Raw genomic sequence first — 71,634 nt, 5'->3', positions numbered from 1 at the left:
TTTCTTTTTTTTTTTTTTTTTTTTTGAGATGGAGTCTCACTCTGTCGCCGGGGCTGGAGTGCAGTGGCCGGATCTCAGCTCACTGCAAGCTCCGCCTCCCAGGTTCACGTCATTCTCCTGCCTCTGCCTCCCGAGTAGCTGGGACTACAGGCGCCCGCCACCTCGCCTGGCTAGTTTTTTTGTATTTTTTAGTAGAGACGGGGTTTCACCGTGTTAGCCAGGGTGGTCTCGATCTCCTGACCTCGTGATCCGCCCGTCTCGGCCTCCCAAAGTGCTGGGATTACAGGCTTGAGCCACCGCGCCCGGCCTCGAGTGCTATTTCTTTTGCAGCACTGAAACTTTATATATAACACTGTATTAATTTGCTTAGGATATTGGCGTCTGGCTGCATCTATATTGTTGCTAAGGACATAGTGTTTTTTTTTTTATTTTTTATGTTGTGTGGGGTTTTATACCTCAATTTTTTTTTTTTTTTTTTTTGGAGACAGGGTCTCCAAAGGCGGGAGTGCAGTGGCATGATTATACGATTATAGCTCACTGCGACCCTGACCTCCTGGGATCAACTGATCCTCCCACCTCAGCCTCCCAAGTCCCTGGGACTATAGGCATGTGCCACAGTGCCTGACTAATTTTTATACTTTTGTAGAGATGGGGTCTCGCCATGTTGCCCAGGCTGGTCTTGAACTCCTGGGCTCAAGCAATCCTCCCACCTTGGCCTTCCAAAGTGCTGGGATTACAGGTGTGAGCCACCATGCCCAGCCATACCTAATTCTTGACGCAACTGCTTGAGCTCAACCAATTGGCCTAACATATATTGGGCAGTTGCATTACCTGTCTACCTCCTTATTAGTGCAATAATCAGCTATGCACACTTATTTGAAATTAGCATAATTAATAGCCCTCCACTTGACTCCATTCGTACAATCACAGATAAATGTGGTAAAAATCAGCAGCAGAAAAATACCAAGAAGAGGTTCTCTCAACATTGAGATATTCCTATTAGTGAAGTAAACTAAATATATTTTTCTTGTAGCCAAAGTACATTATACCAAAAATTGAAATTTATGTAGACTTTTTTTTTTTTTTTTTTGAGACAGAGTCTCACTCTTTTGCCCCGGCTGGAGTGCAGTGGCATGATCTCGGCTCACTACAACCTTTGCCTCCTGGATTCAAGCGATTCTTGTGCCTCAGCCTCCCTAGTAGCTGGGATTACAGGCATGTTTCACCACACCTGGCTAATTTGTTTATTTTTAGTAGAGATGGGGTCTCACTTTGTTGCCCAGACTGGTCTCAAATTCCTGAGCTCAAGCGATCCACCCGCCTCAGCCTCCCAAAGTGCTGGGATTACAGGCCAGCCAACACATAACAATTTATATTAAAATTTTGAAATAACAAAATTACAGAGATGGAGAACAGATTCGCGGTTGCCAGGGATTAGGGATGTGGAATAGGAAGGGTGGGAGTACAAACGGGTACCATAAAGGATCCTTTGATAATGGAACTGTTATGTATCTTGACTGTTGTTACAGTCATCTACACATGTGATAAAACTGTATAGAACTACATACACACACGAGCGGTAAAAATGGCAAAATCTGAATAAGCTTTGTGGATTGTACCAATGTCATTTATTTTCCTAGTTGTGATGTGGTACCACAGTTATGCAAAATGTTACCACTGGGATAGTCTAAATACAAGGTAAATGGAATCTTTCATACTTTTTAAAGGCATTAGCTGTTATTTTTATTCATTCTTTTAACATTGACATATAATTCATATATCATAATATTCGCCCTTTTAGGGGTACAATTCAGTGGTTTTTTTTTTTTTTTTTTTTTTTTTAGCATATTCACAGTTGTGCATCCAGCATAACTATCTAATTCCAGAACAATGTCATCATCCCCAAAAGAAACCCCATACCCATTAGTAGGCACTTACCATTCTCCTGTCCTCCCATTCTCTAAAAACTATTAATCCACTTCTTGTCTCTGTGAATTTACTTATTCTTGATATTTCATGAAAGTGGAATCATACAATATATGTTCTTTTGTTTCTGGTGAACATTTTCAAGATTCATACACATTGTAGCATGTGTCAGTACTTCATTCTTTTTGGTGGGTAAGTAATATTCTATTATACAGATAGGCCATATTTGGTTTATTGATTGGTTTGGCTTACTGATTGATTGGCATCTAGGTTGTTTCCACTTTTTGACTATTATGAATAATGTTGCTATAAACATTTATGTACACATTTTTGTGAACATGTTTTCAATTCTCTTGAGTATATATCTATAAGAGGAATTTTGGGGTCATATTCTAACTCAATATTTAGTTTTTTGAAGGACTGACACAGTTTTTCAAGATGTACTATTTTACATTCCCATCATCAATGTGCAATGGTTCCAATTTCCTCACATCCTCAATAACACTTATTATCTGTGTTTTAGATTATAGGCATCCAAGTTGGTATTAACTGGTATCTCATTGTGGGTTTGATTTTCTATTTTTTTTTTTGGCTCTGTTTCACTAGCTTTTGTCATTCCAGGAATTTGTCTGTTTTATCTAGGTTATCCAATTTGTTGATACATACTTAATCCTTTATAATCCCCTCTATTTCTGTAAGATTGGTAGTAACGCCCCCTTTTTCATTTCTGATTTTAGTAATTTGAATCTTCTCTTCTTTTTTCTTTATCAATCTAAGCATTTGTCAATTTTATTGATCTTTTTAAGGAACCAACTTTTGGTTTTACTGATTTTCTTTATTTTTTATTATCTTTTTTTTTCTTTCTTCTTCTTTTTTATTTTTATTTTTGGAAGAGACAAGGTTTTGCTGTGTCTCCCAGGCTGATCTTGAACTCCTGGGCTCAAGTGATACTCCCACCTCAGCCTCCCAAAGTGCAGAGATTACAGGAATGAGCCACTGTGCCCAGGCGGTTTTCTATCCTTTCTTTCATTTATTCCTTTCTAATATTTTTTCTTCTTCCTGCCATTTGCTTTAATGCAGTTTGCTCTTCTTGTTCTAGTTTCTTTAGGTGAAAAATTAGGCTACTGATTTAATTTTTTTCCTTCTTTTTAAATATAGGCACTTATAACTTCTGTATATTCCAATTTCATGTGAATCTATAATTATTTCAAAGTAAAACCGTATGAAGAAAGTATGTACTAGGGGAGCCATGTACGGTGATGACTCAACCATTATACTTACCCTCAAGTAGGTTAATTTAGTGGAGAAAGATATAAACAGAGTGATACAGAAGATGGGACGAGGAGAAGATGGCTGCCTGCTGCAGAGAGGAGAGAAAACGCTAAGCCATATCCAGGAAAGTCACGAAGGCACAATCAAGGGCTTATTTGAATTGAAGAGTGATGCTTTCTATCTCGTTTTTTTCTTTCTTCCTGATATCTCCTTCCAGATGAAGAGTGATGCTTTTATCATGAGAGTTCCATACTCAGAGGCCCAGCCTCTAGGGAGACTGTCACTTATTTCTCCTCAGATCTTTAGAGACCACAGCTGAAGCCATTTGGGACAGGGATGGACCTACACTCTGATTAAGGCTAATGTTCCTAGCTGAGGGCTGTTCTCTGTAGCTCAAAATGTTCAAAGACACCCCATCTCATACCAAGTCACTTATGTGTTCTAAATGTACAGACTGACTTCCTTCACAAAATATAGCAAGAATGGTATTTAAACAGCAAAAGAAAACTGTAGAAAATTTGTTCAGGACCAGGAGCGGTGGCTCACACCTGTAATCCCAGCACTGTGGGAGGCTGAGGTGGGTGGATCACTTGGGGCCAAGAGTTTGAGACCAGCCTGGCCAGCACAGCAAAACCCCGTCTCTACCAAATATACAACAAATTAGTTGGATGTGGTGGTGCATGCCTGTAGTCCCAGTTACTCAGGAGGCTGAGGCATGAGAATCACCTGAACCCAGGAAGTGGAGGTTGCAGTGAGCCGAGACTGCGCCGTTGCACTCCAGCCTGGGGACAGAGAGAGACATTGTCTCAAAAAAAAAAAAAAAAAAAAAAAAAAAAAAGAAAATTTGTTTGGGTTGTTAATGCTGAAAACATTTAACTTTTAATTTTGAAATAATTCTAGACTCACCAAAAAAAAGTTGCAAAAATAGTACAAAGAACTCCTTTGTACCCTTTAGTCAACTTTTCCAATGCTCCCAGACACTAACAACTTGAATTGGGTTGCTAACACTTTTTTTGATGCTTATTTTTAATTTGCTTTTTTTTTTTTTTGGACTAGGTTTTTGCTTTTAGTTTATAAAGCAAAACAATATAAAGACATGCACAAGTGAGAAATCTTGTTCTTGCCCTACCCTTTATACCCCATCACTCTCACCTCTAACAAACACAGGTGACCATCTGTCTTTTTCTTTATGCAAACATAAATTAAAAAATATTTTTTTCACTACCCCTGTCTCTGTACACATACAAAAGCTAGCATCTATGGATACTGTTCTGGATCTTGCATTTATTGTTTAACAATATAGCTTAGAAATATTTCCCAAATCGCCAGAGGTGGTGGCTCATGCCTGTAATCCCAGCACTTTGAGAGGCCGAGGCAGGCGGATCACCAGAGGTCAGGAGTTTGAGACCAGCCTGGCCGACATGGTGAAATCCTGTCTCTACTAAAAATACAAAAATTAGCTGGGCGTGGTGGCAGGCGCCTGTAATCTCAACTACTAGGGAGGCTAAGGCAGGAGAAAATCGCTTGAACCTGGGAGGCGGAGGTTGCAGTGAGCCGAGATCGTGCCATTGCACTCCAGCCTGGGCAACAAGAGCGAAACTGCATCTCAAAAAAAAAAAAAAAAAGGGCCGGGCGCGGTGGCTCAAGCCTGTAATCCCAGCACTTTGGGAGGCCGAGACGGGCGGATCACAAGGTCAGGAGATCGAGAACATCCTGGCCAACACGGTGAAACCCCGTCTCTACTAAAAATACAAAAAAAAAAAAAAAAAAAACTAGCCGGGCGAGGTGGCGGCGCCTGTAGTCCCAGCTACTCGGGAGGCTGAGGCAGGAGAATGGTGTGAACCCGGGAGGCGGAGCTTGCAGTGAGCTGAGATCCGGCCATAGCACTCCAGCCTGGGTGACAGAGCCAGACTCCGTCTCAAAAAAAAAAAAAAAAAAAAAAAAAAATTCCCGAATGAGAATGTAGCAATGCTTTTTAAATTTTTTATTTTTAAAGAACTTTAGTGGTCGGGCACTGTGGCTCATGCCTGTAATCCCAGCACTTTGGGAGGCCAAGACAGGCAGATCACCTGAAGTCAGGAGTTCGAGACCAGCCTGGCCAACATGGTGAAAGCCCATCTCTACAAAAATACAAAAATTAGCCGGGCATGATGGCGATGCCTGTAATCCCAGCTACTCAGGAGGCTGAGGCGGAAGAATTGCTTGAACCCGGGAGGTGGAAGTTGCAGTGAGCCAAGATCGTGCCATTGCACACTAGTCTGGGCAACAAGAGCGAAACTCTGTCTCAAAAAAAAAAAAAAAAAGAACTTTAGCATTTCCTCCATCTTAGCCCCACTACCCTCCAGCAACATCTCAGACATTGCTCATGGCTCCCTCTTTTCTGTCTAACCTGGATTGTTCAGATCTCAAATTCTCCAAGCATATTTCCTGTTCTGCACTGTGTAGGCTCAGGGTTTACACAGACCTCAGGCAGTATGACTGGAGCAAAGCCATCAATCCCTTGTGCCATCAGGACTACAGGGACACATTCAGAAACAACACCAACAGGGTGATGATTGCTTAGCCTGAGCGACACCCCGAAGAGATCACTCTGGGCCAAAGAGAGGAGATGGTCTGGAACAAGGCCTTGTTGCCAAGCAACCCCAGAGGGGATGAAATTAACACAGTCTGTTTTTCATGTAACTGCATCTCAAATGAAAGCTGAGGCCAGAGTTGATCCTATGCAAAATTAATAATTACCATATGATTCTTTCTTTTAAATGGCTGTTGCCAAAAGACTGAGGACTAAAGAAACCAGTATATTCTTTATTTAAAAGGGATGAGGGAAAAGGAAAAAAAAAGAACAAGTATATTCAGATCCTGTGTTTTTCCAGTTGCGTCTTAGGTAGGAAATCAGACATTGCTATCTTAGACTGCTGCTGAATCTGCCTGGTGGGAAACTTGCTTTGAAAGCAGATCCGAAGCAGACAAGATAATATGTACCAAAGAGCTGAGAAAAGATATTTTTTAGGGACAAGAAAAAGCTTAGGATCATTTGAGACCCTTTTAATGTCCTTTCTAGAAGATCTAAAATGTACTCTTCCCCATTAGTACGTTTAGAGTGGGCAAATTGTCGTAAAAATAAAAATAACCCTACTGCTTCCACTCCACTCTCCCTAACCTCATACTTAAAGACTGAAAAAGCACAGGTTGAGATACCCAGTAACCCTTGCTTCTTGAGAGGTTATTAATATTTTTAAAAATGCACAAATGAGATAGAAAAGAAGATTCTACCCCCACCTGCTTTTGCTGCGTTGACTTGAGTAAATTAACTGTGTGGTCAGAGCAGAGTGATGGCCTTTCTCACCAAGAGAAACTTTTTGATTATTATTTTGTGGTTGTGCAATAAAACATAATTCAAAACAAAGCATTTTTTAGCCAAAGAAACTAATTTTTTCTGAAAAGGAAAACTTTCTTGCCTAATGGAAGATTGGATCCAGACTTTGTTCTGGGGAAAGGCGGCCACCAAGTTCAGTGACTTCTTTTTGACATTTATGCAATGCAATTATTGGCACTGAGGGATGACTCTCTTCCCTCCCTCCTGCCACCCCACCACCCTCACCTCATACTGGGCCATCAGACTGGCAAACATCCTCCCAGCCAACTTTCCCCTGTGAAGGCGTGAGTATTTGCTGATAGGGTTGAGCAGAGCGTACCAGTACATAGAGAAAACCAGAGAGCAAAAGGTGCATGCTTGATGTGGGGGACCTCTTATCACTCAGAGTCTTAGTAAGAAACAGATGGTACAGTCAAATGGAATGGGGAAAGGGTGTTACGTTGGGCTGGTAACATGGGTTGGGAGTCATTACCATATCTAGGCCTGAAAAAATGAGAGAATTGGGAGGCAGAGGGGTTGTAAGGAGAGGGCGGCCTCACAATAATGTCAGGCTCAGGGGGAATGAATATCCCAGTGTCACTTGCCTTCTTCCCTCTGATGTCTGGCTAGGACTCCCCATTTGGCTGAACTCCACTGGAAACCAGAGGACAGGGAAGCCCTTTAAGGTAGTGCCCCCAGAGCAGCCTCCCCGGGCAGGGAGCAGCAGGGAGATGGTGACGCACAGACAATGGCCAACACTGAACCGTAAATAACCTTTTTCGTTCCCAGTCTATTCAGTCACTCAGCCAGCACTTATTGATCACCAAGCTATTGATCAGCCAGTACTTATTGATCACCAAGCTATTGATCAGCCAGTACTTACTGATCACCAGACAGGCACTGAACTAGGAGATACAGTGGCAAACAATGCAGCCCTCATGGCTCACAATTCTTGTGGCTGTGTTAGGCCCCAGCAAGCTTCAAACCACATCCAGACTGAAGGTGTAACATCACAGCTCTCCAGCTTGTACTGTAGTTATCACATGACTTCTCTTATCTTCTTCCTGCCTGTCAGGAAAGAGTATGGTCTCTGGTTACACTTAATAGTGGTGATAATGGTGACATGTACTTGTTGGTGTATGTTAAGGTGTGGATGTTGAAAGGGTGCGTATACAGAAGAACCCAGAAAAAAAAAAAAAATGCTGGGTCTCAGGAAAGGCAGGAGCAGTGGTAAAGCCAGGTCACAGGAGTTTCTCTCCAGCACTTGGCCCTTCATGTGACCCAGCTCCTACCCATGCATCTGGCCCTCTGCCTTCTCCACATACACCCAGCTTCAGGCTGCAATTTCCATAAATGTGGCCCAGCTGATCTGTCCATGCTAGCCTCACTTGAGCTCACTACCTAGTCTATGTGGGGTGGTCCTTGAGCTGGCCCCCCTGGTCCTGGCCCAATCAGTGGCTATTCCTGGGCGTAGAACAGCTTGGTGCTATCTCTGAGCAGGGGGCTGTAGGTGGGGCAGTTTCCCCCCTCTATAGGAGATACTGGGCATGGCAGAGTCCAAAGCTGACATGCTCAGAGCCCCCTACTAGGAGATGATAAATTCCTGGAGGCCGGGGACCTAGGACTTACACTGGTTTTCCAGTAGCATATGGCATCATTTCCTGGAAGTCAGCCACTCAGTTGACATTAAATTCGACTGGGCAAAATAACCCCAAAGCTAAAAATTGGATACCTCTATCACATCCATCATAGGAATCTTTTAAAGCACAAAGACACTTGACATTTGCTGAGAAGGACATTGTTGATCCACAGGCAGAGAAGCCAAACTGTGTTTGGGATGACAAGGAGACAGGCTGGCAAGGTGCACATCCTGCTGGGGACAATGGCTCCTTTCTCCTGAAATGCCTCCCAGCTGTGTGTGGCCAAGCTAAGGTGAGGCAAACTCAATTCCTTGCCCTAAGAAACCTCCTGCAGCAGCAGGAGAGTAAGGGAGGTGCTGCCTTTGTGCTATGGTGACCTGCTTATTCTGTTTCAGTGACACAAGCTCATTGACATTGTATGGAGAGACTGATGTCATCAATTCTTCCCAGAGCCAAGCTGGCCTTTCTGATGGTGCACATGGTGCTCCAATGCTGCGTACCATAGAGATGTTTTCCTCCGGGGTGGATGTGGGGAACTGAATTCCTTTGGCTGAAAATGAGCTATGAACCATAGTAAAAGCTGCTAGTAGGAAGGCCTTTGGACTTTTCTGGCTTAGAATTTCTGAGGCAGAGAATAACTGTTTCCCTTGTAGGCAAGGGAAACAGTTTTCTACATGGCAGTTTTCCAAATCAAATTCTTAAGTCCAGAGACTTAGCTGGAGAGCATCTTGAAGGTTCCCCATGAACGGTAGCAGTTGACCCTTGGGGGAGGGGAAGGTTTTAATTAACTTTGTTGGAGAAGTTTCCAAGCACTCTTCAGCTGTTTTGGAATGTTGCATTCCAAGTTGTAGAGGTTATGACTTTCTCTTTCTGGAACCCAAAAGCGACTTGTGGAAGCAAAATGAGAACAGCTTTTGGCCTCCGACACCACAGTACATCAGCCAGGCCTGGATGTTGCCACTAAACCAAGGAAAAACTGTCTCTGGTGTCTCCTTATGGCCAGAATGGCATGTTCAACTTTAGACATGAAGATTTGGCAGTTTTGGAGCCGCTTGTTGACCCTCTGCTAGGGTCTGGGTCTTCTCCCAAAGCCTAGGAATTTGAGAGACAGTCAGCTAATGGAATGGCCACCTGTACAGTGCTGAGTACCAGGAGAGGGGAAATGGTGGCTCTTTGGTACTATGAGGCCTGACATCTTGGAACAGATGGCACCTGTTGGGATTAATGTATCTAAGAATGTCAAGGAAAAGCATATGAGAACTTTTCTCAATTGAAAGGATATGCTGAATATTTTCAAGAATGGGCATCCCATTCTCCCATTCAGGGAAGACTGAGCCCCTTTTGTCCAGCAGGCACCATGGTGGGTGTTAGAAGCTAGAGCAGTGAATCAGTCATACATTTTAAGGGCAAGGACCATGTTCCATTCTTCTTTGTCTTGCATGTAACAGTTACTCAGGCAACACTGCACTGAAATAGTTCTTTTTTTTTTCTTGGAGATGGAGCCTCGCTCTGTCACCCAGACTGGGGTGCAGTGGCGCAATCTTGGCTTACTGCAAACTCTGCCTCCTGGATTCAAGCAATTCTCCTCCCTCAGCCTCCCGAGTAGGTGGGACTACAGGCACCTACCACCACACCTGGCTAAGTTTTGTATTTTTAGTAGAGACAGGGTTTCACCTTATTGGCTGGGCTGGTCTCGAACTCCTGACCTTGTGATTCGCCTGCCTCGGCCTACCAAAGTGCTGGGATTACAGGCGTGAGCCACTGTGCCCAGCCAGAAATGGCTCTTTCAAAGTCCCCTGGCTTCACCCCATCCTTCAGTGACCATTTTTTATCCCCTTCCCCACTTTGGTCTCCTATCTCACCAAATTAAGGAAAATGCAATGTCTTCCCTATGCAATTGCTGCCTTGCACAGAAATTCACCTTTAAGCCAAACCAATAACCTACAAACCAAAAGAAAACAAGAGGGGAAGGGACGAATAACTGATTCCCCTGTGAGCCCTACCTAGTTTTCATCTGGCACAGTCTGATTCTAAGTGGTTGCTGGTCACACTGGCAGATAGCCTGTTTCTCCTTAGACTCTTCCTCCTCAACCACCTACTCTCTCATTAAAGAAAGAATTAACGAAAATTTCCTGATTATAAAAATGATAAATACATTTGGAAAAGAGAACACATTGTCCCACCCCCACTTCAATTTTGTTTTTTTGTTTTGTTTTTTAGAGACACGGTCTCACTCTGTTATCCAGGGTGGAGTGCAGTGGCATGATCATGGCTCACTGCAGACTCAACTCCTGGGCTCCCTACGACAATTAAAAAATGATTTTCAGGCCAGGCACAGTGGCTTATGCCTGAAAAATCAAAGTTTTCAGTGCTTTGGGAGGCTGAGGCAGGAAAATTGCTTGAGCCCAGGAGTTTGAGACCAACCTAGGCAACTTAGCAAGACTCTGTCTTTACAAAAAAATTAAAGAATTAAGTGGGCATCTTGGCATGTGTCAGTAGTCCTAGCTACTTAGGAGGCTGAGGCGGGAGGATGACTTGAGCACAGGAGTTTGAGGCTGCAGGGAGCCATGATCATGCCACTGTACTGCAGCCTGGGTGACAAGACAAGACTCTGTCTTAAAAAAAAAAAAAATGTAGGGTGGCTTTCTGAAGCCATGCTTGGCCCTCCCCTCTCAGGGGTTTCCAGAGGAGGCAGATGAGCAACCTTGATCTCTGACCCTCAACCCCATTGTTTACCTGCTGCCATGCAAAGTGCCTCAACCGCAGGGTTTGTAACTTCGTGCAGATGATTACAGCTGCCCAGATGTTCATTTTAACTCAATTTCACTCATATAAAAGTGAAGGAAATGGGCAGGAAATCAGGAGAGAGGCCCAGTAGTGAGATTGTATGTTTATAATGGAAATAGCACCAGCCTGGGGGCTGAGCTGATAACTTTAGATAAACCTTTGCCAATGACTAGCTGACCCTTACCCAAGTCTCCTAGCCTCTGTAAGTGTTTACTTTATCATTTGTGAAATAATACAATTGATTTTATTATCTCTAAGGTTCTTTAAGTTGCTCTGATTCATAGAGTTTAAGAATAAAATGTGGCAGCCAGGCTGGGCTTAGTGGCTCATGCCTGTAATCCCAGCACTTTGGGAGGCTAAGGCAGGAGGATCACTCAACAATTGAAACCAGGAGTCAGAAACCAGCCTGGGCAACATAGCGAGACCCTGTCTCTAAAAAAAAAAAAAAAGAAGGAAAAACATAATAAAATGTTTATTTGGCTAATCTACTTTCTCCCCTACCATGTTCTTCCTCTTTTCACCTCAAAGACCTATCAGTTCTCACTGTTTCTTGTTACCCAGCTCTGCCGCTGTTCTTGGTAAGGAGTGAAATGTTTTTTCCAACTGTTCATGCAGCGGGCAAACTTGTCTTGCTTCTCAGTCATTTTGATGCTTTTCTCCGTGCCCTCTCTGTTGTCTTCCTAGCCTTTTATCCCAAACTAGGCCTCACACAAGCAGGTTTGCCTCTCTGATCTGCGGCTTTAATTAACATAACGAATGAGCGAACAAGGCTTTATTGGGCATTTACAATGAACAAAGCACAGCTTGGTGCTGTTAAAGACAAAATAGGTTTAAGACATGTTCTCAGCCTTCAAGGAGACAAGACCTGTGGGGCTTCAAATCCCTTAGCTGCCTTATGTTCTACCACTAATCTCTGGGTGCCAACACTGATACCCTCCCCCGAACACCCAACGCCACTGTGCTGAAACCAGCTCTTCTGTGGGATGCTGTCTCTCCACACTCTGTTTTTTTTCCTTCTCTCACTTCTTCCTGGCTTCCTTTTGCTGGATTCTCCCTCTGGGTCCATCCACTAAATTGGATCCTCAGAGGCTCTATCCTAGGCCCTCTTCTTCTCTCAGTCTCTTTTCATTCCCTAGACGAGTTCAACCATACTCATGACTTCAGTTACCATCTATATGCAGATAATTCCCGTGTGTGTTGTGTGTGTGTGTGTGTGTGTGTGTGTGTGTGTGTGTGTGCATTCCCGGTTGCTATGGTTTGTCTCCACCAAAACTCAGGTTGAGGCTTAGTCCCCAATGTAATTACATTGAGACATGGTGAGGCATTTAAGAGGCATTTGGATCATGAGGGATCTGCCCTCACAAAGGGATTAATGCAGTTTTTTGAGTATGTGAGAGCTGGTTGTTATGAAGTAAGACTACCTCTCATGTTTGCTCTTCTTGCATATGCCCGTCTCCCCTTTTGCTTCTCTGCAATGTTGTAACACAGCATGAGGCCCTTACCGGCAACTGGCCAGATGGGCCACCCAATCTTTCACCTCCTGGCCTCCAGAATTGTGAACTAAATAAACTCCTTAATAAATTATTCAGCTTCAGGTATTTTGTTATAGCAACAGAATATGGATGAAGACACTGGTCTTTCTTTGGGTTCCAGACCTGTATATCCAGTTGCCTCATGAGCAGCTCCACTTCGACATCACATAGACACCTCATACTCCCCAAGGTCACCACAGAGTGTATCACCTTTCCCACCACCCTGCTCCTTCTCCCTTCCCAATGTTCTCAAACTCAGTAGACGGCACTGCTACTGCCTACCCAGCTGTTCAATCCAGCAACCTAGGACTCCTTCTCATTTCCACAATCTTCCTGTCCCTGCCCCCAAATCCAATCAAATTGCTTTATAAATATCTTGAAATAAGCCAGACATGGTGGCTCATACCTATAATCCCAGCACTTTCGGAGGCCAAGGTGAGAGGATCACTTGAGGCCAGGAGTTTGAGACCAGTTTGGACCAAACTTGGAGGTTTGGATTAATATACATATATACACGTATGGACGAATATACATATGTATACTAGTTCAAACCTCCAAACTTCCAAACATTATCTCAGCCAGAATATATAAAGAATACCTACAAATGAATGAGAAAAAGACAACCCAATTTAAAATGGATGAAAGACTTAAATAGGCACTTTACAAAAGAGAGCAACCAAACAACCAATATGCATATGAAAGGGCATTTACTGTCATGATCAAGTTAAATGCAAGTTAAAACTGCAATGCGGTACCAATGCACCTCCACTGAAACAGCTAACATTTTAAAAAACCTGATGATACCAAGTTTTGGTGGGGTGTTGGAGCAGCTGGAATCTTCATACTGATGGAAGTGTAAACTGGCACAACACTGTTGGAAACATATTTGCCTGGAATTACTAAAACTAAACATACGCATCCCTTGTAACCCAGCAGTTCAATGCCTAGGTACAAAGCCAACAATAACGGGTGCTTCTGTCCACTGAAAGATGTGACCTGGGTTCATGATTTTGTTGCTTTTCCAGCCTACAGGTGGCTGGATGTGAAGGGGCTCCCTCACATCCTCATCAGCCCCTCACTGTGCCCAGAAGTGGTAGCATGCACTGCTTCCCTGCCAACATGAGTCCTTCAGCTAACCCTTGGTCCTCAGTCCAGATGACCCAGGGTTCTGTCCTGCACACTGGCCTCAACTGGGATTAACTCCATCCATTGGATTCTAGTGCAGGCCCACAATCCTTATCCAGGAGTTAGAATTTTCCAGATTTTGGGAAGTAATGGCATATATATACCATAGTCTGTCTAACACCCCATGTTTCACTGCAGATATATGAATGTGTTTGGAGCAGCTCTGTGATCAAACACCTTAACATATTTGTAGTGAAACATAGGATAAATAAAAACTATACCCTCCCATAAGTTCCAGTCAGATTTTGCTGCCATGTTAGTTTTAGTGCCACCTTCTGAAAAAAACTCTTTCATTTTCCAGACCTTTATGGACTTTGGAATTGCAGAGAAGACTGTGGGCCTGTATGAGGAGGGGTGGCCTTTGTCAACGCGGGGAGGGAAAAAAAGAAAACGAAACTGTTCATTTCCATTTCCCCAAAACAACCAACAGCCCCTGGCCTTATATCTACATAACCAAAGGTCCCTCCAGTGGTTTTTTTCCAAGGAGAGTCAGTGTATCTACTGCTAGAATGAGGAGTGACAAGAAACTTGTAAATAGTTTTTCTTGTTAAAAAAAAAAAAAAAATTTCTACCACATCTGGCTCCACACTACAGTATGTGCTGCCCGAAGTATAAGATTCAAGTTCCTGCTCTTATTCACTTAGCTGAAGTGCTTGAGGTTTCTATAACACATATTCCCTGTGCTTCCTTAATAGACACACAAACATCCATGTGTATGGCTTTAATTTTGAGGTATTTAACTAGATATATAACAATGCACAAAGTAATTTCCCCAGCTCCTTTCCATGACAAATATTTACATACCCTAGCGTAACACTTCCTATGAATTGGCCCTACAGCCAGAGTAGGAATACAGCCTGTGAGTTTTCAAAAAATGGTGGGATGTGGTGGAGAAGGCAGGGCAGCATGGAGAGGCTGGATAAAATGATATTTCAGTATTTTTAGTGAGACAGAAAGAAAATCACGCAAACAGTTCTATTCCCTCCCCCTCTTTTTGTTTTGTAAAGTCTTTCTCCAAAGCTCAGTTTTGGATTAGACCCTTGTTGACCATGTCTGCTTAAGTCCTAGATAAAGACTTATTTATTTGACCTGCATATCCATAGTTGCTGGAACTGCTCATTTTAATTTTCCTATTGTGTACACTGTGTTGGAAAGCTTGGCAGGAAGCACACTATGGAAATGTGGAACCGAACAGTTGAATGTGTGTGATTTGGGAAGTTCAGCAGATGCCAGGGCTTTGCAGGCTCCCAGCTTGTTCAAGACTAATCCTGTGGATTTTCATTCTTGTGGGCCTTGTGCCCCTTAAGTCTGAGGGCTGGGTCCCGCTGGGTCTCACCCAGACTCAGTCCACACAGCCGTCTCTCAGCTGTCCTACTCGCAGCGACCAAGGTAGTGCTGTGCTGACTCTTGGAGGCTCTCCTCTTCCCTCTCCCCAAGGAAGTGGAGGATTCCAGAAATGGCCCTGGTCAAGGCTGCAATGTTTTCTCTGGACTTCAGGTTGGATTCTAGAAGACCTGAGGGACTGCCCTTGCAAATTCATCTTCCCTATAGTGGATGACATGTGTCACCCAGATCCCCCCTCCACGACTGAAGCACTCATGCCCCCATCTACTGGGAGTGCTGACGGCGGCAACTGTCTGCTGAGTTCCTCTCTGACACTTGTCCTCTGCTGCAGAGAGAGCCACCTTGCCTAAGATGAAGCTCACATTGACCACGGGCAGCCCACATCTAATGACTGGCGGACGCAGGAGTAAAAACGCTTCGTCCTTTCACCCCGGTTTGTAATAACTCTGAGCCATCCCACCACCAGAGCTCACCGAAAGATCAGCTGAGGACTCTACTGTGATTGCACTGCAGTTCAACTTCTCTCTTTGTCCATTACTGCCCACCTCACTTCCCCTCAGGCGTTGATGCTGTACCCTTCAATAAACTTCCTGCTGGCCAACCTCTGTGTCCGAGCTTGGAAACCTTACCTATAGCACTCCCTTTATGGGGGGGGCGGGTGTAGAGCTCTGTGTCTAGGGGACCACGCCTTCTTCATGCGATTCCTGCTGCCCTCTCCTTCCACCCCATCCCGCCATCCTTTGAAAACTCAAATTGGTCTAAATGATTCAGGATGGCGCTATACACTCTTGCCAGTGATTGGCTTAGGAAGGGTCATGTGACTGTGTTCTAGCCAATGAGACGAGAAGGGAACTTGGGTAGAGAACTGTAGGAAGGGTTTTCTGGGTCATAACAAGAGACAAGGGAAGAAAGAGTCCCTCTTCTGTCGGATGTTGGCTCTGACTGAGATGCCTGAAATAGCTGTAGAAAGCAATAGATGTGAGAAGAAGATGGAGCCAAGACAACAGCAGAGAAGTCAGACTGAAGCAGAGCCACGACGTGCTGGGCTGGAGCCTACTCTGCCTGTGATTTTCTTGTCATGTGTGATACATCCCCTTTGACAGCACAGAAGGGATTTGTCACACAAGTACTTAATGATGAAGTTGCATCAAATTTGCAATTTTTGTTCCAGTTCCAACTGCCCATTTCGTTTTCCCACCCTTTGGGGGCCTTTGTGTTTTGAAATCCTTGGTTGTCAGGATTCTTTTCTTCTTGGAAGTTTTCTAGTGATCCAAACTCTTGTTTTTTCCTGATTTTTGATGACCGTTAACATGTCTGATTGATCAACTAAACTACTTCCTTTTTCCATGGCCTTATGGGTGTAAAATTTATAGGGCCAATGTTATGAAATGTGTATGCAGTGCTGGGGGTGGAGGGCTGCTGACTCTGAAAAATCCTTTCCTGGGATGACCTTAGATTAGAAAAAAAGGAAATGGTGATGAAAAGCTTTCAAAATGTAAGGGAATGGGGCTTGGACCTAAATGGTTAGTACAGACTAGGATATTCTTAGAAAATGCCTCCCGCCTCTCTGTAGTTGATTTTGAAATGTCAGTTCATAACTGCCGTAGATTTGGCACTGGGAAAATTGCCTAACACAGCAGTGGGACTGATGGATGGAGAAGCCTTTTCTTTTTTCCCACTTGCCCATACTCCCCTCTGCCTAAAGACTGCTGCTTCTTTTTTTTTTTTTAAGTGGATGTACAATTTACAAATAAGAAAATGCACATATTTCGAGCAGTTAACTAATAAAAAATTCTTTTTTTCCAGAAAAGAAAAGCACAAATATGAAGTTTACAGTGTAAAGAGTTGTGACAATGGTATGCTCCCATGTAAGCAACATTCCAGTTAAGTGGTAGAATCTTTCTCTTCTCCCAGAAAATTCCCTCATGCCTTTTTTCCAGTTAATTCTCTCTTTAACCCAGAAGCAACTTGAGTTCTGACTTCTGCCACCATAGATAATTCTTGCCTGTTCGTGAACTTCACATGTTCTCGCGTATGACTTCTTTCACTCAGCATAATGTTGGAAGATTCATCCATGCTGTCGCATGGATCCTGCTTCACTTTCAGACTATTTATGGGATCTGTTGCTCTCTGATTTCCCTGACTGCCGACTGTCGTGTTTGAGGAGGAGGCCCTGCCCTTCCTGGCAATGGTTTTGCTGTGAGACGATTTTGCCAAGTGAGTTTCGTAAGTCACTGGATCCTAAAGATCGAGCAGGTGGCTCCTTCCAGGGACAGCCAATTGATTTTTCCATTCTACATGATTATATTGATGATGATGATGATGATGGCATCAGAACCCTTTGGAATGAGGACAGAATGGCACTTCCTCCAGTGGGGGACCCAGGATGAATGTTGAGAATGCCAAGCATTCTATGCCAAGATACCACTCGTACTTATCCCGATGGGGACTTGGTTCCATGGTCAAGACTGAGGAGGGAAACAAACATTTATTAAGCCCCAAAAGTTTACAGGTACTTGGTCATAAATTACCTACTTTCCTCTTCCTGAGAACTCTTTAGATGTTACTATCCCCATGTGGACCGCACTTGGCTTCTTCCTACAGTGGGATTTGAACCTGGAATTGGGAATTTCCATACCATGGTTTTTCACTAGCAGCAGCCAAGACCTAGACCACTGTATCCATCTGAGTTGTTGCATGCATATCTCCACGTGGTGGTTAAACCTCACAATTATGTCCACAGCTGGATTGCCACAAAGCTAGATAAGACTTGGAGCCAGATATGCTCCCTTTCTTCCTCTGTCAATAGGAGCCACCTAGAGTTGGCAGATTGGTCTTCATTTTCTAGAAATATTCTCTTTCTCCGTAGCCAGGCAGCTTTGACCTTTGGTAAAGGTTGGGAGATCTTTGTTATGCCCCCTGGAAATCACTGTTTTGTAACAGTTATGTTTACAAGTGAGATGGTTTCTAAACCCTGAGAAGCATAACAAAGGGTGATGCCAGCAAAAAGGCATTAAGTTCTCTAATAGGCTTATGTCCTGATAATCATATTAATGGCACTGTCTCATGCTTGATGCTGCCATTATGGGCCTCTCCTCTTGAATATAATTTTTCAGTTTGATGATAATTAAGACTATGATTTTGCATTTCTCCTTAATGAGAATTCCATTCCCAAAACAATATGATCGTAATAGAGACAGCTGTTCATGCTCCTCCAAATTGTGGGCCATAGGTACTACCACAATGTCCTACACACCCTGGACTTTACTAACCTGGGAATTTTAAGTTCTTTCAGCATCAGGACTCTGTGGGATATGGAGCAAGTCCCCTGGGAATCATGACATTTGTTTCTATATCTGCATCTGATAATGAGGCTTTATGTTTTTCTACTGTTACAAAGTCCAAAGTCATGGTAACCTTGGGAGCAAAGGGCCTGCTTTAAGAGCCAGGTGATTTTTAACCTGTGAGTTAATTGTCCAACGTTCAAGATATTATCTCTGGTATTAGGTATTTGGCTTCCAGAAAGCTACTTTTGGGGACTCATTTGCGAGTTCCAAGGGATTGTACTAGAATTCTAAGAATTCCGGTGCCAAGCTTCCACACTTTCCATCAATAATTAATATTTTGGCCATTGAGAGAGGTGGTTGTTGTTTTCATAATTACACTTCAGACTGATTAACAGACTGGGAAACATTGCCATCTTTCTGTGACAACCTAAGTTGGAGGATATACAAAGTTTGGGGATTTCTGCTGCTGATGCTATGTGTGTGTGCCTGGCCCTTAGACAGGCTGGGAACTTTTCTAGATCTGTGCTGAAAGGAGGAGGGAGATACAGGGCTTAGGAACCCATCTGTCCATGGGGCTTGCCACCGAGGAAGGAGGCTTTTATTCTGAACCATGTCCAAAGGGCTGCAGGAGTTCATTCCAACAGAACTAAGAAGGTGGAAGCCAGCTCTGGGCTTATAGATGTTTGAGCTCTGGGGTGGCAGCTCCATGGGGTCTATACCTGAATGGCAGGTTGTTGGGGTGCTCCTGGTTAGTGAGGCAGAGGCAGTAAAGAACAAAGGAGGTGGGTGTGGACCACGGTTGTGGCTCTGTGGGCATGCAGGTGTCCTAGGCTAGCCAGGTGAAGTGAGGCAAACCGCAGACCTCGAAGGCTGAAAAGGAGGGCCATTCAGGTCTGCTTGCTCAAAAGTTTGCCGTCTGGCTGGGTAAAAATACCAGGTGGATGCTGGCACCAAAAGGGACACAGGAAACTTACTAAGATTAGCCCGTTTCCTCACCAGAAAAACAGGTGACAAGGCTGGATGCTGTGACTCATGCCTATAACCCAGCACTTTGGGAGGACAGATCAAGGCAGGCGGATCACCTGAGATCAGGAGTTCGAGACCAGCATGGCCATGATGGTGAAATGCTGTCTCTACTAAAAATACAAAAATTAGCTGGGCGTGGTGGTGCATGTCTGTGATCCCAGCTACTTGGGAGGCTGAGGTAGGAGGATCACTTGAACCTGGGAGGCAGAGGGTGCAGTGAGTTGAGATTGTACGTTGAGATTGTACCACTGTACTCCAGCCTGGGAGAGAGTCTTGCTCTGTCTAAAAAAAATAAAAAATAAAAAAAAAGAAAGAAAACAAAAGAAAAATGAGTGACATGGAAAAGCCAAACATGAGAGGCCCAGGGCAAAGCACACAGGATTCACTGTGTAGCCTGGGCTGCCTGTCCACCTGGGAGGAGCACATGAGAGTGACTGAGAGGGGCCAGAGCTACAGGAATGACAATACTCTGGGAAGCAGGAGTGCCAAGGGAGAAATCTATGACCTAGAAACTTTTTGTAGACCTACTTCAGACTGTCAGATCAACAGTATTCACATTCACAAAGAAGTGGGCACATTCACAAATGTCCTCAAGATAAATGAGCAGTCTGGATGCCTTCCACTCCACCTTCTCCAGGAAGCCTCCCAGACTTTCCCAACCCTGGCTCATCAGTCCCTTTTCTCCTTTTCTGAGCTCTTATTGTCTGCTCCTTATGATTTAGCACTTAATCAGACACAGCTGTGAATTCCTCTATAATTGTTTTGGGTTTGTTTGTCCCTCTGGGGCAAGATTACAACTTCCTCTGGGACAGGGACTACAATCTTCTTGGGAGGGCTCCTGAGAGGGATGTGGGTATATGTGGGGGTCTCTAAAGAAGAAAATATCTTCCATTCTTACAGGGCCTTACAGTTTAGAAAGTGCTTGTACTTATCTCTATTCCTTACAGTAGCTCTGAGAGGTGGCCTATTTTACAGATAATGAAACTGAGACCGAAGAGGTCAACAACCTGTTTAAGAAGAAGGAAGATGAGTAGCAGAGGTAGGATAAGCCTGGGATTCCACACAGGGCCCACAGGGGCTCATTTGGTGACAACAGAGCGCCCTGTGGAGAAGAGGGGGAGGGGAGAAGGAGGCTTCCACATACCCTTCCCTGATGGAAATCTTGGGAAGGAAAAGAAAGCAAGGGGGATGTGGCCCTGGTTTGTAGAGCTAGTGGGTCAGGCTTCATAAAGAGACAACTGAGGCAAAACCCACGGTACCACTCATTTGCTTTTGTTGTTGTTGTTATTCCCTTATAGATCCTCTGTCGTCCCACAGTGCTCTGCTCCTCCTGACACCTGACCTACCCCCTCTACTCACCTACCCCTCTCCAAATACTTTTACATGCTCCTCTGGAACTGCAGACTTCAACAAAGAAACTCAATCAAAGGTCAGTTCATCAACTTGTGCATCTGTCTGTCTGTCCATCCATCCTTCACCTTTGCTCAGAATGAAATTCCTACCTTCTTTGCTTTCCTTGAAGCACTGGGATGACACTGCTGACTGTGTCCCTCCAGTCCCAGTCTTTGCAGCCACAAAGGAATGGGCATAATTTAAAATGTGTTTCTTGGGATAAAGGAGCAGCCTGGGTGCCTTCCACTTCACCTTCTCCAGGAAGCCTCTCAGACCTTCCCAACCCTAACTAATTTTTCCTCTACCTGATCACCTCTCCTCTACCTCCCACAAATGCTGTTGTTCCTTTGGGGAGACTGCTGCCCAGCCATACTGCCTCTCCCCTGACTGGTGCTTTTTATCTTCTGCTCTCCTGGTCATTCCCTCTTCCCCACTCTCTTAAAACTTTAGCTCCTGGCTCCATGGCCTTCACACCATAACTACCATTCCTCTTCACATCCTGTATGCCTTTCCTGTTCACACAGATGATCTAGCCAGTGCCCTCTTCATCTCTCGACCTCGTATTCTCCAATGACTTTCTCCTCTATGCCACCCCCATCATGTCCTGGCATTGTCATGGCCCTAAACTTCTCTACCTCCTGAATCCCTTACTTCAGATCCAGATCTCTGACCCAACCTCCTCTCCTTCTGGTGTGACTGAGTCTTGACCCCTTGACTTTTCCAGTCCTTTGGCTCCTGTCCTTTCTCTCTGATCATTCACCGTGCTACCTCACTTTTGCCAAGGCTCTCAATTCCTTTGCTCCTCTGTCCTAGTAATCTCCTCGTTTGGGCCGGCACCACAGTGGGCAGCTGAGCTGTTGGAAGAAACCACACAGGAGGGCCAAAGAGTACCTTAGAAGTCCACAGGCACCAGCCTCAAGTGGACTGCCATGCTGCCTTGCTCTCTGGCTGTTTCTCTGGTCATCACGACCCTCCCAAACTCCTGCAATGACTGTGTCATACCTTCTCCACTCTCTTCAAATCTGTCATCTCTCCTTGCCCTATCACTAGCCTCCTTTATGTCACAAAGTTAAGAGGAAGTCATCAGGTGGAAAGATTCAACTACCTCTGTGAAAGCAGCCTGGCTCAGTCCTCCTCCAGCCTCCTTCCTCCTGTTATAATAGAGAAGATGGCCCCTGCCTGAGGTCAGCCTTTCCACCCACACTCTAGTTCCATCCCTCCCATGGGCACAGGAGACTTTGTGCTCCATTGTCCTTTCTCTACTGTACCTTCATCTTCCTCTTCTCTGTGGGATCCTCCTTATTTACATTTAAATATACTCAAGTAATTCCATCCTAAAAATAATTAAAATACATAAACCAAAATAAACCCACTGCTGACATAACATTCCCCTCCAGCTATTTTTCTGACTTTTCATAGTCAAACCTTTCAAGAATTGTCTGCACCTTGTGTCTTTCATTTCTTCCCCTCTCGCTCACGCCTCCATCCACTCCAGTTGATTTCCCATCCCCTTCACTCCACCAGCTACTGCTCTGTAAAAGTCCCAATGACATCAGGTCATTAACTCCAGTGGACGTTATTCAACTTTCACTTCACTTGGGTCACTTAGCCTTTTTTTTTTTTTTTTTTTTTTTGAGACACAGTCTCACTCTGTCACCCAGGCTGGAGTGCAGTGGCGCAATCTCAGCTCATTGCAAGCTCCGCCTCCCAGGTTCACGCCATTCTCCTGCCTCAGCCTCTCGAGTAGCTGGGACTACAGGCACCTGCCACCACGCCCAGCTGATTTTTTGTATTTTTTGTAGAGACGGGATTTCACCGTGTTAGCCAGGATGGTCTCTATCTCCTTACCTCACGATCCACCCACCTCAGCCATCCAAAGTGCTGGGATTACAGGCATGAGCCACTGCACCCAGCCAGCCATTTTTCAAAAAAGAGATGGGGGTCTCGCTATGTTGCCTAGGCTGGCCTCAAATTGGGCTCAAGTGATCCTCCCACCTCTGTCTCCTGAGTAGCTGACACTACAGGTGTGTGCCACTGGATGCATCTTTTGTCAGCCATTTTGAGTGCTGTTGACTACTGCCTCCTGCTTAGTGCTTTTGTCCCTGGATTCTGTGACCCCACCTCCCCAAGCTCCTTTGAGTTTTTTCTTTTTTTCTTTTTTTGAGGCAGTCTCACTCTGTCGCCCAGGCTGGAGTGCCTGGTGTGAACTCAGCTCACTTTAACCTCCATCTCCTGGGTTCAAGCAATTCTCCTGCCTCAGCCTCCCAAGTAGCTGGGATTAACGGCACCTGCCACCACGCCCGGATAATTTTTAGTAGAGATGGGTTTCACCGTGTTGTCCAGGCTGGTCTCAAACTCCTGCTCCTCAGTTGATCCACCCACCTCGGCTTCCCAAAGTGCTGGGATTACAAGCGTGAGCCACTGCACCCAGCCAAGCTCCTAGTTTTCTTCCTGCCTTCTTGGCTCCTCTTCTACCTCCTCTGCCAGAGGTTTGCCTCTGTCTGGCCCTTAGATAAGAGTTCCTCAAGGTTCAGTGGTAGGTCCTCTTCTGATCTAACTATACACTCTCATGGTAGCCCATGTGCCTTTGGTGACTTCATTACCACTGCCACACCAGCTATTCCAGCCCCAGCCTCTCCTCAGAGTACCAAACCCTGCAGCCTGTTCAACATCTCCACCTAGGCACCTCAAACCTACTTTGACCAAATGTGAACCTTGAGAGGGTTACCCAACTCAAAATGGCACCACCATCCATCTTTTTAAAGAAGCAGAAATCTGGGAGTTTTCCTTGATTCATCCCCCCTAAGCAATTACCAAGTCTTGTTGGTGTCTACTTCTCTACATTTGCTCTACTGCTTAGACAAATGGCCTCTCTCACGTTATAGCAACAGCCTCCTAACTGTCCCTCCACTCCACTCCTCCCATTTCCCTATTCCTTCTTCACATTGCAGTCAGAATGATCTACTTCAAAATGCAAAATCGAGTGTATGACTCTTGTTTCAAATGTCTCAGGATAAAGTCCAAACTCTGTAATGTGGTGTACTGGCCCTGCGTGATCTAACCCCTGCCTGCCTCTCTAACTTCCTCGTCAACCACTTCTTCCTTTGTAGTCTGAACCAGCCAGGAACTCATCATGGACTCCCCAGATGATCTCACCACCTTGCACTCCCTTTGGCCCATATCACAACTGTAATTAATTGATAGTGCATTGATAGTCTAGCCCCTCTCTCCAGCTAGACTGTGAGCTCCAAGCAGGGAGTGTGTTTGCCATGTTCACCACTCCAGTGCCTAGTCCTGCGCTGCATCTAGAGGATGGCCAGCACATTTTTGTTGAATAAGTGAATAACACATCTCTGCCTACTGATGATGGACCTGGGCCCCAACCTAACAGTAGGGACTATAGCCAAGCGATGTGGAATCTAGCATTGAGTTACTCCCCAAAAAACACAATGTAACTGTTGCAGATACACTCCCAACTGTGTTAAAGCTACCATGGAGAAAATGCCCTTATTTATTTATTTTAGATGCAGTCTTGCTCTGTCACCCAGGCTGGAGTGCAGTGGCACGATCTCGGCTCAGTGCAACCTCTACCTCCCGAGTTCAAACAAGTCTCCTGCCTCAGCCTGCCAAGTAGCTGGGACTACAGGCGCCCACCACTACACCTGGCTAATTTTTTTGTATTTTTTGTAGAGACAGAGTTTTACCATGTTGGCCAGGCTGGTCTTGAACTCCTGACCTCAAGTGATCCGCCCACCTTGGTCTCCCAAAGTGCTAGGATTACAGGCATGAGCCACCGCGCCCAGCCCAAAAATACCCTTATTTTAAAATTTCATGGCCTGGGCAGCCTTGGGCAGCTGCGAGGGACACAAGCTTAATTTCCCAGTTGGTGGCCAGCTGACATTGTAGCAGTTCCTTTACTAAAAACTCCTTGGCTGGCCATCCTTGCAAGCATATCTGTGGCTACAGGGAGTGCATTTAAAGGGAAGACACATATGCATGGAAAAAATATACCAATCTGATGGCATAGAAAATCTTCCTTAGATGTCGGCTTTGTCTCATCACTGCATTTAAATATCAGACAGCAGCCTAGAGATATCTTTATTTAAACCCAGGAACATGGGCTCAAGATTATTTTGATACAGAATGAAGACATAGACTTCATTTATTAATTTATACTTCCTAGAATTTTTTTTTTTTTTTTGAGACAGAGTCTCACGCTGTCACCCAGGCTGGAGTGCAGTGGCACGATTTCGGCTCACTGCAACCTCTGCCTGCTTGGGTTCAGTGATTCTCCTGGCTCAGCCTCCCAAGTGACTGGGATTACAGGCACATGTCACCACACTCGGCTAATTTTTGTATTTTTAGTAGAAATGGGGGTTTCACCATATTGGCCAGGCTGGTCTCGAACTCCTGACCTTGTGATCCGCCCGCCTCGGCCTCCCAAAGTGCTGGGATTACAGGCGAGAGCCACCGCGCCCGGCCTATACTTCCTAGAGTTCTTAAAGAATTTCTAGCTTCTGTTTCTTTAAACATGTTTTATTAGCTTTCTAAATTATGAAAGTAAATATAACTGGAAAAATTCAAAATCCAAAGTCAATGGAGTAAAAAAATGTAACTCCCTTGTTTCCCCTACCCGCGAAACCGTGGTTAACAGTCGGTGTGCACCCTTACAGATGTTTTTTCTATGAATATACAAACATTCGACTTGTTTCTTGGACTTCACGTCGCAGTCCAAGGAGAATCATGTGAACGGCATAAAAGCAGCATGTTCTGAAGACTGCAAACCATAACATTTCCATATCTACTGACTCAGAATTCCTGTTTCTAAAGGACCGCACCCACGTGGCTCTGTGCATCCTCAGCAACTTGGTCTTTCTTCCTTTGCTGAGTTTGGTTAAGAGTAAGGGCCGATTGTTGAGTAGGCTCAGTTCACAGGTGCCTGAAATTCCTACTTAGCAATGTTCCTTTCCAGCTGATTCCGCCTCCGAGAGCCTTAGGAAAAAATGCTAACAGTTGAGAGTGAAGCGTCCTTAATTGCTCAGTCCAATTATCTAGATGGGTCCAGGTTCGGTTTCGATTCAGAGATAAGGACCAGGGGGCGGGAGCGCTTCCAGGTGCGCCCCTGGGGAGGCTTGCTTCCCCGCGGAGCGCACGCGGGTCTCGCTGGCTTAGCTGGGCCTTTCAAAACCAGGTAACGTCTCCATCCCGTAGCACCAGGGTTACCTGGGGGCCTCAGAATTGTCAGCTGCGTCTCTGAGTCACCTCGGAACTCCCCGAAGGAGCGCGGGGCTAGGAGGGCTCATCGGTGGGTCCGGGGGCCCTCGCTGGTAGGTGTGGTTGGCGCCAAGGCCGCCTCTGGCCGGCAGAGCCCTGCAGTGTCCGGAGGGGGTGGTCAGAGTCCGGTCCTTTAGGCCTCGCCTGGGTATCCGCCTTGCCCCTTGGGCCGCGGCACGGGTTCGGGCCGAGCGCCCGGCATCTTGCGTTTCCGGCTTCCTGAGACGGGCGTGGGACCTCGAGGAAACCACTCTGCATGACCCCACTAAGAGAACTAAGGACCACTACTCCCCAGTCCTGTCCTGGACGGCTTCATAAGCCAGAGGATCCAGGGGCAGTGCCAAGCAGGGCACCACTCTAGGTCGTGAGCACCAAAGAGGTGGAGCAAAGGTCAGGCCCCACAGTGGCCCAGGCTTCCGTCCCCCGCCTCCCCGGCGTGGCCATTCCTCACCCGCTCCAGCACTGGAGGGGGCGGTCGGGGTCGGTCTAGTTCCGGTTACAAACTGGCCAGAAAGGCCACTGAAGTCTCGCTAGGCGATGCGCCTAGTCCCCTAGCCTCAGACGAACCGCAAGAGGGGCCACCAGCAACTGGAGGGGCGGAGGCTGGAGCTGAGTTTCATTCGTGTTTTTGGAGCTGCCGGGCTTTTCCAGGGGGGTCTCCTTCCTAAAGGCCCCCTTTCCCCAGCTTAACCCTCGGCTTTGCAGGCGGGTGCGTGGGGGCTGCAGGGTCCCTGAAAGCCGCGGGGTGCGCGGGCCCTGTGGGTCCTGGTACCGGGTGCGAGAGCGGAGCCCTCCCAAAACTTGGGGTGCGGGGCGGGGCCGTCAGGCGGTGACGTGAGGGGCGGGGCCGGGCCCCATTGGCGGGCGGGCAGGGACGGGGCGGGGCCGGGCGCTCCGGGCAGCTGCTGCGCCTGGAACCGGAGCGGGGAGTGAGGCGCAGCGGCAGCGGCGGCAACAAGTGCCGGAGGCCAGCAGAGCCGAGCCAGAGCCGTCCCTGCCGCCGACGCTGCCGGCCCGCCCGTTCGGGGCGCCGCGCATGGAGCGTGAGCTGCGGCGGTCGCCGGGCTGAGCCGCGCGGAGCGGCCGGGACGTGGATGTGGCCGCGATCTCCCGCCCTTGCCCCCGCCCCGCCGAACTGGAGCTGCTCCCGGACAAGGTAGGGCCCGGGCGGCGAGCACCCCCACCGGCTCCCTCCCCGCTGCCCTCTCCCCGCCAGGCCCCTCTACCGGTCCCCTCCCGCCTCCCTGCTCTCCGGATCCGCCCTCCGGACCCCCTACTACCCCCGCCCGGTTCCTCTCCGGTTCCGGCTTCGTACCCGCGCCCCGGTGGAGGAAGCCGTCCCTAGGTGGCTTCTGCTGCATTTAAGCCTCCCCTACCTTCCCGCCGTCCCAGCCACCCAACCCCAGTCCAGAGGGAGACGAGAGGGACACCGCCCGCTGCGGGGCTTAGGAGCCTCCCAACCCATTCCGTGCCCACCTCGCCCGGGAGCCCGGGGACCTTCCCCCTCCCCGCTGCACCCCAACTTCCGGGGGATCCGGCGCCGGGGCGATGCGGGCTTTGGCAAGGGGCATCTGGGGCCGGGCCTCATCCGGGGCGCACGGGCATTTCGGGGAGGGGGACGCGCGTGATTCCTCGCTCGCACCCTCGCACCCCACCCTCGCACCCCACGCACCCCACCCTCGCACCCCACCCTCGCACTGCGCCGGCCTCCCGTGCCGCATGGGGAGATCAGGTGTTTTGTGAGCCAAAGAGCCGCCGGCAGCCGCTCCCCACCCCCAACCTCTGCCACTTCTGTCTCCGGCTCCCCCAAAACTGGTTTCTGCCAAACTTAGGGAGAATCTTTCGCTTTGACCTTTAAAAAAATATTCCACGCCGCCTGTGTTGAATGATTAACCAGGCTGCTAGCCCGAGTCGTGGGGGTGGGGTGGGGTGGGGTGGGGCGGGGGGGTGGGTGCTGCCAGGCCAGGAGCGCCTGAAGCCGGACTCTGCCAGACACCCCTCGTGGGAAGGTGGGCGTGGGGGGCCCTGCCACGGCTGCGGGCGCGGGGCTGGCGGCTACTCCAGCACGGCAGGCGGACCCTTCTGGAGGCGATAAACCGAGTCACCTGGTTAATTTCCAGGCCATGGTATTTGACACTCGGGGCTGGGGAGCCGCAGAACTCCCTGTCCCCCCATCAAGTGGAGGAGCAGTCGGGAGACTCCCCACAAGTGTCACAGCGTCGAAGCTCATCTTTAAAAATACGTACGTTTATAGCCTGGGTTAGCGAGGAGGCGCTCTCCTGCCCAAAACGTAGGGGTGGTTTGTTGAGTGTACTTAGCTCACAGGTGCCTGAACTGTATCCCCCCGTGGCCGCCTCAGCCACCCCAACTTCGCAGAAAGATTATTTAGAACAATTAAACCATATTCTTCTGCCCTTCTCTTGTTGGAACCCTACCGTAATATCTGATTGCGAAGCCAGTTGGTGAATATAGAATTCTACTTGTTAAAACAAATTCTTCCGGTGTAATTATTTGTGCCTCTGGAGGTGGTAAACGAAGTGGCCCACAGGGCCAGGACTGGGAGTGGAAAGGCGGGGACCCTGGCCGAGCCAGTCCCGGGGCTCCGGTGCCGGCTTATGGTCCCACCCATGCGGATCTGACAGTTGACCTGGAGGGAGGACCGGCAGGGCAGGGCAGGGCGGTCACTTCCCACTGTCCTAGCTCCTGCTTGTGGTTCTTTTGAGTAGAGAGTGGTTAAGCCTGGAGGAATTTGGGAGAGTTTTACTCAGAGTCCTTGCGCTCTTAAACCAGATTAGTTTATAAGAACGGAGAAGTGCAGGAGCCCCATAGGGCTGTACTTGAGTAATTTGAGTAATCATTTTCCTCCCTGCCCAGCCTTTACAAATGTGTTTATCATTAGATCTTCTGTTTTTAGTTCAGAATATTGCTTTTTCTCCCTACAGCAAGAGTTCACTGTTTTTCATTTAGTTTTTGTGCAGATGACATTTGTATGATGGCCTAATTCTCTGTGAAACTGACCAGTTCTCACCCTTACCATTCATTAGATTTGATTCTGCCACATTTAGTTCAGTGATCTTGGGCAAGTTATTTTTCACCTGAGCCTCATTTTACATATCTGATGGTAGTGTCTGCTCTACAAGATTGTGTCTCAGGACAAATAGAATGTTTGTCAAAATCCTAGCACTGCACCGGGAAAGTTAAGAAGTGCTTAATAAGTGTTGGTCATTGCTGTAATCAGTAGAGAAGTTCCTCCTGGCATCGACTTCCCCTTACCAAAGACAGTAACCCTGTGGTAGCCGTTTATATTTGCCTGAGACTGAAATCGGCCATATTTGGCAGATGCACATCAGAAGATTCTTGAAACCTAAGTAATGAGGTAGTATTTTGAGGCAAATAAACATGATTTGCTTGTTGTTCAAAAATTATGAAGTTTTTTCTGGGCTTCTGGTGAAGAGCTGAGTAAATGAAGGGTTTGTAGTTTTGAAGATTTTCTTGTTTTAAAGAAGTCAAGTTTTAGGTTTCTGATACACCAAAGTTATGCTGAAAATCGCAAAGTGGAACTGATAATTCATAGTTGATTTTCACTATACTGTTCAAATGTGTGTGTGTTTTTTTTTAAATAGTTGCATTAGTGAGGCATCGTTGGTACAAGCTAAGATGTTCTGGAGAGAAATATGTGGGACTATGTCGGCTGATGCAGGGATAAAAGAAAAGGTGAATCCTCTGTTTCTCAAACTTTGAAACTTAGCTTAAAAAAAATTTTTTTTTGAAATGGAGTCTCACTCTGCCGCCCAGGCTGGAGTGCAATGGCGCAGTCTCGGCTCACTGCAACCTCTGCCTCTCGGATTCAAGTGATTCTCCTGCCTCAGCCTCCTGAGTAGCTGGGATTACAGGTATCCGCCACCACGCCCGGCTAATTTTTGTATCTTTGTAGAGACAGGGTTTCACTATGTTGGCCAGGCTGGTCTCGAACTCTTGACCTCGTGATCCCATCTGCCTCTGCCTCCCAAAGTGCTGGGATTACAGGCGTGAGCCACCACGCTCGGCCTTAGCTTTAAATGTTTTCTAGCAATGCTGGGGTTTCCTGAAAATCCTAATTTAGGGATGCTGATCCACAGCTGTTAATGTTCCTGACATACTGGGTCAGTGCTTTTCATTCTTTCTAATTTGGTTAATGGATGCAGTATCTAACTCTATTTAATTTTCTGTATTTTTTTTTTGACGGTTTTATTGGAAAGTCTGTTAGAGACTTTAAAAATAAATGCCTATGGTTACTTTTATAAACATTGAGATCTTGAGATCTTGCAACTAGGATAATACTTGGTTATGTAATCTATTGGCAACATCCCTGATGGTGGTACATACATTAACAACACTGAAAGATTCTCATAAAGGCCTTTTGGTCTTTTATGTAAGTGCCCAAGGGAAACTAAAGTCATTTGGTTGCTTGGTATTTTTGGTGTGTACAGAAGATTAAAAGATGAATTAAACTAGACTCTGAAGTGGTAAATGTTTCCTGGCTGCATCCAGTAAAGAAAACAGCACAAACACCCAAAAGTTGTGGACCCAGCTGTCTTTTTTTCTCCACTCTCTAAGGTGGGATTGCTGTTCCTAGGTACTTGCCAAATATGTCTGCAAATTATAGAGTGAATACATTCCTCTCTCTGGAGAGACAATTACTGTTTGAATAAGAGGTGTATATGTGTGTGGGATAAGGTTTTGGGAGAATTGATGTAACGATTTCATCATCACTCACTGGTAAGAAGGCTTTGCCAGGCTGAACAAAGCTTCAGCAAGGAGAACTTGATACTTGGTGGAAAATTTATGAGGGCTTGTGTGGCACAATTACTTTGCTGCTAGAAAAAGTTATTTGTACTGAGTTTTCTATTTGTTACAAATTTTAAGAATTGAGATTTTGCCCTCTGTGTTGCCCTGTGAGTATTAACGACCTCTGCCTACCAGCTTTGTCTTTTTGCCTTGTCTTAATTTTTGTAACAAAATTCAGATGTCTTTTGAGAGTCATAACATGTATCTTGTGCAATTTAACTTTAGGTATTTTCATATATAACTTTAAGAATATGTTACACATTATTTTCTGTGCATCTATAAGTTAAATTTAAAAAAACATTTTCTGATGTGGCTACAGAGGGGGAAATTCCCAGTAGCCAGGAAATTGATACTTTTTACTTTTCATTCTGTGGCATTTTAAAACAAAGCGTTCAGGTGTCTTCATTCTGATATGAGTAGGATGTACTTTGCTTACCAGAATGTTTGAAAAAAATTGATAATCCAAGGTGATCAATTCTAGCATGTGACTAGGTTCTGTCTGAGTGCCATGTGGTGGTTTAGTGGTTAAGAGCATAAACTTGGAGTCCATAAGATGAGGATTTTTTTTAACTTCATGTATAACATGCAGTAAAGTGTGAGAAGTGTTAAGCATGAGCTCATGTATGTAAGCTCTCAGATTAAGAAATAAACATTTTCAGTACTGCAGAAGGTTCCTGTGCCCATGTCTTGTCTGTGTTCCCACCCTCTCACCTTGAAGGAACTGTTACTCTTTCTTATATCATCATAGATGTGACTTCTATCATCATAGATGGGTTTTACCTGTCAATGTAAGCGGAGTCAGTCATGCAGTGTGGCATGTAGTCTTTTGTGAAATAGACTTGAATTCTATTTTTACCACTTCCTGTGTGACTATGGACAAGTTATTTAATCTGAGTCTCAGTGACGTATGGGAATGCCTAAAGTTAAAATTACATGAACTATTTCAGGATAAATTTTCTCAGTTGTAAAATGGGGAAGATAAAGCCCTCTGTCAGATTAACTGGGGAAAGGGATATAAAGCTACCCCTAAAATACCTAGCATTGCACCTGACTGCAGTTTCCTCTTCCCCTTTTTATTTCTTTAACTAAAGCAACTAGATCTTTTGTGTTTAAATGAGCTATTTCATTAGCAGTTCTGTAGGTCTTTTATTGAAAGAAGACAAATCTTTATGTAATACTTTGTTGATATAGCTTTAGCTTTAAGATGTATTATTTGTTAGTTGATTGCCTATTTTTGACATTTCCTCTCTAAAGACAGTCATTGAAATGTCCCATCAGAGCTGTTTGTCCACCTGTGTAACATGAGCTAGGATGCAGTGATGAGAACTGGTCTATGGTTGATGATGGAGCTTGTGGAAGAGTTTAGTTTGGGTGAAGAGTCATCGACAAGTGCCCAAGATGCTCCCAATATCTGCTTTGTTTAGTGAAATAATTATTTCAGAGGTGAAAGCACAGGGCCAATTATTTTAATTGCTTGCTTCAGACAAGCCACTTAAAACATTTTCAACTCTTGTAATCTTACCGTGTAAGTGGTATTACATAATTCCATGGCCTCATGTCTCCTTGTTTGGTACGTTTCATTTTTGGACCCATTCTTAAAATGTAAGTTGGGTAGTACTTGGCATTCTTTCTAAATGACTTTCATTAGATGTTTATTTAGAAAAAATACTCAGGATACAGTAAAGGAAAATAATTCCACCCTCTCTCACCACTATAACTACAGTTAACTTGATGTGGGTCCTTCTAAGTGCTTGTTTCTTCTTTTGTGCACTTCTAGAATGACCTTGGGAAAAACATACTTCCAATACTTTTACGGAAATTTAAAATGGAATATGGGCCTGCTTAGAGATGTCTAGCAGAGAAGGCAAGAGTCTTGGCAGGCCTCAGTTCAAATCTGTCCACACTGTGGTCCCTACTTATGGTTGTACCTTTGTTAGTGCTGAGCAGACAGTCCCCCGAGGCTCCATCAGAGGGTCCCCTGGTCTCCAGATTACAGTAGCCAAGATGGAAAACCTGCCCTGGAATACTTCTCCCTTAAGACCTCAAGGTGTTTGGCGAAGTGGGTAGTTTGTTCTCCGACCGAACACGCATTGATTGAGCACTTGGTGTATGCCTAGCACTGTGCTTGGCCTGTGCATGTTCATAGATGGGGCAGGCATGATTGCTGCCCTCAGTGGGCAGTGTGGTGGAGACAGCCAGGAACTGGTAAGATTGCCTTGGTAGAGGTGTAAGCAAATTATGTGTTGGAGGCAGCCAAGAAAGGCTTCTTAAGGAGGTGGCCTTTGGGCTTGGTCTTGAAGGATGTGAATAACATTTCAGGGGCAGAGAAAGGAAGGTAGAAGTGCTCAAGGGATTGTAGGCTGAGAAAACAGGACACGACGGAAAGGCTCATAGAGGTCTTTTGGGGAAACAGCAGGTGATCCCTTGGGTTTGGAGTGCATGGTGCTTAGAAAGGTGTAATAGGCCATGATGCAACCTTGGGAATCGTGCAGAGATGGGGCAGTTAATAGTTATGGAGGTAGTGAGGAATCAGTGAACGTTCTTGTGGTCAGGCGGGAGAGACGGTGTGCTAACAAGTTGTGGCCGGGCTTGCATTGAGGAAGATGGGCTTGAGCGTGAATGAGGCTAGCCTGACCCGGGGCAGGTCATTGCAGTCCCTCTGTTCTCTGCTTCCCATTTGCCCCCTACCAGTCTCTCAGAAAGAAGCTGCAGGGATCCTTTAAAAACTGAAATGACTTCTCTACTCAGAATCCTCCAGTAGCTCCCTGTCTTCTTCAGAAGAAAGCCAGAGTTCAGATGTCACCTACTAGGGTTGGTGATCTGCCCTTCTCTCCTATCCTCTCCTACCTCGCTTCTCCCGCTCATTTCACTCCAGGCACAAGGCCCCCCGCTTTCCTGCCTCTGGCCTTTGTGGTGACTGCTCCCCGTGCCTGGAACTATCCCCTCACCTCTTCTCCGAGAAGAGAGGCTTTCTCTGATCACCCTGCATAAGGCAGCCTTTCCTTATCCCCTGTGCAGTACTTCATATTTCACCTAAGTGTTTTATCAACCTTACAACAATCAACTCTGACTTGATTCTTTGCTGCCTGTTTTCAATACTGCTTGGTTTAAGTAGGCGTTTGATATTTGAGTTAGGCCACTTCATTAAAATTAGTCTTAGTAGAGAGGAAACTGAGGGCTCAAACCAGGGCAGGGATGGTACAAGATTGGAATGTGTGTGTGTTTTATTTGGAAGAGGTGGGAGAGAGAAAAAGACTCATGGTGAGTGTAAAGGAATCTGGAAACCAATTACGGAAGGTTAGGAGAAGGGCCATGACACAGGTACATTGGGGCATTTTTTAGCATATGGGATATGGGAGTCTGTGGTGATGTCTAGGGCACAAGAATATGGGGTAAGGGAAAACCCAGCAGTAGACTTGGGCTCAGAACTGCCGAGAGAGTCCATTTTGTGGGATGGGGCCAAGGAGCAAAGGCTGCCAAGATGCAGGAGAACCCTGGGGGTTCCTGAGGTTGGGGTGGGATAGACATGGTAGCCAGCAGTATTGGGTACCCTAGAAAGTCAGGAGGGTGCAAGGACTGTGAAGATTCTAGAAGGTGAGGGGGATTGGGAGCGTCAAGGCAGGACAAATGGGCATGACAAAGAGCATGTGCCTGGAGCCATTGGAGAGGGGAGAGGCTCAAGATGGGGGAAACAGTGGAGATTGCTATTGGTGCAAGACCCCAGAAGCAGCAAGAGCTGTCACAGGGAGTGGAGATCTGGGAGTTGGGGGGTTGGGGACTGGCTGATGTGGATGGAGAACTTGAAAGTAGGTTTTGGTCCCAGAGCTGACATCAAATGTCTTTGTAACTATGGCAACCTACTTAGCTTCTGTTTCCCACCTCCCTGCAAAATAGCATGAAACCTGCACAGCCAACTTCACATGTTTATTATTGGAATCCATTGAATTCATGAATATGAAAGTGTTAATACTCTGGGAAGATACTTCTATAGACCATAAACTTGCTGCAGTTTATTTGTGCTTCAGAATCCCCCCCGTCCCTCCCCCCCCCCCCCCCCGCCCCGCCACACACACACACACACACACACACACACACACGCACGCACAGAGTTTCCCTCTTGTTGCCCAGGCTGGAGTGCAATGGCATGACCTTGGCTTACTGCAGCCTCAGCTTCCCGGTTTCAAGCAATTCTCCTGCCTCAGCCTCCTGAGTAGCTGGGATCACAGGCATGCGCCACCACGCCTGGCTAATTTTGTATTTCTCCATGTTGGTCAGGGTGGTCTGGAATCCCCAACCTCGGGTGATCCGCCTGCCTGGGCCTCCCAAAGTGCCTGGTAGAAATTTTTAAAATTATTTTCTTTGAGAAGCATTTAACATCCAACTGGTTCTCCAAAGTACTTCTTTTTTGAGTCTTGATCAGGGGATAACACAATTGCGGGGAGTTTATGTGCACATGTGGGTTTTTAACCCTTCAGGTCTGGCTCTTAGGTTGTTCACTGGTAAGCCGGGTGATATTTTCAGATTCAAATATATTTGTCTAACAATGAAAGGGTGAAAGTGTTACAGATGCTATCCTTTCTAAGCAGTCAACATTTGGAGCTAGTGAGATGTGTTTTTACCTTTATTATTTTATGGTTGTATTTGAAGCTTTTTTATAAGGAACTTAATGTAACTTTATTCTTGAGATGCAGCCATTATATTTTTCTTCTCTTCCTTTACCACATAAGGAATTATTTTCTTCAAATGAACTTAAAATATCTCTCATGAATACTCCTATTTTTAACTGAATGTTTCTTTTTTTTTAAAAAAAACTTTTATTCCTCAAAGTTCTGATGGATCGTCTTTTTTTAACTTTTTATAATGGAAATTTTGAAATCACTGCAGATACAGAGAATATCATGAAGCTTCAGGTAGCCACCAGCAGCTTCAGGGTGATGATTCTCTATTTTCATCCCTACCCCACTCAAGACTAGGGGTCTATGGGCACCATCCAGAGAGAGAGGAAGATCACACTGGACCACAGAGGGGGCAGCTCTCAATTTAGAGATAGTGGAGGCTTGGAGGAGAGGGTTGGACGCCCCCAGGGAGAGTGAGACGCAGACCAGGGGAGATTTGGAAGCCCGAGGCACTGGGATTGCTGTGGTCCCTGGTCCCTCCACATATGTGATCACCTATGCAGAGACTCGCTGAAAACTGAGGTGAAACTTAAGTTTTACTCGCTTAAAACTTAAATTGCTTGGTAAAAGAGGCCCAGTTTCTAAGCAGTTCAGTAGGGTGCCCACATATCGAGCAAGCATATTCTCTTTTAATGTGGCCACAAAAACTTTTCTTGGCAGGTGGCCGGAGAAAGCTATGTTACTATTGCACTTCTTTAAATACGGAAACAAGTCTTGGTTGAAGGCCTGAGTGATGCCTCCTCTTTTATAGAACACTTGGATACAAGGCCAAGTGTTACTTTTTTGAGGATATGTATTTTAAAATGTATATGGTTTGTTTTGATATTTAAAAAGAAATAACTTGAAAACAACAGTCCTGAAACACTCGTCAGTAATGTGTTGGGATTTAACGTGCCTTTGAGAAAGGGAGAAGAGGCGGGACAGGAATCCGAGACGGAGCAGGGAGCTGGTTTGCTTGTTTGCCACCTTGCTCTGAAGTTGCCACCCAGGGTCACTCGTCACTAGAAGTGTTGTCCTCTGGGAGGAGGATGATCTCTGACTCTGGAGAAGAGGCAGCATCCCAGAGGGAGCCCAATTTAACTGGATGCTCAGTGTGAGAGGAGGGGCGCTGGCACTTAGTGGCTGGGTGCTGTGGGCGGGGCCTGTTAGCCCTTGGCTGTCATTTGCCACTTGTGGGACAGGCTGCTTAGTTCCAGCCTCCCGGCTCACCTGGAACCATTTCTCCTGGGAAGCATCGAAGCTGAGAGTGGATTCCAGGCGATGAGGGCTTGGTACTCCTTTTGGGGGTTCCTGAGTGCCAGGAGGAGAGGATGAAATCCATGGACTTGGGGAACTGAGGCTGTCCTCATGGAGGAGGAGACAGGATTTGAACCTGGGCCTTCAAGGATGGGGGTAAAGATGGAGAGAAACAAGATAAGGGACGTCTTAAGCCAGGAGAAGCCAGGCTGAGCAGAGGTATGGGTGGGGAGGACAGTAGTTGTTTTTAAGGGGTGCTGGTGGTCATGAAAGTTTGTCGAGTACCTGTTGGAAGTGAGGTAGATCAGTGGTCCCCAACCTTTTTAGCACTGGGGACCAGTTTTGTGAAAGATAGTTTTCCACGGACTTCAGGGTGGGAGGACACGCGAGATGGTTTCGGGATGAAACTGTCTCACCTTAGATCATCAGGCATCAGATTCTAGTAAGGAGCATTCAACCTAGATCCTTGCATGCACAGATAACAATAGTTTGCCCTCCTATGAGAATCCAATATCAAGCTGATCTGACAGGAGGCAGAGCTCAGGTGGTAATGCTTGCAGGCCTGCCCACCGCTGCTCACCACCAGCTGTGCAGCCCATTCCTAACAGAGCATGCACTGCTAGGGGTCCATGACTCAGGGTTTGGGCACCCCTGCCATAGATGATTTTTTTTTTTTTTGAGATGGAGTCTTGCTCTGTCGCCCAGGCTGGAGTGTAGTGGCCGGATCCCCGCTCACTGCAAGCTCCGCCTCCCGGGTTCACGCCATTCTCCTGCCTCAGCCTCCCGAGTAGCTGGGACTACAGGCGCCCGCCACCTCGCCCAGCTAGTTTTTTGTATTTTTTAGTAGAGACGGGGTTTCACCATGTTAGCCATGATGGTCTCGATCTCCTGACCTTGTGATCCGCCCGTCTCGGCCTCTCAAAGTGCTGGGATTACAGGCTTGAGCCACCGGGCCCGGCCCATAGATGATTCTTTATGCCAGGGAAAATAGTGGATTGAATTTGATTGCCCGAGTGCTTAATATTAAAGTGCTTATTTTAACATTTAAAATTTCCGCTTCTCTCTGTGTGGCCTGTTATCACAGCAATGGAACTAAGTGGTGGGGAGTGGTGTACTTTTGAAAGTCGATCTTACAAGTTTGAGAGGGGTCATCTTTAAATTTTATAAATTGGTCATTGGTTGAATTCTTGTGCATTTTACTATGTAAAATGACAGTAATCACTTTCTCATACCTATGTGAAAATAGTTTCCTTTTCTGCATATGTGTCTGTAAACATGTGGAGCCCACATAACAGATAACAGATCTCCCCTCCCTTCCCCATCTCTGTACACCAAGACTGCCAAGACAGGGCTGATGGCCTACTTATTTCCAGAAGCACTTGTACAAGGTCACTTTGATAACTTAGTTTATGTAATGGGATTCTGTTTCTAGTCCAGTAAATGTAATTTATGCTTGTACATTTCTATTAATTTTTAATTGCCTTCTTTCTCACCTCCCCCATCCCTGAGGCCTATGTTTGTTTATAGATTTATTTAATTGTATGTGTTTCCTGAGCCATGTGTTTAGGTGATGTACTGCCTTGAGATGACACCACGTAATTCTGTCTTGAGTGAGGCCTAGAGGGGAAATCTTGGGAATTGATAGATGCTTAGGATACTTATGCTAGAGCAGTGTTTAAAATGTGTGATCAAAATGGTCAAAGAATACAAAATGTCCTTAGGTTAGGTCCTGGTTCCTTTACTGTCCCTCCCCTTCTTGTTCTCAAATTGTGTGTTGAGTGGTAGGCACTAGAGATGCAGTAGTGAATATGGCCCATTCTGCCCAGAAGTCCTTGGTGTGTCAGACCTGTTAATCACACTGTGTGCTAAGTCAGATAAATGTGGGCGGGGTGGTGTTGACAGCAAGGGGGAAGTAATAAAAGCAGCCAAACCTGGGTAGGGGCAGTGGGGTGGGAGGAAAAGGTGATGCTTTGGCTCTTTTTTTGTTTATTTGTTTTGAGTCACAGTCTCTCTATTGCCCGGGCTGGGCTGGAGTGCAGTGGTACGATCTCACTGCAGCCTGCTCACTGCAGCCTCTGCCTCTGGGGTTCAAGCGCCTCAGCCTTCCTGGTAACTGGGATTACAGGCATGAGCCACCACACCCGGCTAATTTGGGGCCATTCGCTCTTTTTTTTTTTTTTTTTTTAATGTTGATAGCCCAGAATGGAACCTACAGACTGTGAGAAAAAGACTTTGTTACTAATGATAATTTTGACTGCTGGACTCCCCAGTCCCCTGGGACACATGGTAGAAATTCTGGTTCCCCTCCCCAGGGCAGCCTTGGGCAAGGCTCTGTCTCCCTGTGCCTTGGTCTCCTCTGCTGTAAAAGAGGTATTAGAGTGGATGGTCTGTAAGGCCCTGGGAAAGAAATTCTTGGAGCTTCTTTCTGGTAATGAAATTGGGTCGCAATCTGTGTATGAATTCGTGTGCATGTTGTTGAAAAAACAAGTAAAAGAATGAGGTAAGCCAGGCGTGGTGGCACACTTGTAGTCCCAGCTACGAGCTGGTGGCTGAGGTAAGAGGATCACTTGAGCCCAGGAATTCAAAACCAGACGGGGCAACACAGAATACAGGCAGACCCTTTACCCCCCCCACACCTCCACTCCCCACACCTCCACTCCCCACACCTCCACTCCCCACACCTCCACTCCCCACACCCCCACTCCCCACACCCCCACTCCCCACACCCCCACTCCCCACACCCCCACTCCCCACACCCCCACTCCCCACACCCCCACTCCCCACACACACCAAGAGTGAGATGGTACAGTTGGTGGATAATGCTGGTTCTTTGATCCCTTTTCTGCCACAGGCTCTTCCTCTCAGAGCCAGGAGAGCTGGGGTCTGGGGCAGCCCTGTGCCACTGTCCCAATCCTGTGGCAGGTTGTAAAGCTGTGCTGGTTTCCCTTCACTTCAGGCTGTGATGCTGGAGGGAAGGAAAGGCAGATTTTCTCCACCTGTAGCCGGCTCTGACAGGTGTTTTAAGATGAGGCTAGTTTAAGCCCCAGCAGTCTCTCATCCTTTCATACGAATAACTAATTAAAACTAACTCATCACAAAACATATCTGCAGGGGATTCTGCCTATGGTGCGGAAGTATTACCAGACCAGGGCCCCTGGATATGTTAACCCATTGAGTGGTTCCCAAGCGGCCATTTTGTTTACATTATTACTTTCTCTTATCAATTTGGGAAAAAAAAATTAATTTCCCGTGGCTTTCCTTGGAATGGCTTACATCTTCCTGGGTGGGTATCCACAAATGCAATAATTTTGGTACCTTAATTTTTTAAAAGTACAACCTTATTCAGGGATTCTCAGTCCTCCTGGAGCAACAGTGTTGTGTGGTAGAAAGTATAAGAGATTAGACCCAAGGTTGGGGCCAAAGTCCAAACGCTGGCTCCACCGGATTAGCTCTGTGACCTCAAATTAATTGCCTCACATTTTTTAGCTTGTTGTGAAGATTAAATGAGAAGAGAACATCCCAGCGTTAAAAATGGGCAAAGGGCACGGGGGAGTAGGAAGACCAGGAAGGAAGCATGTGAAAAGATGGCGCCAATTAAAACAGGGAGATGTTCTTTTTTGGTAAAGATTAAAAAGGAGGATGGTGGCCGGGTGCAGTGGCTCAGACCTGTAATCCCAGCACTTTGGGAGGCTGAGGTGGGCAGATCACTTGAGGTCAGGAGTTTAAGACCAGCCTGGCTAATATAGTGAAACCCCATCTCTACTAAATAATACAAAAATTAGCCAGGCATGGTGGTGGGTGCCTGCAGTCCCAGCTACTTGGGAGGCTGAGGTAGGAGAATCGCTTGAACCTGGGAGGCAGAGGTTGCAGTGAGCTGAGATCGTACCACTGACTCCAGCCTGGACAACAGAGCGAGACTCCATCTAAAAAAATAAATAAATGAATAAAAGAGGAGTATAGTATTCACTGTCAGTGTGGATGACTCCGTGCTTTTGGGTATACAATGAGAGGATAAATCAGTCTGACCTTTTTGGTGGGAGGTTAAGGGTGAGAGTGAGGGGGATAGCTTGATTCTCTGCTAAATGACTTTAAAATGTTGGGTTCCCTTCGTAATGTTTCCTCCGGAAATAACCAGATGATATGCCTAGGTGGGTGTTTATGTATTTTCAGTTACAGGAAAAATCAGAAACAACTCATAATCTCATTGATTAGCAATTGGTAAAGCAGTTGGGTTGGGTGGCTCATGCCTGTAATCCCAGCACTTTGGGGCCAGGAGTTTGAGACCAGCCTGGGCGACATGGCGAAACCCCATCTCCACAAAAAATACCAAAATTAGCCAGGTGTGGTGGCGTGTCTGTAGTCCCAGCTACTCAGGAGGCTGAAGTGAGCTGTCGGGGATCGATTGAGCCCAGGAGGTTGAGGCTGCAGTGAGCTGTGATTGCGCCACTGCACTTCAGCCTGGGTGACAGAGTAAGACCCTATCCCCCCGCTCCCCCCAAAATTTGATAAGGCAAATCACATCTACCTGTATTCTGTCAGAGGTGAGTTAGAGATCTGATGACAGAAGACAAACCACTCTTCCCCCTGTGAACTGAATCTGCTTTAGAGAAATTAAGTCTTTGGGACTACAAAGCCAACTAAAGTTGTAATCATGGGCATCCAACTTGGAGTTCTTCATTTTTTCCCTTATTTCATGTTCTATGTGATGTGGTCAGTTTTCTGTTTTAAGTAGATGGGATATGAAAGAAAGCACATTTCTCTGGTCCATCCAGCAGCAACATTTGTCCACTTAGCCGCAGCTTCACTGGCCGTCTGGTGAGCTAGCCACCTGATCTTTGTCCTGAGCACAACCCTAAGCTGCTCTGGCCTAGGGTATGCATTGATGTGGCAAGCTCCTACAGAGGGAGGCCTCTTCACTCTGGGTCCAGCAGCACCCGATGACTCCCTGTGTGTGCCCCTCCTTCCTTCTGCCTGCTTGACTGTCTATATACCCAGCCTTGCTTGCCTGCACCCTAGAGGATTGCTCCTGCTGCTTGGTGACTGTGGGTGATCTCTGGCCTAGGTACCCAGGAATTTTTCTGCCATCGATACTTTCTTCAGCAAACTCAGAAAAACCCCCTGCCCTACCTAACTTTGGGGGATATTTTTCATCTGTTCCAGGGCATCCTTTAGATTGTTATTCCATCTTTATAGTTACTCAGGTATCATATTTGTTGTATTTAACTTCCCTTGCTTAGATTACTGCCTGGTTTCTACCTGCTAGTTGAACCCAGACTGAAAAACATTCTGTGCAGCTCACCGAAGCAGGCAAAAGGATGAATCAGAGAGAAGTCTTTAGAAATTTCTCTGAGGGCTCACTGAGAGCCTGCCAGAGTACACTTGCTTGTACACAGGTCTTAGAGGTTGGAGTGGAAGCATTTACCAAGCCATGTACAAGCTCTTACCAAGGGCTTCCAAAATGCATTAAGCTCCCCGGGAAGGGACTGCTTGCATTCCAGCATTTCTTTTCTTTTCTTTTTTGTTTTTTGAGACGGAGTCTTGCTCTGTTGCCCAGGCTGGAGTGCGGTGGCGCAATCTCGGCTCACTGCAAGCTCCATCTCCTGGGTTCATGCCATTCTCCTGCCTCAGCCTCTCAAGTAGCTGGGACTACAGGTGCCCACCACCGCACCTGGCTTATTTTTTGTATTTTTACTAGAGATACGGTTTCACCGTGTTAACCAGGATGGTCTCGATCTCCTGACCTTTTGATCTGCCCGCCTTGGCCTCCCAAAGTGCTGGGATTACAGGCGTGAACCACTGCACCCATCCCCAGCATTTCTTTTCTAAAATGACTCAGCTGGGGTAACATGAGGAGACCTCATCTCTACAAAAAAAATTTAAAAATTAGTGGGGTGTGGTGGTGCATCCCAGCTATTCGAGAGGCTGAGATGGAAGGATTGCTTGGGCCTGGGAGGTTGAGGCTGCAGTGAGCCGTGATCGGGCAACTGTAGTCTAGCCTGGGCGACAGCGGAGACCCTGTCTCAAAAACAAAAAATGATTGTCCCACCTTAGGTAAGTAGATGCCCCCAGGTTGGAAATCTGTACTAAGGATCTTCCTCTAGATATGCTTACCATGACTGTCATGGCCTTGTAGGTAACAATTCCTAGAGGTCCATCCCTCTCCAGAAAGGAGGTAGAGATGCCCCATTTTGGGATAGGGTGCAGGAGGGATAACGGGTCTGCTGCGGAGGAAGATGGCACCCTCACCCGGAAGCCCTGCTGAATCCCACACACCTGCACTGCTGCACACCCATGTGTCTGCTGCCTTTGGTGGTCTGGGGCTGACTGTGGGAAATGAGGGGGCAGCTGTACTTCTCACACCAGTTGACCTCTTCAGATCTTGTCCCCACCCTCACGTCTAATATGGAGCCAGCACTGCTGAAATTCTTGTCTCCCCTAAGGTCTAGCAAGTTCTTTAAATGTTTCTGTTACCCTTTAGTTCTTAATAAGCGAGAGTTTTGTATAAATATGTCTGTAATTCAGCACACGTGATTTTTCCATTGTCATCTCTTAGGAGAAAGGGTGTATATATATTTAATTAATCTGGTTTCTACTGAACACTGTGTTCAGTAAACTTGTCCGGATGACCAAAGTGTCTTCCTTTAGCAAATGCTGGGGGAGTCTCAGGTACCATGTGCTGGAGTGTAATGGTGGTGCAGTGTGAAGACCTTAATTGTGGAGGGTGTCCAGGTAGAGGCATCCTGACCAGGAGCAGACAGCCTGACTCCTGCGCAGTGAGGCTGGTGTTTAGGCTGGGGCATACCCTTGGGCAGGAAATCTCTTAGAAGAGAGAGAGAAGTGATAAAGCCCTGAGTTCAACCTCTGGGAATGGAGAAGAAAGGAGTTCTAGAAAACAACAGACACGTAGCTAGAGTTAGGTTCTCAGGGAGCAGTAGCATATTGGTGGTGGTCTGGGGGAACTGGGGGAACAGCATGAGCAGGGAGGGTGTGTCCAGGGGACTGAAGACTTGGGAAACAGGACATATTTGGGAGCATAGTGGGAAATGAGGCTGTAGGGTATTGCAGGCTCTGTGGAATAGAGGAAAGATGAGGAGAGAGCTACCAGTGGCATTATAGAAGTAGGAACCCAGGACCTGGCTCCTGGCTGAATGCGCAGAGCAGGAAGCAACTCAAGGTAATGTGGGGTTTTCACCAGGTGCCTGGGAACTTGATCCATTGCACGGAGGGGCCTGAGGAAGAGGGACTCCGTAAGGCATGTGGAAGCTAATATCTGGAGTTAGATGGTTGACCCATGAACCCTCCTTTTGGAGGTGATGCTCATGGCATTGGATGGATGAGTTTGTAGAGAGAAGACTTACTAAAGAGGCAGTGAAGGACGGAACTTTGAGAAATGTGCTTCATTTAGGGTTTGATGGAGAAGGCAGACCTCTGAAGAGCTATTGGAGGTTGTATCATCCCATTTTACAAAGGAGAAAAGTGAGGCTTAGAGAGGTTGGGTAACTTGCCTAAGGTCACACAAGCAGTAGGTAACATAACCAGAATTTAATCCTGGTCCTCTCATTCCAGATGCCAAACTGGTTTTCCAGTCTGAAAATGGATCTGGGACATCTCCATCCTCAAACATCTGCTACCCTTATTTTTAAATCACATAATCTGAGGACCTAAAACCATTTTCACTTTTACTAAAGGCAGGGCAGGATGGCCTCTGGGAAGGTTAATTCCCTTCTCCTTTTTTCCCAAAAGTTCTGTATGTGTTTATTTAAAGAATACATCTGGTGGCTAATTTGATTTGAAATGATGAATATCATTTGAGAAAATCGGCCACACCGGGCTTTTGGGGGATTGTAATCAGTGGGGACCAGAATGTGTCCTGCCAGATGCTTTGATCTATAATGTCGCCTGTGGGACTGTGTAGGTAAGTAGATTCATTATAAATATGCTTCCCTTTTAATTTTGAACATGAAGGCTAAAAGTAATGGCTGGGAATCAAATTGCTTAAATCTAGCTGACAGTTGTTCGTGACTTAGACTGGAGAGCAGAGGCAAACCATCAGCTTAGTGCCAGCCTCTTGGTGAGGGAGTCTGGGGAGTTCTGAGGCTTCCTTGCCCCGGAGAGAACCCAAGCCAGGCCTCCTCCTCCAATCAGGGAACAAGCTCTAGCTGTGGCCCAGCTCTTCTGGTCCCACTGAGCTGCTCCACTCACACCCTTATCACCCCACCATCTGCCAGCAGTGCTGGGAGCTGTTCTCTCCCCTAGAGCCACTTAGCTGCAAACTGTCTCTGTCTCTCTTTACCCAAGCAAAACCTGGAAAGGGCTGGCAAGGACCAGGCAACAGATGGGATAGCCAGAGAGGTGAGGACTTAGGTAAACCACTCTTGCCAGACTCCCAGATGTGGAGGGGGAGGGCAAAGGGCTGAGCGAACATGCTCCTCTGGTCTCACGATAGGACAGGGGGCTTGGGCTCTTTCCCTCTGAGGATTCCTGTGTCCTGTTTGAGCAGGAAAGTGAGCAGGAACCAGGATGCCCCCTAGACATGGAGGCTGCTAGCTCTGACACTCCTGGGGTTTAGTCAGAAGCTTGGATTTCCAGCCCCTTTCTCTCAGCCTGAGTGGGTGGGGGTGACTGGCCATTGTATTTTATGGCTACAAGGAGGCCTTGCTTTTCTTTCATCCTTAATCCTGGTGGTAGGAGAAAGTGCGGGGCAGTCTTGGCGCAGGTCTTGGGTCTGGCTTGGACGTATTGCTCGTTCTAGCCGGGGCTAGTTACTGTCGGGCATCTCTTTAGCTTGCCTGAGCCCATTGGTGGGGAAGTCAGACCCTGCCTGAGTTCTGGGAGAGACTCCTCGTGGCTGTTGGTGGCCGCATTCAAATGTTTTCTGGCCAGCAACTTTGCTTCAGTGCTACAGGGCTCTCAGAATTGAAGGGAACCTTTTTAGGGTTATTGGGTTCTGCGATTCCCAGTCTAGTGTCTATGAATGAAACATTGGAATTGTTTCAGTATTTGAGTCCTAAGGAAAATAGCCTGTGTGGGCTAAGTAGGTATTGAAGACCTTTGCTTTGGTCAGAGTTAAAGTAACTGAAGGTCATCTCATGTGGATGGGTGGGAGGGAGGCCTGGGGGAGGAGGGATCGTAGCTTCTGATTTTTATTATTATTTTTATTTTAAGAGATATGGTCTCTATCACTCAACCTGGAGTACAGTGATACAATCTCGGCTCACTGCAGCCTGGATCTCCTGGGTTCAAGCAGCCCTCCCACCTCAGCATCCTGGGTAGCTGGGACCACAGGTGCATGCCACTATGCCCACCTCAGCATCCTGGGTAGTTGGGACCACAGGCGCATGCCACTATGCCCACCTCAGCATCCTGGGTAGCTGGGACCACAGGCGCATGCCACTAGGCCCACCTCAGCATCCTGGGTAGCTGGGACCACAGGCGCATGCCACTATGCCCACCTCAGCATCCTGGGTAGCTGGGACCACAGGCGCATGCCACTATGCCCACCTCAGCATCCTGGGTAGCTGGGACCACAGGCGCATGCCACTATGCCCACCTCAGCATCCTGGGTAGCTGGGACCACAGGCGCATGCCACTATGCCCACCTCAGCATCCTGGGTAGCTGGGACCACAGGTGCATGCCACTATGCCCACCTCAGCATCCTGGGTAGCTGGGACCACAGGTGCATGCCACTATGCCCAGCTAATTTTTTAAAAAAATGTAGACATGGGGTCTTGCTGTGTTGCCCAGGTTGGTCTCGAACTCCCGGGCTCAAGCAATCCTCTCACCTTGGCTTACTAAAATGTTGGGATTACAGGCGTGAACCATGGTGCCCAGCCCATAGCTTCTGATTAATAGAACAGCAGGACAATAGGAAAATGGGTGCCTTTGAAAACGATGGTTTTGCATGGAGGTTAAAACAAAAACAAAAACAAAAAAAACAGCCTCTTAGCCAAGAAACTAAGGTCTTGAGAAATTGGCTTCCCCAGGGTCACGGAGAAAGTCCATGTGAGTCACTGTCTGTTTTCACAGCTTGGTAATCTTTCCCATGTTCCAGTGCAATGTGTAGAAGAAACCAGAACTAAAAGGCCTGGGCGCAAGCCCTGACTCCATCACTTACTGGCTGGGAACCTGGGACTCTCAAAGCCTCATTTGTTCTCATTTTCTTTTAGGAGAGAGATGAATGGAGGCTGCATTTTGCCCAGAGTGTAACCTGTAGAGTCACTAATGTTACTTAGGATAGTATACTGCCTCCCACATCTGATTGTTGACTCGTAGTTTTGTGGGTTAAAATGTATAAATATAGAGCTTTTAAAAAATTACCTCGAAGAGGATTAACCATGGAAAATAAGCCCCAAATCCCTTCAGTTTCTGCAGTCATAATCCTGTGCAGCAGCATTTGCTTCTGTGATTGTGTGATGCTTGAAAAGTCACACTTTGGAGCTATCATTGCCTGGGTTTGAGTCCCGGCTCTACCATTTACCAGCTGTGTGACGTTGGACAAGTTCAGTTACTTGTCCACCCACCCCGTGTCCCCCACCCCATGCCTCAGCAAAATAAGTAGTGGGAGTTTAGAGTATCTGCCTCAAAGGATTGCTGGTGCCTGGGACATATTTGTTAAGGCAGGTGTGTTCATGTTTCACTATTTCATGTAGGAGCCCTTAGGAGGTGGCACAGGCACAAGGGAAGGTGTGCAGGTAATAGGGATAGGTGTTGTGACAGAGCCTCTATGCAGCACTGTAGGAGTCGAATACAGCAATGCTGGCACAGGCTGGGGTGGCCTGTGGAACAGGGAACCCCGCATGGGGCTGTGTGCTGTGTCCCAATCCCTAGCGTGCGGAAGGGGCTGCTTACAGGGCAGACAGTTGGGCAGCGTTAAAGGATGTGAAAACACCCTCTCATCCCACCACCCTGAATAAACCCACTTTGTTTTTGTGTGGTATTTTATCTTGATTGTCACATAGTTTCGGCATCGTGTCTGTACTATTTTGTAAGCCATTTTTCAGCTAAGGTTTTCTGTTATACTGTCTTTCTAAATATTTTAATTTCATTAAACAAAACCAACTGAAGTTTGAAAACTGTTCCGTCCCTGTTGGGGACAAGGTAAAAAGCTAAAGTCGCTTTGTGTTTGTATATGGGGTTTTCTCTTATTTCTGTTACAATAAAAAGTCTGTGTTTCACAGCAAGAGTTTATAACATCTTCCCCCAGCTTTGGGGTAAGTTTTCTTAAATTCTTCTTACGCAATGTAACTTCCTGCTGAAGAAAGACATTGGAATTGGGTTTTCTGTCTGCGATGGGAATATTTAGTCAGATATTTAGAGAGCTTTTTCCCACAGATATTTTTATGGGGGTCACTGCTTTATCTTCCCTTCCATGAACTTGGCTTTGTTCTAAGAGCCTACTGGAAGCCGAGTTCTCATGCAAGACACTGTGCTCAGGTCACAAGTGAACGATGACATTTAATCTTGATGGAAATGTGCAGTTGAGAATCTTGTGTTTTCCACCTTCTTCTTCAGATTGGCTTGAAAGAAATACCCTTTAGCAAGTAATGGGAAGAGTTGCCTCAAATTGAGCCTTTGGGAATCTTCAGTCTTTTACAAGAAAGGCTGATCTGTTTCCTGAGGGGGAACTGGGAGCTCGTAGGTGACCCCATTTCCCTTTTTTTGGAGCCTCTTAGTAACTATCAGTGTACCATGATCCCATGCCATAGTCAGCCTGTGGGACTTCACTGTTGACCTGGACCAGGTAACTAGAATGTGGCTGAGCCTCACAGAAAAAAGAAGAGATCCAGAGAGTCCTGGATTGGGATCCAGAAGGCGGTCTTGTCTAAGCCTTGTTGTCACTGAACTCTTCCATAATATTCAGGCAAATCATCAGTCCCCTCTGAGCTTCCATTTTCTCCTGGTAAAGTGGTATCCCGTCTGCTTCCCTTAGGGGGTGAGAATGAGAAATGAACAGGAAAATGGCCTGCGGGCTGGAGGCCTTGAGCACTTAAAGGTGAGAGTGGTGTTCCCGGGAAGGCCATTGATTAGTCCCTGTGTCTTGAGCCAAGGTGATATGAGAACTGTACCTTGGCATGGCCTTGATTGAGGAAATAAAAGGCTGAACTGTAGCAGGTGAAGCTGGAAATCTTGCCAGGGATCAGCAAGCTTATTCCTCAAAGCATCCTCAAAAGAAGGATTGGTGTTTTCCGTGATAGAGGCTTCAAGTGGTTGTGGTTGGATTCCAGTTATTCATGGCCTCCCCTATAATCTAGATGTATAAACTTGTTAAATTACCTGGAGTCATTTTTACATATTATTCACCCTGTGTCTTCTTTCCTAGGAGAATTAGCTCTGGAAGTTTACAACCTCCTATGTAAAGTACTGTGCTTCCCTTTTTTCTTCCCTAAGCTGTCCTCTTTTACTCTAGAAATTTTGGTAAAGGTCTATTAATGTTTTAAATCCCTTTACTGAGTTAAATTTTTCCGGGTATTTAGCTGTTCATAGTATGTGCTGTTTTTTCCTGAGTAGTCTTGCTCTGTCGCCCAGGCTAGAGTGCAGTGGCATAATCTCGCCTCACCGCAACCTCAGCCTCCCGAGTAGCTTGGACTACAGGAGTACACCAGCATGCCCAGCTACTTTTTTGTATTTTTAGTAGAGGCAGGGTTTTGCTATGTTGGCCAGGCTAGTCTCAAACTCCTGGCCTCAAGTGATCTGTCCACCTTGGCCTACCAAAGCAAAGTGCTGGGTTTACAGGCGTGAGTCACTGTGCCCAGCCCCTTTGCAAATCTTTTTCTTTATTGTAGTTTTTCACCACCATCACATATTTCCTGCTGCCCTCCTTCCAGCCTAGGAAGGGCCTGAGACCTAGAAACAGCAGTACTGGGTCAAGGGCTCACTTTAGCATTAGGAGAATTGTCCCAAGTTAGAACCTTTTTCTTTTTGAGAAGTATTTGAGAAGTAACTGGAGTTATCACCGAAATCTCCAAAGGTATGAGGTTAGGTTTTTCAAGAATAGTTTCGTGGGCAGGGGACCAGGAAGTGGGTGCCGTTGATTGGCTGCAGATGCAATCAAGGCCATGTGCTGAGTCTGTGGGGGTCGGGGGAGTCACCAGTCTCTAGTCTGGGTGGGGTAAGTCTGCAAAACATCTCAAAAGACCAATCTGAGGTTCTATAATAGTGGTGTTAACTACAGGAGCACTTGGGGAAGTCAAAGATCCTGCGGCCGCATGACTGCTGAGCAGTAAGGGATTATAAAAACTGCTTACATTTTAGCAGAATTCAGGCCCCTCTCAATCCTAATCTTGTGACCTTTCATTAGCCTCAGCCCCCTGAACAAGGAAGGGATCAGTTTTATGGAGGGACTGTTACCATCTGTGCTTCCAAGTTAAACCATAAACTAAATTTCTCCCGTGGTTAGCTTGGCCTATGCCCAGGAATGAGCGGAGACAGCCAGTCTGTGAGTGTAGATGCAAGATGGAGTCAGCCATGCTAGATTTCTCACTATCCATGATCTTTGCAAAGGTGGTTTCAGCAGTAGCAAATACAAGCAACCAGATTAAGATCTACTAGACAGATCTTTAGAGACAAACAATAGCTTGTGAATTCCTTGTTGATCTCATCTGGGCTCTGTAATATGTAATAGTTTTACAGCATTCTCAGCATGACAGATATTCTTCTACTTTAGTACTGTTTGTTAGAATCCAGTGAACCTAAAAATCTTCTTTTAAAAAGCAAATACTAGATTAAAATAGTAACAGAACTTTCTTGTAGAGGTTGGAGAAGTGTAGTTACCTTTTGGCATGGTACAGTCTTGGAATCTGTTTGCCTTGGCTGGTATTCCAGTCTGCCCTTCTTTAAATGTGTACCTCCTCAGGTATAAAATGGGAATGAGTAATAGTACCTAAGGATAAATTCCCAGTTGAATTAACCTGATAAGAAAATCTTCAGCTCTTTATAGAACATTGCCATTCCAGTTTTTTGGGCTGTCTTTTAATGTCACCTTGGCTTAAATGTTTTCTTATATAGGCCATCCATGTCAATAGTGTTAGAACCTGGGATATCCCCAGCAAACCATCTCATTACTCATTCTTTATTCTTCCATTGCCCACAGCCTGAAATCCTTTGATATTTCACTAAAAGAGCATTTATATTTCCCTTTTTCTTTTTGCTACAAACAATAGATATCTTTTTTTTTTTTTTTTTTTTTTTTTTTTTTTTTTTTTTTGAGATGGAGTCTCGCTCTGTCGCCCGGGCGGGAGTGCAGTGGCCGGATCTCAGCTCGCTGCAAGCTCTGCCTCCCGGGTTTATGCCATTCTCCTGCCTCAGCCTCCCGAGTAGCCGGGACTACAGGCGCCCACCACCTCGCCTGGCTAGATTTTTGTATTTTTTAGTAGAGACAGGGTTTCGCCGTGTTAGCCAGGATGGTCCCGATCTCCTGACCTCGTGATCCACCCGCCTCGGCCTCCCAAAGTGCTGGGATTACAGGCTTGAGCCACCGCGCCCAACCTAATAGATATCTTAAGTATACACTTTAGGTTTTGACAAATGTATACATCCATGGAGCCTTCATCAGGATCAAGACCTACATGGTACATTTCTGTACCCCAGGAAGTTCCCTCCTATCCTTCTCCAAGCCCACCACCTCCATCACTTTCAGATTTCTAGAACCTAAATTAGTTTTGGCTGTTCTTGAAGTTAGTATAAGTGAAAATTTGGGTCTGGCCTTCATTCACAATGTAATGTTGTAATGTTTCATTCACTATAGTTTCCCTTTCTATTGCCAAGGGGTATACCATTGTATGCAGATGCCACAGTTTGCATCAGTTTCTGTTGATGATACTTGGGCTGTTGCCAGTTTTTGGCTATTGGGATAAAGCTGTCCTGAATCCGCTTTCATTTTCTCTCTCTGAGATGCTCTGTGGTTCCGTGTCTCCTGCTTCCTAGCCCTGCAACCCTGGGCAAGTGTCTTAATCTCTCTGCTTGTGTTTCCTCATCTGTAAAATGGTAGGTTGGAAAATAACTCAGGGTTGGGACTAGCATTAAAAAAAGAGAGATAGGGTCAGACACGCCTATAATCCCAGCACTTTGGGAGGCTGAAGTGGGAGGATCACCTGAGGTCAGGAGTTGGAGCCTAACCAGTCCCTGTTTCTACATTTTAAAAACTTGAAGTTTTTCAAATGAAATGGAACTTGAGAGTGAATGACACGGAACTGCACACAGTGCATCATATATGTAAATAGAGTTTTGTGTGTGTATGTGTATACTAAACTGTAAAATGTATTTGTTATGACTTAGGCAAATCGGTTTGCCAAGCACTATATGTGCCTTTGTAAGCAAGGAAGTTGAACTCTCCTGAGGTTATTTAGTAACAGGTATTTCTAGCTTCAGCATGTCTAAAGCAATCACTTTCATAGTGCTTGCTGTGAGCCAGGTACTATTTTAAAAGCTTTCCGTGATGAAGGGGTGGCCTGCCCCTCCACACCTGTGGGTGTTTTTCGTTAGGTGGAACGAGAGACTTGAGAAAAGAAATGACACAGAGACAAAGTATAGAGAAAGAAAAGCGGGGCCCAGGGGACCTGCGCTCAGCTTACAGAGGACCCACGCCGACACCGGTCTCTGAGTTCCCTTAGTATTTGTTGATAATTATCTTTACCATCAAAAAGATAAGGGAGTGGCAGGACAATAGGATCATTTTAGGGAGAAAATCAGCAGTAAGACATACAGATAAAGATCTCTGTGACATGAATAAGTTCAAAGGAAAATGCTGTGCCTTGAGATGCATATGCAAACATCTCCATAAACCTTTTAGCAGCATTGCTCCAGCAAGTCCCACCTTATTCCTAAAGGCGATTTTCTCCTTGCTCAGTAAACAAAGCATACAATCGGGTTTTACACGGAGATGTTCCATTGCCCAGGGACGGGCAGGAGACAAATGCTTTTCTCTTACTTGAGATTAAGAGAATGGTGATGACCTTTAACCAGCAAGCAGCCTTTAGGCACTTGTTTAACAAAGCACACCCTGCACAGCCCAAAATCCATTAAACCTTGAGTCACCATAGCACATGTCTCTTGCAAGGACAAGGTTGGGGGTAGGGTCACAGATTAACAGCATCTCAAATACAGAACAAAATGGAGTCTCTTATGTCTGCTTCCTTCTATATAGACACAGTAACAGGCTGATCTCTTTCTTTTCCCCACACATATAACAACATATACTCCTCACAACCATCCTTTGAAGTGGACTTGATTACCATTTTATATATAGAGAAGCAGAGACATGGACTATCCCACTTGCCCATGGTCACAAAGCTGGAAAGGAAGGGCCAAGATTTGAACCTAGGCAGTGCAAGTGTAGAGTCTTTGCTGTAAACCACTATTCCTGGGGAGACAAGTAAAATAAATTGTATGTGCAAATGCATATTGATAGTTAATTGATGCAATACTCCACCCCTTTATTCCAGATATGAGAAATGAGTGTTGGACGTCGAAGAATAAAGTTGTTGGGTATCCTAATGATGGCAAATGTCTTCATTTATTTGATTATGGAAGTCTCCAAAAGCAGTAGCCAAGAAAAAGATGGAAAAGGGGAAGTAATAATACCCAAAGAGAAGTTCTGGAAGATATCTACCCCTCCCGAGGCATACTGGAACCGAGAGCAAGAGAAGCTGAACCGGCAGTACAACCCCATCCTGAGCATGCTGGCCAACCAGACGGGGGAGGCGGGCAGGCTCTCCAATATAAGCCATCTGAACTACTGTGAGCCTGACCTGAGGGTCACGTCGGTGGTTACAGGTTTTAATAACTTGCCAGACAGATTTAAAGACTTTCTGCTGTATCTGAGATGCCGCAATTATTCACTGCTTATAGATCAGCCGGATAAGTGTGCAAAGAAACCCTTCTTGTTGCTGGCGATTAAGTCCCTCACTCCACATTTTGCCAGAAGGCAAGCAATTCGGGAATCCTGGGGCCGCGAAAGCAACGCGGGGAACCAAACCGTGGTGCGAGTCTTCCTGCTGGGCCAGACACCCCCAGAGGACAACCACCCCGACCTTTCAGATATGCTGAAATTTGAGAGTGACAAGCACCAAGACATTCTTATGTGGAATTACAGAGACACTTTCTTCAACTTGTCTCTGAAGGAAGTGCTGTTTCTCAGGTGGGTAAGTACTTCCTGCCCAGACACTGAGTTTGTTTTCAAGGGCGATGATGATGTTTTTGTGAACACCCATCACATCCTGAATTACTTGAATAGTTTATCCAAGAGCAAAGCCAAAGATCTGTTTATAGGTGATGTGATCCACAATGCTGGACCTCATCGGGATAAGAAGCTGAAGTACTACATCCCTGAAGTTGTTTACTCTGGCCTCTACCCACCCTATGCAGGGGGAGGGGGCTTCCTCTACTCCGGCCACCTGGCCCTGAGGCTGTACCATATCACTGACCAGGTCCATCTGTACCCCATCGATGACGTTTATACTGGAATGTGCCTTCAGAAACTCGGCCTCGTTCCAGAGAAACACAAAGGCTTCAGGACATTTGATATCGAGGAGAAAAACAAAAATAATATCTGCTCCTATGTAGATCTGATGTTAGTACATAGTAGAAAACCTCAAGAGATGATTGATATTTGGTCTCAGTTGCAGAGTGCTCATTTAAAATGCTAAAATAGATACAAACTCAATTTTGCATAGAAAGGTGTATTTTGAATAGTTTCCATGTTGTGTTCTCACATTAGAGTAACTTCTATATTAAACCATGAAAATTGCCTTTATGAGTGATATCCATTTGAGGGCCTCTAAACCCTTCAATGTGGTACTCACGTAAAGAGGGAAAGTAGAAGATGGTCATTTTTTTACGGATAATATGGCAGGGTGATTGGTTCTGATCTTACCGGCTAGTGGTCATTTTTGAAAAACTTGTACCCTCTTATCTGAAATCATGTTTCTGGAATTTGACCATTTTAAGTTATTTTGCTTGCCCTCTTCTATAATATTCCTACTTCCCATAATAATGACTGATTTATTTGTAATTCAGGTGTTTATAAACATACTGGCTACAAAGACTTTGTTAAACATGATCCGGTGATTTTTGTGAAATGGAATTATGTTTATTGTTATGGGATTTGGGTAAATTTTAAATTGTCCAGAAAACTGAACTTTCAGTTGTCAGTTGTAGAATTCAGTTTTTCAATTGTGGAAATTTCCTGCTACCCAAACAGTATTTTCGTGTGTTAATTAATTTTGCAAAATAAGAATCATTGTGTGACACTCATCTAATTTATCTTGTTGTGATCTTATGGTCATAATAAGGAGAAAGAGGGTTTAATTTTTCTTGTATTTGGTTTGCTGGGTGGTATCATAGTCTAATTTTAGTATTTGAAAATAATGAGTATGATTCCTTAATGGCCAGCTGAAGATTGAATTGTATTGTGTTAGTGAATTTTCAATGTGGACCAGGAAGGCATATATAACTTTTGAACTTGAGTGAAAAGATTGAAATTGGCAGACTTTTGCATAGATGGTTTGTCAATTTAAAACTCCAGAATTTATTATTGCCATATTTCCACATGCTGCTTATACAAGATGATTATTCTGAGTAGTAATTGCTTCCCTGTCTATGTAGAAGTGCCTGTTTTTATTTATTGTTCAGATCAAAGACCAAAACATTTTCTTAAATATATTTTATGTAATATTTTATTTGTATACAGTGTTGATGAAATATTTAACTAGAGCATGATATTTTAAATGTTAAGATATAACATATGTTAAATAAAACTGTTATTTTTGAATTTTAAAACTTGTTTTTTGGGGGTCTGAACTACTAGAGTTTAAAATTCTGCCAAACTATTATATGTACTATTGTGTAACATACTTTCTTGAAATATTTTTGTTTATAGAATTGAAGGTTCTTATCAGATGGGATACTGGGGACTATAAACAATGGAAATAAAGCCACTGTATTTTTAATTGTTTGTGTAATGTGTAATCTATAATCCTTTTGTTTCCCATATTTGAGAACATGTTCCCTGAAAGAGGCCAGTTTTCCCCCCCAAAAACCATTACAGTGGTGTTGAACTATCACTGTCTCTCAGTGCATCATCTATCTTTGCATTTAAAATCCCCAAAGTGCTTTCCCATTTAAAGTCTTTAAAGAAAAGTGAGAATATTTATTTATGCTTCCCTTTTCAGTGAGTATGAGTAATTTAATTAGGGAGTGGTGTGGCATTGTAAAGACTGTGTTATCCTAAGCCATTTCTATTTTGGAGTTTGTAGCCGCAAAGATGAAATACAGAGGCAGCCTTGACTACTCGATTTCCTTTCATAGACCCCTGGTGAGAAGACACTACTAACGTTCAGTGGGAAACGAGTAGACAATTGATGAAGCCCAAAGAACAGAAGGGTTAGTGTTATAAGAGCAAACTGTCTTCTCCTGTTTGGAATATGGAAGCCATTTCTGAGCAAGTATGGAGGACACAGGTACTTGATTTGAGATTGAAGACTATTTTCAGCCTGGTCTTCCTGAAGGTTTCCTGGGGCCTGCATCTGCCTTCTACTCCTGTGGCTGCTAGCACACACTGCCCAGAGGGCCACATTGCCACATTAGGGTTAGAGAAGAGTAAAGAAGTAAAGAAGCTCTGAGAACATTCACAGGTCATTGGATCACATTTGCATTTGTCCATATAACCTGACCGTGCATTCTCAGGTAATAGATTCCTCCTCTCAGAGGAATATCAATTTTTTTATTGTCAGGGATTCCCCTTCCCTGAGGTTTCAAGTCTCTTGTAGAGAAAGAAGAGATGGAGCAGGTTTTTGAATGAGGTGTGGAAGGCCACTGGGGGGCCTTTTCTGAGACTTCAGTCCACGTGTGTGCTGTTATTTGAATATGAGTTCTTGGTGCTGATGACATTTGGATGAGATGATCTCTGGCCTTTCATTTGGCAGAAGTTCTTGTGCAATGGCTGCCCCAGCCCACCACCCTGGTCATTGCTGCCCTGTGAGATGGACCCCATGGACTTTTCAGCAGAGCACATTAGGTTTTAGAGCGTTACACATGCTTGGGCTCCGTTATGGCGCTGACCCTTAAATCCAGGAAGGCCTCTCGGTGCCCACAATATGGGTTCTCACCTGATCCCCCATCTCACGGGTGGAACTGCTATAAGTCTAACTTCTTCTTTGAGAACTGCTTAACAATTTAGGCCTCAAGGGAAACTGGCATTTTGGGCCCTTTTCTTGGCTATTCCCAAGTCATGTTGATTTTGAGTTTGAAGGTCACGAAGGCTGAAAGAGCATTGCCGGGGTTTGGACTATTCATAAACCCAAGCAGGTCTTAAGAAAAGGATGCAAGAGACAAGAATGGCTCATTCCCATTCCTGATCCTGGTTATACCTGTCTCCTTTCTTGAGATGGTCAAGAGAGGCCAGAAAGAAGAACAGGGGTCGGGTGCGGTGGCTCAAGCCTGTAATCCCAGCACTTTGGGAGGCCGAGACGGGCGGATCACGAGGTCAGGAGATCGAGACCATCCTGGCTAACACGGTGAATGAAACCCCATCTCTACTAAAAAATACAAAAAACTAGCCGGGCGAGGTGGCGGGCGCCTGTAGTCCCAGCTACTTGGGAGGCCTGGGCAACAGAGCCAGACTCCGTCTCAAAAAAAAAAAGAACAGGAAGTTGCAGGAGTGACTTTGTTACACTTGGAAGTTGAGTCAAGAATTAGACACCCAAAGTGGGCCATCTCCTACTTGTCAACTCCTGATTGGTGGTGATGCGGAATATTTGATGTCCTGGGTCATCTTGACTTTCTCAGATGCAAAAAGGGAAGGTGACTTTACTAATGCAAAGGATGGGGAGCTGAGATGAAGCCTTCACTTGGGTCAAAAGTTTAACTTCCCCATGATTTGCAAGATGGAGTGAAAATTCTTGTTTCTTGCCTGGAACAGGAAAATACATACTTTACCTGCTGGGCTATTGAGGCTATGAAATTAGGTGTTCCTTAATGTAAATCCAATTGCTAGAAGCGTTTGCCAAATAAGATTTCTTGAACTGAACTTCATTTGCATTAATACGAAAAATTGAAGTATTCTGACTCATGAAGCTCTGAAAGTAATACACTAAAAAAAAAAGTTTTGCCCTTAATATCGTATCTTGAGAGGTAGAGGCCAACGATGAAGGACGTTCGTCTTTAAAGAGCCCTAAAAAAGCTTGTTTGCTCACATGATATGAATTACCATATTTGTTATAAATGTGCAACTTTCTATACACTACTAAAAGCACTGCCAATATGATTTTTTTATCAATTGTGCCTCAATTACAGAGATACTAAAATGTGACATCTTAATTAAATATTACATCGTAGAATAATTGAAATACAGCATGAGCCTTTATGTACTTTTTTTTTTTCCTTTTTTTTTGAGATGGAGTCTCGCTCTGTCACCCAGACTGGAGTGCAGTGGTGCAATCTTGGCTCACTGCAAGCTCCGCCTCCCAGGTTCACGCCATTCTCCTGCCTCAGCCTCCCGAGTAGCTGGGATTACAGGCGCCCGCCACCATGCCCAGCCAATAGTAGAGACAGGGTTTCACCGTGTTAGCCAGGATGGTCTTGGTCTCCTGACCTCATGATCCGCCCGCCTTGGCCTCCCAAAATGCTGGGATTACAGGCGTGAGCCACCGTGCCCGGCCTGTCTTTTTATGTATTTTTTTAAGCCCTTAAATTGAAAGGTGGAGTCCTGTTCAGGTACATTTCCTGCTTCTGTCACTTTGACCTGTATTTATGAATTCTTATCCTAAGCAACCTTGGTGGCTTTTGAGCTTTGCCAGTTGCTTTCTTCTTGGTTGTTCATGGTGAAAGGGGATATATTAACTGCACTGAAGCAGCGAGAGTACTTTTAATTTGATTGTAATCCATGGGCTTATTTCTAAGTCAGGGGCCTGGCAGTTGAACAAAGGTGTTTGCAGCTTCCTGACAGCTGCCCCACACGAGATTGAAGGGTGGGCCTTTGAGGCTCCTCAGGCAATAAGCCACATGGAGAACTTGCATTGTAAGTGCTAGTAAGGGCTCACCTCACTGCTTTGGAAACCTACCATCCGAAACCTACCATCCTGTGACTCGCCCTTTCCCAACCTGTCTTCAACTCACATCCTGTCTTCCTGCTCATCACTTCAGCCCTTCCTGAAGTTGGCTTTCCTAGCTCTTCTACTGGGCACCAACTTCCACCACCTCTTTAAAAAAAATCTCAAGTACAAAATAAACATTATCCTATCCTTGGTTTGGGTTTTTCCAGAAAACAACCTTTAAGACAGGGATTCTAGTGCGGGTAGATTTTTTGGGGGGAAGTGCAGGTACAAAGTTCAGCAGGAAGTGGCCCTTGGAAGGCAGCAGATGAGGAATGTGAAGCCACTGCCACCGTGGGATTGGAGCTCAACCCCGCAGGGAATCTGGAGGACAGTGCAGAATACATGCATCAGAATGCACCTGTCTGAGGCTTGAAGCAGCTGAACTCTTTTTTTTTTTTTTTTTTTTTTGAGATGGAGTCTCTCTCTGTCACCCAGGCTGGAGTGGGCGCAATTAGTGGCACGATCTCAGCTCACTGCAACCTCTGTTTCCCAGGATGAAGCAATTCTCCTGCCTCAGCCTCCCGAATAGCTGGGACTACAGGCGCCCATCACTGCACCCAGCTAATTTTTGTATTTTTAATAGAAATGGGGTTTTGCCATGTTGACCAGGCTGATCTTGAACTCCTGACCTCAGGTACTCCACCTACCTCGCCCTCAACAAAGTGCTGGGATTACAGGCATGAGTCATCGCACCCAGCCTGAACTATTTTATTTTTTATTTTTTTATTTTTTTTGAGGTGGAGTCTCGCTCTGTTGCCCAGGCTAGAGTGCAGTGGTGCAATCCCAGCTTACTGCAAACTCTGCCTCCTGGGTTCAAGTGCTTCTCCTGGCTCAGCCTCCCAAGTAGCTGAGATTACAGGCATGTGTCACCTGTCCGGCTAATTTTTGTATTTTCAGTAGAGACGGAGTTTCACCATGTTGGCCAGGCTGGTTTTGAACTCCTGACCTCCAGTCATCTGCCCGCCTTCGCCTCCCAAAGTGCTGGGATCACAGGCAAGAGCCACCGTGCCTGGCCTTAGTAGATTGTAGAATTCTACTGCAACCATCACTCCACTCTACTACAAAGCCAATTTGGTTTTAAGTCATGATTCTACCTGCCCTCTTGAAATTTTTTATTTTGGTCTTTTTTTCTGTATAAAATTTCCTAAACAGGTTCTCTGATTGCTTCTCTTTCCATAGAAGCCTGTTCTTCATGGATGTAAGGACTGTTCATAAGAAAATTAATTAGAGTTTTTTTATTTTCTTTTTATTTTTTATTTTTTAAATTCTTAATTATCTCAGGGATTAGGTGAGTTGTTGTTCACCCTAATTCTTATGGAGAAGAGCAAATACTAAGTGATGCTTGGTCCTTTAATGAAAGACTGAACTGATTTGTAGAAGTCCTAGGAGGTGTTTCTTTTTTTGGATTGTTAACCCATAAGGCCACTTCCTACATTGGAAGTTTGGGTGAGGATCACTGTGGCTTCCTTTCGGGGACTGAGAAGGTGGGGGGCAGGTAGACTTGACCCCAAATCTTGGAGCTGCCTTTCTTCCCTTTGCTTTGGGTCTGTTTCGCGGTGTTCTACTCAGTTGCTTCAACCTGAACCCTGTATCTCCCCCTCAGTTTAGGGAACATTCCTTAGCAGGTAAGCATCTGAGCTCATGCTCACTTAACCTGTGTGTTTGCGTGTGCGCATGTGCGTGTGCATATGAGTTTTAGAAGGATGAGCTGGTGAAGCCAGCCCCCCTATTAGTCACCCCTTCTGCCTCCTCCAAGCTGGGAGCCTTTCCAGGGAAGCCTTCCTATAACCCACATCCCACGAAGCCTTCTCCCCGTCATGTGCTGGGCTGCGGTTTCCTTTTCCAGTTTGGCCATTAATACGATGCCGGATGTTTCCCATCTTTCACAAAAGGAATTATTTCTCTTGGTGGTATTGTCTTCACTGCCAGGGCTGCCTTGGGCTTCTTTATTATATCCTTTGTTATTTAGGGAAAGAGACAAACATTTTTGACCATCCACTATTCTGACCTGGGAGCCCCCCAGCATTTTAAATGTATTAATTTAATTTAATTTAATTTTTTATTTTGAGACAAAGTCTCACTTTATTGCCCAGGCTGGTGTGCAGTGGTGCCATCTAGGCTCACTGCAACGTACGCCTCCTGGGTTCAAGTGATCCTTGTGCCTCAGTCTCCCGAGTAGCTGGGACCACAGGTGTGCACCGCCACGCCACGCCTGGCTAATTTTTTTTTTTTTTTTTTTTTTTGGTATTTTTAATAGAGATGGGGTTTTGCTATGTTGGCCAGGCTGGTCTCGAACTCCTGGCCTCCAGTGATCCACCTGCCTTGGCTTCCCAAAGTGCTGGGATTACAGATGTGAGCCACTGTGTCTGGCCTATTTATAATTTTTAAAGATTGGGTCTCTGTCACCCAGCCTGGAGTGCAGTGATGCAATCATAGCTCACTGCAGCCTCAACCCTCCTGAGCTCAAGTGACTCTCCTGTCTCAGTCTCCCGAGTAGCTGGGACTCCAGGCATGCACCCCCATGCTTGACTCCCCAGCATTTTTTCTGGTCTTCCCTGACCTGAGGCCTTCACCACATTGATCTCCACACCTGGAAATTCTCCTTCCTGCTGTGGGTATGGCATCCGTTGCCCAGGTTCTTGAATTTCTGCCTGAAAGCTTCCTTCGGCTGCTAAGTGCTGGGCCTGAGCCTCCCACGCTGCCCCCACAGCCTCTTCCTAGGCTCCTTCCTTGGCCTCCCTGCTCAGTCCTCAGGGTTATCTCTGTGGGCGCTCTCCCCGAAATATTTCCGCCTCTCGTTCCTTTCTGAGTCAAGCCCACTCTTGAGCCTACCTCCATGAAGGGGCCGTTGGCCGTTCATACCAAGAGAACCCTTCCAGGTGTACTCCTCGCTCACCATTCCCAGCGTCGGTGCCCTCGCCCTTCTCTTTCACTGGAGTCGAATCCGCCCTCCCTTTCAAACAGTTCTGCCTCTCCAGCACCTGCCCGCAGTGTCTCCCTGGATGTGCAAGTCCCCCTGTCCTTGAAGCCAGCACAGACTCTCAGGGTCCCCTTTGCCCATTTGTGTACACTTCTCAGCTTCAAACCCAGCAAGTCTCCTGCCCCATCCCCTTCCTGGGGAAATGGGTCTCTTTCGGAGGCCCCAGGCCTGAGGGAGGTCCGTTTTGTAGAAATGGAAGGGGTTCCATTTTATGTTTTCTAAGGTGTATTTTCCACAGATTTAAAAGGATTGTCAACTGGGTGTGGTGGCTTATGCCTGTCATCCCAGCACTTCGGGAGGCTGAGGCAAGAGGATTGCTTTAAGGCCAAGAGTTTCAGGCCAGCCCTGGTGACTTAGTGAGAACGCGTCTCTATTGCAAAAAAAAATAAAAGGACTGTCCCTTGGCTCCATCCTTTTAAGTGCTTTTAGCTCTGGGACAGGCCCTCAGTTCCCTTCCAAGTGGCTCTGGGTTGCCCAGGAGTGTGATGGAGGTAAGAATGTCCCTCATATCAAGGCAAGAACGTGAGTATCTAAGGTCGGTGCCTCCATCGTCATTAGGATCGGTGCATTCTATTTTGCTTGTCCTTGTCGATATCTGTCCTGTGCTCAGAGTCAGCTCCCCCACATTCCTGCACTCAAATGTAGAAGCTTCCCCTCCTCTGACTGCCTTGGGGTGAGGCCCCTGCCCCTTGTCTACGGGAACAGAGCGGAAAGGACCCGAGACAGAGCTGTCTCCCTCTGCCCTATCCTCCTCCTTTGCCCCTTCTGCCGAGCTCAGTAGTGGGAAGGTGGCCTTGGGAAGGGGCCTCTGAGGCTTGTCCACAGACACTCAGCCATGCCCAGGTGGCATCCCTTCAGCTGTCAGAATTCCCGGGGTGGGTGGGTAGGAAGCAGCCAGGCCCTTCCAGCCTCAGTTTGGCTCTACCCAAGACCTCCCTGGACACTAGAGAAAGTCCCAACTCTCACCTCCTTTTGACTCCGTGACCCTCTGGGGCTCTCCTCCTCTCGTTCAAGGGTTCAAGGCAACTGGGGTCAGAGTACCTTTTTCTACTTTTCCCACCTCATTGCAAAATGTGGCATAGTAATGAGGTGTTACCTCATCAGTGGATAATTTATAGTCTGGCATGGACAGAGGGGAATGAAAATGTCGACTTTTATTGACACAACGTGAAGACTGCAGTGGGAAAAGCTTGCAGGAAACCTAACTGGGCAGAGATTCGGGAACCAGGCAACAGGTGCCAAGGCGCTGCACAGGGGCCCAGCCTGGGTCCTGCCTTGTCGTTTCAGCTACGGGAAACGTTGAGGACAGACCTACCTGCTTCCGAGTTGCAGTCAACCAGGAGGCCAGAGCTGTGACTGCCTCAGCAGCAGCTGCCAGCTGCTGTTTTCCTCGCTGGGAAGGTGGGAGAACCCGGGGAAAACCTCAGAAAAGCAAAGACAAAACTTGAATGTGGACAAGCTCAAATGTCTTTTTTTTTTTTTTTTTTTTGAGACGGAGTCTCGCTCTGTCGCCCAGGCTGGAGTGCAGTGGCCGGATCTCAGCTCACTGCAAGCTCCGCCTCCCGGGTTTACGCCATTCTCCTGCCTCAGCCTCCCAAGTAGCTGGGACTACAGGCGCCGTCACCTCACCCGGCTAGTTTTTTGTATTTTTAGTAGAGACGGGGTTTCACCATGTTAGCCAGGATGGTCTCGATCTCCTGACCTTGTGATCCACCCGTCTCGGCCTCCCAAAGTGCTGGGATTACAGGCTTGAGCCACCGCACCTGGCCTTCAAATGTCTTAAATAGCAACAATATCACATGAATCTTTCCTCTTGCGGGATATGAGAAAAGAGTGGTAGACACTGAAGATAAAGTTGTTGGGCTTAAAGTTGGTGGGAAATGCCTTTATTTAATTGCAAAAGTCTGTAAAAGTGAGTCACCGTGGAAGGAATGAAGAAGGAGGGGTTGTGATGGGCTGTCAAGAAAGCTGGGAACTTTCCCACTCACTGTCTTGAAGAACAAGACAAACAGAAGATGCAAAACCACCCCACTGAAGCTGGCTCTGGAGGCCGAGGGAGAGCATTTCATTGTTGGGGGCAGCCTGTCTCACTGGTCCCTCCTCCAGAAGTTGGAGAGGTGCTTATCTTGCTGAGTGTTTAGCACTTGTCCCTGCAACTGAGTACCTGCTCAACAAATAGGGGCTGCCATGGCAATAAAAAAAACCCTAGCTGGGCGGGGCGCGGTGGCTCAAGCCTGTAATCCCAGCACTTTGGGAGGCCGAGACGGGCGGATCATGAGGTCAGGAGATCGAGACCATCCTGGCTAACATGGTGAAACCCCGTCTCTACTAAAAAAATACAAAAAACTAGCCGGGCGAGGTGGCGGGCGCCTGTAGTCCCAGCTACTCGGGAGGCTGAGGCAGGAGAATGGCGTAAACCCGGGAGGCGGAGCTTGCAGTGAGCTGAGATCCGGCCACTGCACTCCAGCCCGGGGGAGAGAGCAAGACTCCGTCTCAAAAAAAAAAAAAAAAAAGAAATATTCTCTGCATTATCCCAGGTTTTGGCATGGTTCATTGTTGGTAGACCAACCCAATAAATTACTTTTCTGAGATAACATTGATGTGTTGGGTGAAACTTCCACTTAGAAAGCTATTTTATTTTATTTTATTTTATTTTTTGAGACAGAGTCTCACTCTGCTGCCCTGGCTAGGGGAGTGCAGTGGCACGATCTTGGCTCACTGCAACCTCTGCCCCCCCGGGTTCAAGCGATTCTTCTGCCTCAGCCTCCCAAGTAGCTGGGATTACAGGTGTCCGCCACCACGCCCAGCGAATTTTTTGTATTTATAGTAGAGACAAGGTTTCTCCATATTGGCCAGACTGGTCTGGAACTCCTGACCTCAAGTCATCCACCCGCCTCGGCCTCCCAAAGTGTTGGGATTACAGGCATAAGCCACCATGCCCAGCCTCACTTAGAAAGCTTTAAATTAAAAAGTAAACATTTTCAGTTTTGAATTAATTTTGACTTACTGAGAAGTTATAAAAATAGTATGCAGAGGCCAGGTGCAGTGGCTCACGCCTGTAATCCCAGCACTTTGGGAGGCCGAGGTGGGCGAATCACGAGGTCAGCGGTTCAAGACCAGCCTGGCCAACATGGTAAAACCCTGTGTCTCCTAAAAATACAAAAATTAGCCGGGTGTGGTGGTGCGTGCCTGTAATCCCAGCTGCTCAGGAGGCTGAGGCAGGAGAATCGCTCAAACCCAGGAGGCGGAGGCTGCAGCGAGCTGAGATCATGCCATTGCACTGAAGCCTGGGGGACAAGAGCGAGACGAAGTCTCAAAAAAAAAAAAAAAAAAAAAAAAAAGTATGCAGAGTACCCATATGCCTCTACCCAAGTATTCCCAATGTTAACATCTTACGTAACCATAGCGTAATAATCAAAATCAACATTGGACCAACCAAGAACAATGAAATCAACATTGCTATTATTCTATTATCTGCACTGCAAACCTGATTTGAATTTTACCAATGTTTTTCACTAATGTCCATTTTCTTTTTTGTTCTTTCTTTTATTTGACATAGGTTCTTACTCTGTCACCCAGGGTGAGTACAGTGGTGTGATCACAGCTCGCTGCACCCTTGACTTCCTGGGCTCAAGTGATCCTACAGGTGTACAACATCACGCCCAGCTAAGATGCCCACTTTCTGTTCCCAGATGCTATTTAAGGCCCTACATGGCATTTGGTTATTTTTCCTTGGTCTCCTCCCATCTGTTTCTCAATCTTTCCTTGTCTTTCATGACTTTAACACTTCTGATGAGTACTGGTTATTTGTAGAATGTCCTTCCATTTGGGCTTGTATGGTGTTTTGCGTGATTAGAATGAGGTTATATATTTTTGGCAAGAATACCACAGACATGATGTTTTGTCTGTCTCGAGGTCTCACAGTGGGGACTTGTGATGTCACTGTGTCCTATTCCTGGTCATATTAACCTTGTGCACTGGGTTCCTCCACAGTAAGGTATTGTCTTTCTCTTTGTACTTAAAAAATATCTTGGGGGACATTTGTATATGTTAAAAAATATCTTGCAGGACATTTGTATATGTAAATTGTACAAATGCCAGTTCTGTCCCAGCCTCCCTCCTTTGCTGTTCAGTCCTTTGACTCTCTCTGTTCATTGTCCTCTGCCTCTTGGGCTGATCCTCCTCCGGCTGGTCGCTTCCTTACATGAGGATTGACTGTCTTACTCAAAATGTCTATGGCCTTAAGCAGGGCCCAGAGGAGCTCTATGCTTCTCATCAGCGTATGGGGTCGGGTGGAGGAGGAGCCTACTATTACTCAAAGGTAAGGGACAAAGCTGTGCTAACACAACAGATGCCTCTGTCTTTGCAAGTTGTGCCTACTTCCGAGGTGACCTTGCGGGGGACCCCACCTGGCCCACATCCCTGGACCAGAACGCATCCTGGAGGGACAGGTCAGAGGAGCAGCCCACCTGGCTGAGGCCTAGAGGCAGAAATGAGCCAGAGGTGAAACTCCTCCTGGGGGAGGTGGCGGAGTTTTCTTCAAGGAGCAGTTGGGTTGCTGCGCTGAGCAATCTCCAGGGGCAGGAGAGCCGGGGCGGGGGCAGAGGGGGCATCAGGCCTACTGTGGGAGGCCTCCCCTGCCCGCGATGGGCAAGGTGGTACCAGTTAAAGCAACCTTAGTTCCCTCTGTAGATGAGAGCAGAGGTTCCCTCCTTCCTCAGTCGGGGTTGGGAGATGCCAGTGTGCTCCAGGCCCACCTGCTTCCAGTTGCTTTCCAGGGCTCTCATGCCCTGCTGTAGCACACAGAACTCTGTCTGCAGAATGGCTGCTCTTGGCAGCAATCTCAGCCTTCCAGACTCCTCTCCAACTTTGGATCATTTGAGCTCTATTTTTATGCAGAGAGGAGAAGTTTCCCATGTTTGAAAATAGCTGCCATGCAGAGGACTATGGTAGCTCCTGCTGTTGCCTGTCCTTCCATCCTCCTTTTTCTGGAGATAGGCTGTGCCCCGGGGCTGTGGGGTGATAAACAGGGCCTGTTGGAACCCTCCCAGGGACTGGGAGAGGGAAGCTCTTCTTCCTCTGGTGTCGCTAAATGGGCATGGTGGAGTTGCCTGGCCCTCTCCCTAATTACCCAAAGTAAGCTTCCCATTGCCACAGTGAGAGTGAGGGCAACACATGTGGAAGGAGGAGGGGCCAGGAGTGGTGCCAGCGTCCATGAGCCCCTTTCACCTGCCTCCATCCCGGCCTTCCCAGCCACGTGAGCCTTTTCTTTTTTGCTTAAACTGACTGGAGTCAGTCCTGACTGACACCATGAAGGCCTGCTTCCTTCCCTGAGTTCTAGGGTGAGCCCAGCTGCAGGTGCCTCCAGATTCCTGCCCTGAAACGCCCAATTTTAAGACTGTGATAATTGCTTCCAGTAGGCAGTTGGGAAAGAAACTTGGTGTACCTACCTTAGGCCAAAAATCTAAGTGGAAAGACTTAGGAAGCAGGGAACACCTTTCTCCAGCTGTTCTGTGTTCAGTGTGGGTCCGAAGACTCCTGGGTGAGGGATAACAGTGATAACATATGAAGGTCCTGTCTGTTACTGATATTGGAGGGGCAATCTGTTCAATTTGTTCTGGTTATTACAAGATTTGGAATTGAGGCCCTGCCTACATTTTTTTTTAGGTTGAGTGAAATTTTTTTTTTTTTTTTTGAGAAGGAGTCTTGCTCTGTCGCCCAGGCTGGAGTGCAGTGGTGTGTTCTCAGCTCACTGCAATTCAGACTGCCCCTCCAATATCAGTGACAGACAGGACCTTCATATGATGCGCTAATAGGCTTACTGCCTACCAGAAGTCTCCTTTTAATGTCCTCCTCTCCCCTACCCACACCCAGGGTGGGGGTGGACCTTCCCTGAAGTGTCCTTCACAGTTCTGATGATGAATAAAGGCCTAGGGACTCTGCTGATACTGAAATTTTATCATGGATTCATGATTCCATGAGCCCCTCCTGCTTGTGAGCTGGTTGCTTGGAATCCAGGGTGCAGTCTGGGGTGAAGGACTGTAATTTACTGGGCACAGTCACTCCCTTTCCTCACATGTCATGCCATTGGATTAGGTGCTCACACAGGGTAGAGACCTGTCTACTCACTCCCTAGTCCCAGTGCTTCCTGTCCTGCTACTGCACTCAAAGGGTGTATTACTTTGTACATTGTCTCCCACTCACTAAAAGTTCTGCAAGGCAGGGGCGCGTTGTCTCTCATGTTCACCTCTGTGCCTTGCCCAGTTGTAAGCTGGGCACAGTGGCTTTTGCCTGTAGTCCCAGCTACTCGGGAGGCTGAATGAGGAGGAAAGATTTTTTTTTTTTTTTTTTTTTTTGAGACTTGCTCTTTTTTTTTGTTTTGTTTTTTTGAGTCTTACTCTGTCACCCAGGCTGGAGTGCAGTAGCGCGATCTCGGCTCACTGCAAGCTCTGCCTCCCAGGTTCAAGCGATTCTTGTGCCTCAGCCTCCCAAGTAGCTGGGATTACAGATGTGCACCACCACTCTTGGCTCACTTTTTTTGTATTTTAAGTAGAGAAGGATTTTCACCATGTTGGCGAGGCTGGTCTTGAACTCCTGACCTCAGGTGATCTGCCTGCCTCGGCCTCCCAAAGTGCTGGGATTAGAGGCATGAGCGACCACGCCCTGCCTGAAAGATGACTTGAGACCAGGAGTTTGAGGCTGCAATGAGCTCTGATGGCACCACTGCACTCCAGCCTGCAGCCTGGGTGACTGAGTGAGACCGCATGTCTTAAAAAAAAGAAGTAGTTGTAGAATGTAGTTGTTGAAGAAGTATGTGAGTGAATAGGTAATAGTTTCAGATTCCCACAGTGTTTCTGATAAGATTTTGTACTCATCAAATCAACTGACAATATAAATGTAATCTTCATTCTCTTCCAGTGTTTATGTGACAGTAGGTGATAAGTTCTGCAAAGGCAGGGCTGTTCCCTGTTGCGTTCACCTCCACACCTTGTCCGTAATAAGTGTCTAATAGATAGTATTTGAATGAATGGATAAATGAACCCAGTAACATTTGTCATAGGAAAAAAAATCAGAGTGGCAATCAAAAATCTCCAGAGAGGGGAGGCAGGAAGAGCAGGAAAGTGTTGTTCCACACAGTTGCTAACTCTTTATTACATCCTTTATGTCTGTCCCATCCTAGCCCCTCGCCTGGGCCCAGACTGCCCATGCAGTGACAACCTGGAATAAGCGGCCACGGGTGCTCACTTACCTCGAGGGAGTTGCCTCTTGTCCAGTCTTCCAACTCCTATTTGCCTCTGCCGTTACATTTCCCTCAAATTTGCAAAAATCCTAACAATATACATGGCATTACCAGTAATGCATTGTGAAGCCAAAATAGACTTTTCTAAACTGTCAATGAAAAGCAAATTTTGATCAAACATGCTAGAGGAAAGATTGAATTATCCCTTCTGTTCTCTCTGTAGAAAATCATATCATAAGATTGTTACATGAAGTAGCAATCAATGTGCAGACCCTACTCTCTAGTCTGAAAAAATATTATAGAGGTGTGTCATAGTTTATGAAAATATTCTGTAGGCCGGGTGCGGTGGCTTACACCTGTAATCCCAGCACTTTGGGAGGCCGAGGTGGCAGATCACAAGATCAGGAGTTCGAGACCAGCCTGACCAACATGGTGAAACCCCATCTATACTAAAAATACAAAAATTAGCTGGGCGTGGTGGCACAAGCCTGTAATCCCAGCTACCTGGGAGGCTGAGGCAAGAGAATCGCTTGAACCCGGGAGGCGGAGGTTCGGTGAGCTGAGAGCGCCATTACACTCCAGCCTGGGCAGCAAGAGCGAAACTCTGTCTAAAATAAATAAATAAATAAGTAAATAGCAACAAAATTGCATAAGCTTTAGGGTCCACACAGCCTGGATTTATTCCAATCCCCTCTGAGCCGAGAGCGCCATTGCACTCTAGCCTGGCAACAAGAGTGAAACTCCGTCTAAATAAATAAATAAATAAAAGAGGAACAAAATTGCATACACTTTAGGGTCCACACAGCCTGGATCTACTCCAGTCCCCTCTGAGTAATGGTGGGGAAATTTCCTGATGCAGGAGTCACAGTTCCTTCTTTCTGCTTTTCTACCTCTCTTTCCAGCTGTGTCTTATGTCCTTAGGAGAGCTCATTGGGTTTTTTTTTTGTTTTGTTTTGCTTTTTTCTGATTTTCATTCACTTTGAGGAGAGAGGCAGAGGGGACACATGACCCAAGGTGTCCTTCATCAGAAAGGCGGCCAGGTTGGGGGGGACGTAGGGGAGTCCTGTGTGAATTCAGATGTCGGAGCTGGAACTGTGGTGGAAGTCACATGTAGAGAGACTTCGGTTAATTGAGAGAAACACCTTTCTCATAGTCGACCTTCCGTTGGCAACACTGCCTGGGCAGGCAGGTGGATTCCATGGTACCTGAAGTCTCCCCTTTCAGCACCTAGATGCTGAGGGGAGCAGTTAAGGCCCCACAGGAGGGACTAGTACCTGGAGGTCGGACTTGACACTGGGGCAGGACGGAGCCTGGTCTCACAGACCCTGTGCCTTAGATGTTCTGCTAATATTAACAGGAACATATCATAAGTTCTTAGATGATATGTGAAATTGTATAATACCATTTGGAAGTTGACTCTGATAAGTTGGATGTATACTATAAACCCTAAAGCAACCATTAAAGAAACAAAGAATTATAGCTAATAAGCCAATAAAGAAGATAAAATTGAATCATAAAATATGCTCCATTAATCTATAAGTAGGCTGAAAAAGAAGAAAAGAGAAACAGAAAACATGTAGGACCAATAAAAAACAAATTTCAAGATGACAGACTTAATCGTAATTATATCAGTAATCACATTAAATAAAAATGGTCTAACACTCCCAATTAAAGGCAGACAATATCAGATTGGATATCAAAGCCAGACCCAACTACATGCTGCCTTCATGAGGTGCGCTTAAATATAAGAACACATAAGGTAGGCTGGGTGCGGTGGCTCACGCCTGTGATCCTAGCACTTTGGGAGGCCAAGGCGGGCAGATCACCTGAGGTCAGGAGTTCAAGACCAGCCTGGCCAAATGGTGAAACCCCGTCTCTACAAAAATATGAAAATTAGCCGGGCATGGTGGCTGGTGCCTGTAACCCCAGCTACTCAGGAGGCTGGGGCAGAAGAATCGCTTGAACCTGGGAGGGGGAGGTTGCAGTGAGTAAAGATTGTGCCATTGCACTCAAGCCTGGGCGACAGAGGGAGACTCCGTCTCAAAAAACAAACAAAAAAAAACCCAAAAGAACACATAAGGTAGGCTGGGCTCAGTGGTTCATGCCTGTAATCCCAGCACTTTGAGAGGCCAAGGTAGGTGGATCACTTGAGGTCAGGAGTTCCAGACCAGCCTGGCCAACATGGTGAAACCCCATCTCTACTAAAAATAAAAAATAAAAAAAAATAAAAAAATAAAAAAAAAAAAATTGGGCGTGGTGGTGGGTACCTGTAATCCCAGCTACTCGGGAGGCTAAGGCAGGAGAAGTGCTTGAACCTAGGAGGTAGAGGTTGCAGTGAGCTGAGGTCGCACCATTGCACTCCAGCCTGGGCAACAAGACTGAAGCTACATCTCAAAGAAAAAGAAAAAAAAAAAGGTAGAAGTAAAAAGGATGGAAAAAGTCAGAGAAAGCTGGAGTGGCTAGATTAATATTAGACGAAGTTGATTTCACAGGGATAGTGCATTTCACAATGACAAGGGGGTCAATTCACCTGGAAGACATAAAAATCCTAAATGTTTATGCACAT

The 71,634-nt window shown here is 46.2% G+C and overlaps 1 protein-coding gene across 1 annotated transcript; it reads left to right on the top strand.

The window, feature by feature from the left end:
* The first annotated feature begins 26,931 nt into the window (after positions 1–26,931).
* B3GNT2 (UDP-GlcNAc:betaGal beta-1,3-N-acetylglucosaminyltransferase 2) lies at positions 26,932–55,704 on the top strand. Its single transcript, XM_030921555.1, has 2 exons — positions 26,932–27,176; positions 53,200–55,704. The coding sequence occupies exon 2, from the start codon at positions 53,209–53,211 to the stop codon at positions 54,400–54,402; it is 1,194 nt and encodes a 397-aa protein (XP_030777415.1). The 5' UTR covers positions 26,932–27,176; positions 53,200–53,208; the 3' UTR covers positions 54,403–55,704.
* The last annotated feature ends 15,930 nt before the right edge of the window (positions 55,705–71,634 follow it).

This window comes from Rhinopithecus roxellana, chromosome 17 (assembly GCF_007565055.1).
Source record: "Rhinopithecus roxellana isolate Shanxi Qingling chromosome 17, ASM756505v1, whole genome shotgun sequence".
Classification (NCBI taxonomy): domain Eukaryota; kingdom Metazoa; phylum Chordata; class Mammalia; order Primates; family Cercopithecidae; genus Rhinopithecus; species Rhinopithecus roxellana.
The sequence above is the reverse complement of the archived record's forward strand: the minus strand, read 5'-3'. Positions and strand labels throughout refer to the sequence as shown.

Coding starts and splice junctions, on each gene's coding strand:
- B3GNT2 (XM_030921555.1), top strand. CDS start 53,209: ATGAGTGTTGGACGTCGAAGAATAAAGTTGTTGGGTATCCTAATGATG.